This window comes from Triticum dicoccoides, chromosome 1B (genome assembly GCF_002162155.2).
Source record: "Triticum dicoccoides isolate Atlit2015 ecotype Zavitan chromosome 1B, WEW_v2.0, whole genome shotgun sequence".
Classification (NCBI taxonomy): domain Eukaryota; kingdom Viridiplantae; phylum Streptophyta; class Magnoliopsida; order Poales; family Poaceae; genus Triticum; species Triticum dicoccoides.
The window spans coordinates 385,004,203-385,076,143 of record NC_041381.1 but is presented as its reverse complement, the minus strand read 5'-3'; the positions used below and the strand labels follow the sequence as shown (position 1 = coordinate 385,076,143).

The window sequence follows — 71,941 nt, the reverse complement described above, 5'->3', positions numbered from 1 at the left end:
CGAGTACTGGACTGCAGCTAAGCCCCCGAGTGAGAGGATTGCTCACCACTTGGTAGGATTTTTTGAACTTAGGCGAGTACTGGACTGCAGCTAAGCCCCCGAGTGAGAGGATTGCTCACCACTCGGTAGGATTTTTTAAACTTAGGCGAAACAGATTCGCAGCTAAGCCTCCGAGTGATAGGATTGCTCACCACTCGGTAGGATTTTTTAAACTTAGGCAAAACGGATTCGCGGCTAAGACCCCCGAGTGAGAGGATTGCTCACCACTCGGTAGGATTTTTTAAACTTAGGCGAAATGGATTCGCAGCTAAGACACCCACTGGGTGTTTTAAAACATGTAAAAAGGAACAACAATCATTCAGGAGACTGTAAAATATTTTATAATCAAAGTAGAAGGTATCTCTTATTACATTTTATCAGTCTAAGTGCTTAAGTGTAAAAGGGGCAGAGCAACTCCGCATTCCAAGCGCGTGGCTCGTCTTTATTGTGCTCGACGTTGTAAAGACGGTATGCTCTGTTGTGGAGCACTTTGGTGACAACGAAGGGGCCTTTCCAAGCAGGAGCGAGTTTGTGTGGTTTCTGCTGGTCCACCCGAAGAACCAAGTCTCCCTTCTGAAATGCCCGACCTCTCATGTTTCTAGCGTGGAATCGACGTAGGTCTTGCTGATAAATGGTTGATCGGATTAAGGCCATCTCGCTTTCCTCTTCTAGGAGATCAACTGCATCTTGCCGAGCCTATTTTGCTTCATCGTCTGAGAAAAGTTTGATTCGAGGTGCATTGTGAAGCAAATCACTTGGGAGTACAGCTTCAGCTCCATAGACTAAGAAGAAGGGAGTTCGGCCAGTCCCCGATTAGGAGTTGTCCTCAATCCCCAAAGCACTGATGGAAGTTCATCGACCCAGGCGCCTGCTGCATGCTTGAGGTCACGCATCAATCGGGGTTTCAGTCCTTTGAGAATCAATCCATTTGCTCTTTCGGCTTGTCCATTCGACTGTGGATGGATGACCGAAGCATAGTCGACCCTAGTGCCTTGGGAAGCACAAAAAGCTTTGAACTCATCAGAATCAAAGTTTGACCCATTATCAGTGATGATGTTGTGCGGAACACCATATTTAAATGTTAGTTCTCTGTTGAAACTAACAGTTGTAATCGCTTCAAGGTTTTTGATGGGCTTGGCTTCAATCCATTTGGTGAACTTGTCGACTGCTACGAGCACATGGGTAAAGCCACTCCTGCCAGTCCTCAAAGGTCCAACCATATCTAACCCCCAGACAGCAAAAGGCCAGACGAGCGGAATAGTCTTCAGAGCTGACGTGGGTTTATGGGACATGTTGGAGTAAAACTGACAGCCTTCGCATTTGTCTACTATTTCTTTCGCCATCTCATTGGCATGTGGCTAGTAAAATCCGGCTCGGTATGCTTTGGCCACGATTGTCCGAGAGGACGCATGGTGACCACAGGTCCCCGAGTGAATATCATTGAGGATCATTCGGCCTTCTTCTGGCGTGATGCACTTCTGGCTGACTCCAGTTACACTTTCTCTGGATCATAGTAAAGGCTTTGGATCGTTGGACGATCTGTCGAGCCTCTTCTTCATCCTCTGGAAGTTCTTTCCTAAGAATGTATGCAATGTATGGCACCGTCCAGTCGGGAGTGATGACCAAAACCTCCATGATCAAGTCGACCACTGTTGGGACTTCGACTTCAGTCGGATCAGTGGCGCTCTTAGGCTGTGGGGGCTCTTCAGTGAAAGGATCTTCCTGAACTGAAGGTGAGTGAATATGTTCCAAAAACACATTGCTAGGAATGGTTTCTCTCTTGGATCCTATCTTTGCCAATTCATCTGCAGCTTGGTTTTTCAGTCGGGGTATATGGTGAAGCTCTTACCCCTCAAACTTCTTTTCCAACTTCCTTACTGTGTTGCAATAACCAGTCATAGCCGGGCTCTTGACATCCCACTCTTTCATAACTTGATTGACCACCAAATCCGAGTTACCGTAGACCATGAGGCGACGGACATCGAGTAAAATGGCCATACGTAACCCATACAAAAGCGCTTCGTATTCAGCTTCATTGTTGGAGGAATCAAAATGAATCCGAAGAACGTAGTTGAGCTTGTCTGCACAGGGGGATACCAATACTACCCCAACACCGGAACCATAAAGCATCTTGGAGCCATCGAAGAACATGGTCCAGTGCTCCGAGTGAACTTGAGTCGGCAGCTGCTGCTCGATCCACTCGGCAAGGAAATCTGCAACTGCTTGGGACTTGATAGCTTTCTTTGCCTCAAACTTGATATCCAATGGAAGGAGTTCAATTGCCCATTTTGACACTCGACCAGTTGCATCTCTGTTGTTCAGAATTTCAGATAATGGTGCATCATAGAGAAATAGTGTGCAACCTTCTTCATGGTCGTGTAGATTCCATATACAAGCTTATGATAATGTGGATATCTCTTCTTGGAAGGAGTCAAAACTTCAGAAAGATAATATACCGGGCGCTGAACTTTATAGATTTTTCCTTCTTCCTCTCGCTCGACCATGAGTACTTGTACTAACGACTTGTCCAGTGGCTGCAATGTAAAGCATTAAAGGCTCTTTGCTGATTAGTGCAGCAAGCACCGGCTGGGTCGAAAGCAGGGCTTTGAGCTCTACAAATGATGCGTCAGCTTCATTATTCCACTCGAATTTATCAGATTTCTTCATCAATCTGTAAAGAGGTAAGGCCTTTTCACCGAGACGAGAAATGAATCGACTCAAGGCGGCCAGACAACTAGTAAGCTTCTGAACGTCATGCACACGCACATGGCGTTTCATCCGGAGAATGGCACCGACTTTCTCTGGGTTTGCGTCGATCCCTTGTTCGAAAACAAGGAAACCGAGCAGCTTTCCACCTGGGACTCCGAATGTGCACTTTGACGGATTAAGCTTGATATCATACCTTCTTAGGTTGGCAAAGGTTTCTGCGAGGTCGGTCAGTAGGTCGGAACCTTTACGCGACTTAACCACAATGTCATCCATATATGCCTCCACATTCCGACTGATTTGAGTGAGCAGGCACTTCTAAATCATCCTCATGAATGTGGCGCCAGCATTTTTTAGACCAAATGGCATGGTGATATAGCAAAAGCACCCAAATGGGGTGATGAAAGCCGTTTTTATTTCATCGGGACCATACAGTCGGATCTGATGATACCCGGAATATGCCTCCAGAAAAGACAAGCGTTCACACCCCGCAGTCGAGTCAACAATCTGATCGATGCGGGGGAGAGGGAAATGATCCTTCGGGCAGGCCTGATTGATATGCTTGAAATCGATGCACATACAAAGTGAATCGTTCTTCCTGGGGACCATGACTACATTGGCAAGCCACTCGGAGTGGTAAATCTCCCGGATGAACTCCATCGCTAGGAGCCGAGCCACTTCCTCGCCAATTGCATTTCTCTTCTGCACGGCGGACCGCCGAAGGTGCTCTTTGACGGGTTTTGCCTTTGGATCGACACGCAAATGATGCTCAGCCAGTCCCCTGGGTACACCCGGCATGTTAGAAGCTTTCCATGCGAAGATGTCCCAGTTCTCACGGAGGAACTGGATGAGCGCTTCTTCCTATTTGCTATCGAGTGTTGTTGAGATATGAGTCGGTGCAGCATTGGGATCGGTCAGGTGAATATGAACCAGCTTCATTTCTCCAGACGACTGAAATGCAGAATCTATGGCAAGCTTCTTGGCTCAGAGAAATTCACCCGGGTCTGCATTCTTCTGATATTCTTGGAGTACAACTGCTGCCATTTGTGCATCAGCAATTTTAGAACCCTTCTGGAAGCATTCTTCTACCTTCTGCCGATTACCAGTGACTATGATCACTCCTCGGGGGCCTGGCATCTTCAGCTTGAGGTACACGTAACATGGTCGAGCCATAAAACGCGCATAAGAAGGCTGACCCAAAATAGCATAATAAGCACTCTAGAAATCCACTACTTCAAATGTCAACTTCTCCTTGCGGTAATTCTTTGAATCACCAAAAACCACGTCAAGGGAGATCTGGCCGAGTGATTCGGCTTTCTTTCCAGGGATAACGCCATGGAAACTCATATTGCTTTCGCTAAGCTTGGACATTGGAATGCCCATCCCTTTCAACATTTCAGCATAAAGGATATTCAGGCCGCTACCACCATCCAGAAGCACTTTGGTCAGATGAGTGCCTTCAACCACTGGGTCAACCACCAACACTTGCCTCCCAGGGGTGGCTATACGCTCTCGGTGATTAGACTGGTCGAATGTGATGGTTGTTTGTGACCATTTCAGGTATGTGGTCGTCGTTGCCTGAGCAACCATATTTACTTCTCTGTTGATAACTTTCAATCGACTTTTGCTCTCAACATCAGCAAAAGTCACCAGGGTGGAATTGACCTTAGGATAACCATCATCTTCCTCGTCGTCCTCGTCCTTGTCCGACTCCTTTTACTTCTCGCTGGGTTGTTTCTCTTGGAATTGCTGGATCAGGAGTCGACATTGCCGAGTGGTGTGCTTAGGATAAATCAGATTACCCTCTTCATCCTTCTTCATATGAATATGACATGGTAAATCCAACACATCATTGCTCGCTTGATCTTTTACCTTTTTAGGGGTCCAGGGTCCTTTAGGTTTTCCTTTAAACTTTCCTTGAACTACTGCTGCAATCTCACCAGGCGCTGCAGGTTCCGCCTTACGTTTCTGTTTCCGATTGGAATTACCTTCGTCGGCATCCTGGCCGACTGGTTTTCCCTTTCCACTACAGAGTCGATCCTCTTCTTATCCGTTAGCGTACTGGGTGGCTATTTCCATCATCTGAGTCAGGGACATATCTCCAGTCCGACCAAACTTTAGGACCAGTTCCCGATACTTAACGCCTTCCTTGAAGGCGCACACTGCTTGGTGCTCAGATACATTCTCCACTATGTGATGCAAAGTGGCCCACCTTTGAATGTAAGCCCTCAGAGTCTCACTCGGTTTCTGTACACAATGCTGCAACTCTATTAATCCTATTGGCCGCTTGCAAGTTCCCTCGAAAGTTCTGACAAATACTCGGGCAAGCTCCTCCCAACTGAATATACTACCTGGGGCTAACTGAGTCAACCACGCTCTGGCTGATCCTTCTAACATCAGAGGAAGATGTTTCATGGCCACTTCATCATTTCCGCCACCAATTTGCACAGCCACTCGGTAATCCTCAAGCCAAGTGTCAGGCTTGGACTCTCTAGTGAACTTGCTGACTCCAGTCGCCAACCTGAAGTTGGGAGGAATCACTGCTGCTCTGATGGCTCTGCTGAAACACTCTGGACCCGAAACGTGAACTCTGCTGCCAGTCGAACGATCTCTATGAGGGTCTTCTCTGTGCGCTCTGTTTCGATCGACTAGACCTTGAACGAGAATAGATCTTGCGTCAAAGCCTGGCTCTCTTGGGTCGACCGGTACTCTGCGCTCGCCACTATGAAGGCGTATGTCATCGTATTGCCGAGGCACATATGATCCACTCCTCAGAGGAGGCGTGGGTGTCGGTGGGGAACGACACCTATGGGATCACAAGGATCCCTACTACGGTTGAGGGGCGCGGGATCGTGAGAAGAGCGGGACTAGTAATCAGCACAAGGGTGGTTTACCCAGGTTCGGGCCGCAAGGATGCGTAAAACCCTATAGTCCTGCTTTAGTGGATTTTATTCAGTGTTCTTGAGCTCTCGAACTAGCTATGAGTGCTTCCTGCTTCCAAAAAGCCGAATCCTTTTCTAGTGCGCCTTGGGCCTACTTTTATAGGCGAAAGGGGCTGCCACAGTGGCACACAGGAGGTGGAAAGCGCTACAGTGCTGCGAGCTTATCACTGGTATTACAGGACAAGGCGCATTTAATGTGAGGCTTAGGTGTCCCTTCACTTTATCAGGGACGGGAGCGAGGCCCGTCCCGTCCGTTGCCGCTCCTCCTTGCTTTGACACGCGCCCTAGCCAGCGATGCATGTGGTGCCATGTAGGCAGGCAACCAGCTGAGGTAGCACGGTGGTGGAGCCTCCACGAAGGGCTGCATGCTGCCATGCAGGTGCCTGCCCAGCTGGTTGGGTCGACAGCTGCATGTGAACAGCGGCGGAGAGCTGGCTGGTGTGGGCCTGGCAGTGGCCCCGCTGGCGCCCCTGGCGAGGGTCTTGCCGTGGCGCGCCGTTGTCCCCGACAAGGACCTTGCTGGGGGTCTTGTAGGCTTCCTCGGCAGGAACCCTGCCGAGGATCGTTGCCTTCCAATCCTCATCTGATCTTGAATATCCTTTGTCTTCACAAAGATCTGCATGCCACCATGGAGGTGCCTCCCGAGCCCTGCCCCAACGCGATGTTAGCGTTGGTGGGCTCGAAGGTGGCTCGCTCCGTTGGTGTGGGCGAGCTGCCCCGGCAAAGGTCTTGCCGGGGCTGCTGAGGCTCCCCCGGCAAGGGTCCTTGCCAGGGAAACCTGCTTCGTCCATCCGATCTCCGTGGCCTTGGTCCTTGACGTTGTTTTATTTGTCTTTCTGCTTTCGAATTCTCTCTGGCTTCCCTCCCTTGCCCTTCTATGCGTGGTCGTGGCGGGTGGCTCTGACTACCCATGCACAATTAAAGGGGTCAAAAGGAGAGCCCCTACTTTGGGTTACTGACAGGAGCCCCCGGGCCTGGGCCATACATAAGCGCGACACGCTGTTGGGCCAAGCCCAGAATGGTGCGCGGGCAGGTGGTGGCGTATTTTACCGCGGTAACTGTTCTGTCCGCTGCGCTTCCCCCATGACCTGCGTCGAAGGTGTGACGTGGGGTTGCACGTGCGTGTGTGATCGAAGCACGCTGGCGTTATCTTGTGGTGGACAGTAGAGAGGCGGCTTGCGTGTCTCTTCGAGACCACAAGGCCGCTGCCCATTTACTGCCCTTACTCGGGAATCACCGCTCCACGCGTCCCATTACGCCCGCCCTTTGCGCTATGTTCGCGCATGCATGATGCAGAGCGAATGATAGGCGTGCGGGATACGGGAAGTCGTGCGCGTGGGGGCCGATTCCCACGCGCCTTTAATTGAGCAGGGAGGGCGGTCGACGGCCCCGCCCGTGGTCACTTTAACGGGCCGGATTGGTCGAGAGAGGTGGCTGAGCCTCGCCCACGCCCCTTTATAAAGAGGAGAGCGGTAGGAACGGCGCCTCTCAATCCTTCGTCATCTGCTTCTCCTCGTTCCTGCTTTCTCCTTCCTCTTGTCATGGCGAGGGGGCGTGGCGACGCTTCATCAGTGGCGGCGAGGGTTTCTGCTCGACAGCACGTTGCTCCCTCCCAAGAGCCTGCGGTGACGGAGCCGGCCGCGAGGGGAAGAGGGAGAGGGCAGGGCCGAGGCCGCCGTGGTGCTCGAGGGAGAGGAGGACGGGACGGTGCGTCGGCCTTGCCTCCGCTAGCAGCTCTTCCCCCCATGGAGGGCCACGTCGGGGACAACCCTTACGAGTTCTTCATCAGGCTGTGCCGGCCGGCGCGCCGTCGTCTTCGTCTTCCGACCCCGTTTACTCGGGCCAGGGAGCTGGATCTACCGCAGGTGTTGCGGCTGCATATGAGGGGTTGTGGGAACAGCGGCATATGGGCCGATGTTGAGTTCCCCGCCCCTCACGTCATGTATCTCCGTCGAGGGTGGAAGACCTTTGCCCGCGTCCACAGCCTGACGCCGGGGCTCGTTCTCCTCTTCAAGTTGATGGAGGACGGCCTACTCTCCGTCAAGGTTTTTGGAGACCTTGGCACTTGTCTAAAGTGATGCATGGAGAGCTCCTCCGATGATGAAGATTCCTCCTCGAGCAAGAGTGACAAGGAGGACAGCAGCAGTGACGATGAGGGTAGCGGGTGGCAGGATGACGGGTCCGACTAGGCGTCGGGTGCGTCTCTCCGGGGTGGCACCGGCGACTCCATCATCCGTGTCGCCGGCTCCTTGAACTTCTTGGGGTCGCCTCCTTGGGAGGCTGGCGTTGGGAGGCTGTGGAAGAGGAAGAGGGCGGGCGGCAAGGCCGTCAAGTCGGAGTACGCGGGCACCGACGCCTTTGTAGCATATTTACGGTCCTACCGCCTCGTCTTCCAGCTCTTCTACCATCATCATCATCATCAGCCTCCCTTCGGGGTGGCCACCGGGATGTTCTCCTGGTGCCTTCTGCTGCTTGTACCTCGCCTAGGCGCCCCTTTTGCCCTTTTGCCTTCTTGTTCCATTTCCTGAGGAGAGGGACAAGAAAGGGATTACAGGCACCTTATCTCTTTTTAGTCTTGTAAGCCTTCGGGCCTTTGTTAGATTTAGAACTTGTAATCCCCCTGCTCATGTCTTTCATTCCATACGAACTGTACCTGTACGGGATGCTTTTAATAAAAAAGGATGTTTGTCGGTTTTTCATTCGCGGGGGAAACCCACGACAAGGAATGAATCCTTGTTACTATCTAAGGTAAACGTCTTTCGCCCGGCAACAGGCCCTGCCGTCCCCCCATTTTGCTCGACCTTTCTCACGCTCTTGGCGGAGGCAGTGATGAGATGGGTTTAGGCTCCACGTTCTATTCCCTTGCTGCCGCGACTACGACCAACTTCGGGCCCAGGAGATAATCCTTGGGTGCGAAAAGAGGGGAGCACGGCAGCCTAGAGATAAAATGAGGTTTCACATATCCCAGTCCATAACGAAATGCATGATAGGGGATAAAAGACTTATCTGGATCTGCAGCCCCTGGCAACCCTGGGCTTGCCATGGACGGATCTTTGCATTTGCAGCCCCCGGCAACTTTGGCTTGCCGGGGTCGGGGCACGGGTCTGTTCCTTTCTTCCAAGCAGCTCGGTAGAAATGCTTACGAGTCATGCGAACCAAAGAGGACAGGGAAGAAACAGAGAGATGCGCACTCGACCTCTAAGCTAGGGGTTAGCCGCTGCTAAGCACTGTCAACCCTAACCGAGGAGGAGACTCAACCTAGCATGCATGCTATAACTTAGGGCGCCAGTGCTTCATTTATTTGTGCTCAGGGTCTGCGTCTGGCTTTGTACAAAGGGTTACATGCCTTGCCGGCAAGGCTTGTACAAAAGGGTGACTTGCTGGGAGGCCCGGCGGCCGCGCCTTATGGGTAAAACTTGCAAAGATGCTCGATGTTCCAGGAATTGCTCACTGGAACGGCATCTTCGGTCTCCAGGCGGACTGCGTCGGGCCTGGTGACTCGTGTTACCCGATAAGGGCCTTCCCACTTTGGCGTCAACTTGTTGGAATTCTTGGCCGACTGGACGTGCCGAAGAACAAGGTCGTCTTCCTCAAAGCTCCGGGCATGAACCTTGCAGCTATGGTAGCGGTGCAAGGCTTGCTGGTAGCATGCTGCTCTCATGGCCGCCTGGAGACGATCTTCCTCAAGGAGCGTTGCGTCATCTTGCCGCAGTTGCTCTTGCTCAAGCTCATCATAAGAGAGCACTCGTGGTGACCCGTATATGAGTTCCATGGGGAGAACTGCTTCTGCCCCGTAGACCAGGGCAAAGGGTGTCTGGCCGGTGGCTCGATTTGGCGGCGTCCTGATCGACCAAAGAACCGCCGACAACTTGTCAATCCAGCCCCTTCCACTCTTGTGCAACCTGTCGAAAGTCTTCGTTCTTAAGCCTCGCAGAACTTCAGCATTTGCTCTCTCCGCTTAGCCGTTGCTCTGTGGGTGTGCCACGGAAGCAAAACAGACCTTGTTGCCGAGATCCTCAATGTATTGCATGAAGGCATGGCTTGTGAACTGTGTGCCATTGTCGGTGATGATCCTGTTGGGCACCCCAAAACGGCAAACTAGTCCCTTGAAGAACTTGACGGCTGACTGCGATGTCACCTTCCTCACTGCTTCCACCTCTGGCCACTTTGTGAACTTGTCGATTGCAACATACAAGTACTCAAAGCCCTCGACGGCACAGGGGAAGGGGCCCAATATGTCGAGCCCCCAGACCAAGAAGGGCCAGGAAAGAGGGATGGTTTGAAGGGCTTGAGCTGGTTGATGAAGCTTCTTTGAATGGAACTGGCATGCTTCACACTTGGTTACTATCACCGTCGCATCCTGGAGGGCGGTGGGCCAGAAGAAGCCTTGCAGGAAAGTCTTGCCGGCAAGGGCCCTCGACCCTATGTGGGATCCACATATGCCTCCATGTATCTCCGCCAACAGCTCTAGTCCTTCCTCCCGGGAGATGCACTTCAATTTCACCCCATTTGGTCTTCTTCTGCACAACACGTTGTCAACAAATTGATACAGAGTAGACCGGTGGGCTACTGTTTCCGCCTCTTCTTGCTCCTCAGGAAGCTCTCCTACTTGGATGAATCAGACAGTGTGTTGCACCCATGCCGGAGCTTGCGGCTCGACGGCAAGGACTAAAGGCATCTCTCCTGCCGCGGGAGCGGCTGCCTCTATGGTCATGGCCTCAGGCCCTGCCGGAGTTGGAGGCCCCGCGGCAAGGCTAGCATCCGCATTAGTATCTTCGCCAGCGGTCCCAGGAGGCTCGGAGGGGAAGTACTTGCGGGGGCCTAGCTTCCTCTGCTTGTTCGTCCGAGCTAACAGTTCGACGGATGGTTGAGTTAGCTGAAGCACAAAGGTACCTGGTTCCACAGGTAGCTTGAGGGCAGCGCGCTTTGACAAGTAGTCGGCAATGTCGTTCTCCATCCGAGGGATGTGCTCCACTTGTATACCGTCAAAGCGCTCCTCTTGCTTCCTCACTTCATCCACATATACTTCCATCAACGGGCTTTGGTAATCTTTGTTGACCTGCCTGACGATGAGTTGCGAGTCACCCCTGACGATAAGCTTTTTGACTCCGAGGTCCGTCGCGATCCTGAGACCGGCAAGCAAACCCTCGTACTCGGCGGTGTTGTTGGTTGACATCTCCTGAGGAAAGTACATTTGGATGACGTACTTGAGGTGCTCTCCGGTGGGTGCGACAAGCAGCACACCAGCACCAGCGCCTTGCAGCGAAAAGGCCCCATCAAAGTACATCATCCAGTTGCAGCTCGTTTCCTTGCTGGGGAGAGTGGTCCCCTGTACCTCTTCGTCAGGCGTCAAGGTCCATTCTGCAACAAACTCCGCCAAGACTCTACTCTGAATCGTTGAGGTACTTTCAAACTTTAAACCAAAACTTGAGAGCTCCAGGGCCCATTCCACGATCCTCCCTGTTGCATCTGGGTTATGCAGTATCCATTGCAACGGGAGGTGGGTGACCACGGTGATCTCGTGCGCTTGGAAGTAGTGGTGTAGCTTCCTCGAGGCCATAAGGTGGCCGAAGAGCAATTTTTGCACGCCTGAGTACCTCGACCTAGCTCCCTGCAAGAGAGAGCTGATGAAGTAAACTGGGTGCTGCACCATCTTCTTCCTTTGCGCCGCTTCACCCGGCCGTGCGGGTCCTGCCGTACTGGCGTCAGCCCCTGCCGGGACTCCGTCTTATCGGGACCGAGCCCTGCCGGGGAGGGTTCCGGCCTGCCAACCGTTGACTCTGCCGCTGCTGTTGTCTCTTCATCGACCTCTCTCTGCACCACCAATGCAGCGCTAACCACTTGATTTGTTGTCGCTAGATATAGCAGCAACGGTTCTTGTGGTTTGGGCGCAACCAACACTGGGGGAGAGGAGAGGTACTTCTTCAAATCTTGCAACGCCACTTAGGCCTCGGGGGTCCACTCCACTGGGCCCATCTTCTTTAAGATCTTGAAAAAGGGGAGGGCACGCTCCATGGATTTGGAGATGAATCTGCTCATGGCGGCAACGCAGCCAGTGAGCCGACACACGTCCTTGATCCATTTGGGTGCCTCAATCTGCTCGATGGCCCTAATCTTGTCTGGGTTTGCCTCAATCCCGCGCTGTGACACAAAGAACCCAAGAAGCTTGCCAGACGGGACACCGAAGAGACACTTCTCAGGGTTCAATTTGAGGTTGATCTTGCGCAGGTTTCCAAATGTTTCCTCCGGATCTTGCACAAGTGTTGCTTTGTCCTTGGTTTTGACCACTATATCATCCATATAAGCTTCCATATTTCTATGTAGCTGGGGTTCAAAACCAATTTGGACCACTCTTGCAAAGGTTGAGCCAGCACTCTTCAACCCGAAAGGCATCCGTAAAAAGCAGTACATACCACATGGGGTGATGAATGTTGTCTTTTCCTCATCCTCTTTCGTCATGAAGATCTGGTGGTACCCTGAGTAGGCGTCGAGGAATGATAACAGGTCACACCCAGCCGTGGAGTCTACAATATGGTCGATGCGCAGCAATGGGAAGGGATCCTTTGGACAAGCCTTATTGATGTCTGTGTAATCAATACACAGCCACCACCTCCCATTTGCCTTGCGCACCACTACCGGATTGGCCAACCACGTAAGATGGAGTACTCCTCTCACCAAGCCTCCCGCCTTTAGCTTTTTGATTTCCTCCGTGATGAACTCCTTCCTCTCCAGAGCTTGCTTCCTAACCTTCTGCTTGACGGGCCGTGCATGAGCACAGACAGCGAGCTGGTGCTCAATCACCTCCCTGGGAACGCCGGGGATGTCGGAGGCTTGCCGTGCAAACACATCAACATTCGCCCGCAGGAAGGTGACGAGCTCGCTTTCCTATTTGTCATCGAGGGTGGAGCTTATGGTAAAAGCTCCCCCTGTGTCGTCCTCCTTGACGGGCACCTTCTTGGTCTCCGGTGGTGCGGCTCTGGACTTCTTGCTCTTGCCGGTGGAGCTCTCTGGCACGTCCTCAACGGGAGCGCAACACCCCGAAGAGGTGCGCTTGCCGGAGTGGGTGCGAGGGGTCTCAACTTGGGGCTCCGTCGGCAGGAGCAGGTGCCTTAGCGGCAGCTGCTGCAACTGCTTCCCGGTAGAGTTTATCGGTGCAAATCAATGCATCTTTCTTGTCGGAGGGGACGGTGATGATTTTCATCGGCCCGGGCATCTTCAGCATGTTGTAGGCGTAGTGTCAATCCGCCATGAACTTGGCTAGTGCCGAGCGGCCGAGGATCCCGTTGTAAGGCAAGGGGATCTTAGCTACATCAAAAACAATCCTCTCCGTCCTGTGGTTCAGCTCGCCTCCGAACGTTACGGGCAGCGTGACCTTTCCCTTTGGCTGGCTCCTCCCCGGGTTAACCCCTTGGAACGTGCCCGTCTCCTCGAGGTCCCCATCAGGGATCTGCAACCTCTTGACCACAACAGGCGAGATCAAGTTCAGGCCGGCCCTTCCATCAACCAACATCTTTGTCACCTTGAGGTTGCGGATCGTTGGTGAAACCAACAGTGGCAAGCACCCGACCGCAGTAGCGCAGTCAGGGTGCTCCTCGGTGTCGAAGATGATGGGCGTGCTGGACCATTTCAGCGGCTTCCGTGCGTCGAATGATGGTTCGACTGCTGTGATCTCACGCGCCCACTTCTTGAGTTGGCGGTGGGATGTATGCAGCGAGGCGCCACCAACGACACACATGGCCTCTATGGCTTTATGGAACCCGTGATCACCGGACTCGTCGTCCTCGTCATGATCATCGTCCTCTTGCTTCTTGTCACGGCCCCGGGCGGGCCTATCCTGTTGATTATCCTTGCCGCGGCAGCCTCCTTGGCCGCCATGTTTCTTGCTAGATCCCTCGGCACCATCTTGGCCTTTCTCCTTGTCCCGCCGCTCATACTCGGCCTTCTGCTTCTCAGTGAGCAGCTCTACCTGCCGGCAGTTTTGGAGGTCATGCCCCTTGGTGCGGTGGATCTTGCAATACTGCTTGTCGGAGCCTCCTGGCTTGTCGACAGCCGCCAAGGCCCGACAGGTGACACACCCGGCAACCTCCTTGCCGGGGTCGCCCGCCTTGGTTTTCTTGGTGGCGCCGATGTCGTCGGATCCCTCGACGGCAAGCACGGCCTTGCCCTTGCGCTTCTTGTTACGGTGCTGGCCCTTCTTCACTGGGGTGGTAGTATCGCCCGAGGAGTCGGTTTCTGCGCCGGCATCTTCGCCGGGGTACTTCCTTCCCTCTTCAACACGAGCACATCGATCAGCCAGAACATAAAGCTCGGCCACATCCTTGACCTTGTTCATCGCCAGCTCCTCACGCATCTTGCGGTTGCACACATTCTGGTGGAATGCACTGATCACAGCGGCAGGATGGACGTCGGGGATGTTGTACTGCACTCGGCTGAACCTTTGGATGTACTTGCGCAAGTTTTCTCCGTCCTTCTGGGGGATGATATGTAAATCACTCGCCTGGCCATGAGCTTGGTGGCCTCCGGTAAAGGCGCCAACAAACTCATGGCACTGATCCGCCCAAGAAGAAATGGAGTCCATCGGCAAGTGCATCAACCATGACATAACATTAGGCTTGAGTGCCAACGGGAAGTAGTCGGCAAGCACCTTATCATTGCGGGCCCCGGCAGCTTGCATCGCGATGGTGTAGATGCCGAGGAACTCTGACGGGTGAGTCTTGTCGTTGTACTTCTCGCCAACATCGGGCTTGAACGTGCGATGAGAGGGCCATTGGAACTGCCACAGCTCACGGGTGAAGGCCGGACAACCCACCTCGTAGGGTAGGCCATCGTAGCCTCCCGGTGCTGGGTGGTCCGTAGCGGGCCCTGCCCGCCTGTCCGACTGGTGGCGCGCGTCACGTTGGCGCTCGATGGTGGTTCGAGCATCCTCATGAGCCTGCTCCCGAAGAACTTGGCGTTGGTTGCGGTGGGTTCGTGGGTCGGATGACGCTACGGAGATGTCATCACGAGTGTCGTCGTGACGGACCGACACCCACGGTGGCCGGGATGGAAGAGGGGAGTGCACCGTGGCCGCATCGCCTCCGGCTCGGCCCCCGCTGGCATGTGGTGGCTCGACGGAGCGACGGCCTACGGGTTCCGCCGGCCACAACTCATCGTCGTTGGCGATGCCGATGAGGCTTCGGACGGTAGCCCTCCATTCGTCAAGCTTCTCCGCAGTGGGAGGGAAGTCAAGGAGCAGTTGCGCGTGTGCTAGGGCTTCTGCGGGCATGGGCGGCGGCGAGAGCTGGGTGGACCGCGATGTGCTTCGACTTCTAACCACGTTAGAAGGAGCCTCACCACGGCTCCGCAGTCGTTCGCCACCCTCATCGGCGCCTGGGCGCGCACGATGGCCTCCCTCATCCTGCGAAGGATGCATGGGGCTCTTCCCAGGGCAGCGCCCTGGGTCACCAGCGGGGCGGCGCTGCTCATCGGGTGCAATCTGAGAAGAGCACGCCCTGGGCGCTGGCGTTGGTGTCTTGGAGGTCGCCATGTCGTCAGTTGGCGGCATGACGACGCCCTTGGAGGGCCCCGCGCCGCCTGCGGGGGGTCCGACTCCGTCTCTGGGGCCGGCGTCGCGCGGCTTGTCGCTCGTCGTACAAACGCCGCCGCCCGCCGGGCCTGGACTACCAGGGCGATGTGGGTGTTCACGGGCCACGCCACAGGTTCTCTCCGTGACTGGCCCGCTACTGGCCCACAAGGGTGACGGCAGTCTGGTCCCGGATGAACCGATCACCGTGGTCGTCTTCTTCTTAGGAGCCATGGCGATGATGAACTGTTGGGCTGGCTACTAGACCAGATTCTCACAATTTGCGCCCCCTGCCTGGCGCGCCAAACATGTCGGTGGGGAACGACACCTATGGGATCACAAGGATCCCTACTACGGTTGCGGAGTGCGGGATCGTGAGAAGAGCGGGACTAGTAATTAGCACAAGGGTGGTTTACCCAGGTTCGGGCCGCAAGGATGCGTAAAACCCTACAGTCCTACTTTGGTGGATTGTATTTAGTGTTCTTGAGCTCTCGAACTAGCTATGGGTGTTGCCTGCTTCCAAAAAGCCGAATCCTTTTCCAGTGTGCCTTGGGCCTCCTTTTATAGGCGAAAGGGGCTGCCACAGTGGCACACATGAGGTGGAAAGCGCTACAGTGCTGCGAGCTTATCGCTGGTATTACAGGACAAGGCACATTTAATGCGAGGCTTAGGTGTCCCTTCACTTTATCGGGGACGGGAGCGAGGCCCGTCCCGTCCGTCGCCGCTCCTCCTCGCTTTGACACGCTCCCTGGCCAGTGATGCATGTGGTGCCATGTAGGCAAGCAAGCAGCTGAGGTGGCGCGGTGGTGGAGCCTCCACGAAGGGCTCCATGCTGCCACATAGGTGCCTATCTAGCTGGTTGGGTCGGCAGCTGCATGTGAACGGCGACGGAGACTTGGCTAGTGTGGGCCTGGCAGTGGCCCCGCTGGCGCCCCTGGCGAGGGTCTTGCCGGGTGGCCTATCAAGGGTCTTGCCGTGGCGCGCCGTTGTCCCCGACAAGGACCTTGCCGGGGGTCTTGTAGGCTTCCTCGGCAGGAACCCTGCCGAGGATCGTTGCCTTCCAATCCTCATCTGATCTTGAATATCCTTTGTCTTCACAAAGATCTGCATGCCACCACGGAGGTGCCTCCCGAGCCCTGCCCCAACGCATTTGTTAGCGTTGGTGGGCTCGAAGGTGGCTCGCTCTGTTGGTGTGGGCGAGCTGCCCCAGCAAGTGTGTTGGGGCTGCTGAGGCTCCCCCGGCAAGGGTCCTTGCCGGGGAAACCTGCTTCGTCCATCCGATCTCCGTGGCCTTGGTCCTTGACGTTGTTTTGTTTGTCTTTGTGCTTTCGGCTTCTCTCCGGCTTCCCTCCCTTGCCCTTCTATGCGTGGCCGTGGCGGGTGGCTCTGACTGCCCGTGCACAAGTAAAGGGGTCAAAAGGAGAGCCCCTACTTTTGCACACCGACAGTGGGCAGCCGACGACGGTCGTCACGGCCGAGTCGGTGATCATATTGCTCATGGTTCCTGTACCAATCCTGCTGATGCCCACGACCTCCGCGCCGCAGAGGCGATCTTGGGCTATGGGCCAACTGAACTGTATCCTCCACGACGGACCTGCTATGAGTCATGTCCCGCGACTAGGACATCGTTGTGTTCTATTCCCCTGCTGCCCGGAGTAAGGCCCGGATCTGCATCAAACCTCTGTCAGCCACCGACTGGGAAGGCTGAATTGACTCTGCTATACGGGCCGCGGCAGTGAGATTTTGAATCGGAGTGCGGTATACCTTAGGTTGAGGCGGAAAAAGTTGTCGTCGACTAGACTCGGGGATCCGCTCCCGAGCGCGCTCGTCGAGTGCGTGCTGAAGGTTCTCTATTCGAGTACGCTCGGCCAAATTGGCCAAGCGCACCTCTTCCAAGGCCCGAGCCTCGGGTGTTTCCCCAACGATGGGCGTGTGAAGTGCATCCATGTTGCGACGACGAAGTTCTTTCCTCTGCTGCGAAGAGAGGGGTTTGGGATGGTACTCCTTGTGAACGCGCGATGGATCACCGCCACCCTTACCGCCGTCGTCGTGGCGGAAGCCAGGCGGACTATGCAGTCCGTCGACCATTAAAACTTCAGCCGCAAGGTCGCTGCTATCGCACTCGGATGCGGTCTCGACGGAGCCAGTCGACAGATCGAACAGGCCGTAGAGAGTTTCGTCGAGCTCGATTGCCGTGACTTGATGGGTGGCCGAATGACGAGCCACCGCATGTTTTACCCACTGCTGAAGCCGCGACCGACCGGATCGCTTGCGGCGGCGAATAGCAGGGAGAGAAGACACCACGAGAGCCAACCGATACTGGGTCGACGGTTGCCGGAGAAGGACGCCGCGTACGCACGCGCGAAAGTGTGTAGCCCCTCAGTCGGGGAGTGCCTTGACATCAAGGGGAGCTTCCTGAAGCCAGGCGGAGTCGTCGGCGATGAAAACGAGCGCGCCGAGATGGATCCCGCGGCCCTCAGCTAATCCACTGCCGGAAATCATGTCGATGGGGATTGGAAAAATCGCAACTTCACCAATCAAGTCGCTAAGACTCCTGCCCCACGATGGGTGCCAACTGTCGTGGTCATAAGACTGACAGTAGAAAGGGGGGTAGGTATGGAGAGGCAAGATCTCAGCTATGGTGAAGTTGTACACACTAGGTTTACGAGTTCAGGCCCTTCGCGGTGGAAGTAAAAGCCCTACGTCTTGGTGCCCGGAGGCGGTCGATTGGATTATATGTGTGTGATGTTTTACAGGGGGTGTGAACCCCTGTCCCGGAGGAGGGGGGTGGCTTATATAGAGTGCGCCAGGACCCCAGCCCCCCTCCGTTACAGAGGGTTCAATGTACATAAAGGAGGAGCATTACTAATAATGCCAGCTTTAAGTGTCATTAATGTCCATGAAGACGATGGAGTGAACGTCCGACCATTGTAGTTCCATCTGACTCCTGGTCTTCATAGGTCGAGTCGTTTCTTGTATGGTCGAGTGATCTTTGGGAAGTTGGGATACCCGAGTGATATGATTGGTCGAGTGGATATCACTCGACGTCTTCCTTGGGTACTCCCTGTTATCTCTTGAGCTTCTTTGCTTCTAGGGTAGTGACCTTGGGTAGGGTAAGTAGGCCAGGCCTATGACCCTACCCTAGGTCTATATCCTCATCAGGCACCACCTCCTCGTGCCTTCTACCCGCAGGCATACAAGAAAGGGGGGGCGCTAGAGGGTAGGAGCCCAAGGGGGCCGACCGGCCACCCTTGGGGCGCCTCTGGCTGCCTTCCCTCACCTAATGGAGCCGTTGGTAGCCTGGTACTCCGGTTTTGTTTGTGTCCGGTTTTATTTCCTCCCATCTCCCACCACCCCCATACCACTGGTTTTTTATCTCTTTACAAATAAATTGCAAAAGGGGTAAAAAATCATGTACTTCTCGGATCGCACTTACCATATGCGGTTGCTTCCCTGCACTTGTACATCCCCATTTGCCTATAAAAAAATCACGCAGCAAATCTTTGCTATCTCTGGTATATGGTATGTCCTGTGAGACACCTACCAAAACACATGTTTGTTCCATAACAAAAGATCACATACCAAAAAACTAGGAAACACGCATGGGCAGGCTATCCAAATCAATCCAAATCAATCATTCCTTAAACACGCACAGGCAGGCCATGCAAATCAATCACCCGCGCATCCATACACATCTCTACTATTGATGCTGAGAGAAAAAACCAGCACTGCATATTTTGTTTCTCGATCTACATTCACAGTCTCCTCTTTCTCTCTCTGTCAGACGGCTAGGGTTTCTTACACCCGATTTCTCTCTTCGCCGCCGCCGACACTCCCTGCCCTCGCTCCAAGATGCACCAATGTTTCCCTCCATGTCCACCCATCGATGATGTGGACGATCTTCTCGTACTACACGGCCTCGAGGAGGATCTGGTTGGCAGCGGCGCTGCTGAGGCGCGACTCCTCGACCTACTCTAAGCGGCGGGAGCTCAAACACCTCCGGTCATGTAGTAGGCGAAAATCCCTTCGTCTCTTGCTTCTCGGCTTGGTTGCTAATCCACCTAATTCAGATAGCTTGATCCACGTCACATCGATGATCTACTCACAACATGACAACATGTGCCATTACCTGAGAGGAAGAGACTACAAAGACGGTAAGGGACGAACTCATGTGGCATCGGAAAACCGGTAGGCAATATATTGTGATGTGAAAAAATCATGGATGATAGTGCTTGTTGCTCTGTTGTTATTTATATGACTAATCAAACACAAGCTTATATTTTTGTTTCACTCTGCAACCTTTAATTGGCATCCATCTTAGCACCTTTTTTTATATTTTGACAAAGCATTCTTCTAATTGTGTAGGTGATGATGGAGTAAATACCGGGTTGTAACATTATATATGCATCCTGTTGTGCGTATTATTGAATTTCCATTGAAGAGCAACTTGAATTCGAGATCATTATCTTACAATAGTTAATTTTGTATTGTCATCATAATTTATGCTTAAACATTAACATGTATAGATAAAATTCTACGAATAATAGTTTCCATTTTCCAATACAATATGGATAGATAAACTTCGAGGGCTACAAAGATTTCTGATTCTATATTGCAAGTTTATTATCATATTTTTCTATTTTCGCAGTTATCTCTATCTCACATGACTTTTCTCACAAGCAAATTACAGAAGTAACATCATTTATAATTCTCTATTGCACATGTATTCCTTACTCATCAAATTGCGTATTTCCTACCTTACTCGTTATTCTTTATATCGTTCACTCTGACTTTTTTATTTGACTGGCCATTGTACAATCCCTGCATGAAAGTAAAGATATTCTGCAACTTTTATGCATCTCATATCCCATAGATTTTGGGGAGACACTTTTTTGCTCATGGAGATGCACCTAGTTAATTTGTTTCACCCATTTAATAAATATAATTCTTTCCAATATAATTTTATTCCAACCTACATATCTACTCAATGAATTGTATATGCGTGTATGATTTTACAAATGAGCAAGCCACTCGCATATAGATCTTGATACAATCCATTGAGGTTGCTAATCTTGTAATAGAGATCAAATTTTGGGTTTTCAAAATGGAGAATTGAGATATCTGAACAAAGACCAATAATTGAATGTAGCACATAAGAATATTGTAATTTCAATGTCAATGATGTACGCTTATCATGATTTAGTCGATTCAAAAGTTGCTAAAGTTGTCTGCTTTATGGACTTGCTGAATATTGAATGCATTGGTTACGCAGAGTTTTACCCAAATGACATAAGGTTGTAGGATTACATAGTATAGCAGGTAGTTAATCCCAATAGGGATGCAATGGCATTAATCCCTTCATTAATACTCCCAATAGGGATGCAATGCCATTAATCCCTTCATTAATACAGGGCCCAACCCCTCTATGGCCATGTCACCAAAGAAGCACAAGCATTAAGGTTACTCATTTCTCACAACACTTGCCAAAGATGGTATTCTCTTTAGATAAATTACGACATTAATGTAAGCACCTCACATCGAGGTTACTCACAACACCTGGTAAAGATGAATTAAGTAAATATGAAAAATAATTGAACGTTTAAGTTACCACTCCCTGAAATTCCACGATCTGATTGCCAATAAAGAGAAAAAAGAACCTCTTGAATCGATAAGAAGATATAAACTATAGATGTACATGACTTTGAAAAAAGGGCAATGACGCGGTGGCAAAAATGAACGTGAGGGGTGCGGAGAAAGATGTTATTTTGTCTTCTTGCAAGGGGAAGATGGTTAAGGAAACATGGCAATTGTCGAGCGGAAAAGGTGAGAATCAGTTTCTCACCATCATATTCTTATTTTTGTTGTCAGTGACATCTTGAAATATTCGACGTACATTTCTAGATTACAATAATCATTTTGATCAAAGTATTCTTTTTATATCTCGTGGCAATGCAAGGGCAATTAGCTAGGCCTCCCCAATCATTTTTTATCCAATCCCTTTCCCCACTGGTTTATTTTCACCCCTCCTAATTTTTTTCTGACACAACTGCTCACCCCACCCACCTCCCTCCCACTTCACACAATGGACACACACACATACCTATCGTCCTGGCGCCAACCTTGCAACACGCTAGGGTTACTACCCTCCATGCCGCTGTGAGCCACCACTTTGCCACCGATCCACATCATGGTGCCACCTTCATTTGAGATCGATGAGAACTTGGGATCCAGCGAGTGCATGAATCCTTGTGTTGCCAAGAGCTAGATCTAGAGGGTTGCATCTCCAAGGCAAGGCAAGGTGCAGATTGTGCGCCACCACATGGACAAGATCGCCTGATTGGCCCCAGGTGCGCCCGCAAAGAGGACACCATTCTCCAGGCCCTCAACATTGAGAGGGATCGTCACCACCTCCAATCAAGAGGATATGTCCCTCGACATCGAGAGTGATTTGCCACCGGCTTCGATCATTGGCTCACTTAGAATACAATCTGGTGGATTTTGTCATAAGAGTGAGGGTAGAGAGTGAGCGGGATGGGGTTGGGGTTGATTTGTTCAGTTAAGGGTGTCTGAGCGGAATAATTCCCTACTTACAAAATGTGGCAAATTGCATTTCTTTAGGATGGCTTTGAAGCAAATTGCACGAGCGTGCGATTCATTTTTTCATCAAGGCGTACAATTTTTTGGTTAGCATAGAAGGGTAAATGCATTGGTTAGTTGCTTCAAGAGTTAATAATGGACACGGTGGTGTATGACTTGCATGCCCAACAATGGACATCATAAAAAAAATTGTGGTAATGCACGACATTCAACTGTATGTTACAACTTGAGAATGATTTAGGAGACATCGGATGTACCTTCTTGGCTTGGGGGCATCACAGGCTACGCACACATCACCCCCCCCCCCCTTGATGGTGGTGGTAGAGCAACACGAACACAGGGGTAGTGGATCAGACCGAAGGGCGGGCGGTTGAAGGGGGACTCCACCTTAGTGGTCCATGGGGAAGTACGATGTGAAGGAGAGATGGCGTCATGGCGAAGGTGAGATGAGCGCCATCCAGTTTTAAAAGAGAGGGCTCCGGCGAGCAATGTCCCGCTACAGCGGGAAACCGAGCGGGAAGGGGTGAGTCCAACAAGAAAAGGAAAGCGTGTGTTGTTGGGTGGGGTTTTTGTTGGATCGCACGTTGGAGATAAAATGTCAAATAGTCAAGACAAACACATTTCTCCCATACATATGGGTTGGATTTGGGGGAGCCCGGACTGTTTGATTTTTTTTTAGCCTGTTGGGTGCCCGTTTGATGTCCGGGCACACCTGGGCATATGAGGGAGAAATGAGCTTCGACCTCAAAGATGACCATGATCATTTTTTTCATTCCTTTAAAGGCATTATAGCCCGTAGCAACGCACGAGCGTTCTACTAGTATATATGAGGGAGGGGGCACCACACAAGACCATGGCAATCTCTTAGCCGTGTGCGGCGCCCCTCTCCACAGTTTAGTCCTCCGTCCAGTTTCTCTGCAGTGCTCAGCGAAGCCCTGCGAGAACGAGTTTACCATCACCGTGTCCACGCCGTCGTGCTGCTGGGACTCATCTTCTACTTCGACCGTCTTGCTAGATCAAGAAGGCAAGGGCGTCATCGAGTTGAACGTGTGCTGAACGCGAAGGTGTCATATATTCGGTACTTGATCGGTCGGATCACGAAGAAGTTCGACTACATCAACCACGTTAATAAACGCTTCCGCTTTATGGTCTATGAGGGTATGTAGACATACTCTCCCCTCTCGTTGCTATGCATCTCCATGGATAGATCTTGCGTGTGCGTAGATTTTTTTTGTTTCCATGCAACGTTCCCCAACAGTATTTGCTCAGAACACAAAGAGATTTCTCTCGCAACATTCATGGGATTTGGGTTTTAGCATCATAGAATCAAAGTTTTGAACGCTACACTCCTCTTAATAGTACAGTGGTCCTGTGACTCAATAAAGAGAAGAGAAACAACGAAATAAATGCTACGTCTTCACTTTGTCTTCAAACTTCTCGGATGCAGTCACTTCCTTCGGGAAAGCACCGAACAAGTTGCTTCACTTCAGCAATTTTTGAGGGGTCACTCTTGTTATTATAATCTTCGGTGATAACCTTCACTTCAATGCACAGAATTATCTTCGCCGTTTGAACCAAACTCCTCTTGATTCCAGGGACCTGTTACTCTGTGTGCACTAGCAAATATATAAGTCCCACACTGTTTATGTCAACAAACTCCAAAATATAAGGAGGCAAATTATTACACCAACAATTTTATTACTTTTAAGAGGATGATCAGATGTTTTAAAAATGTAATAAGCGTCCACAAGCTTGAGGGAGACATTCTTCCCCAAGTTGCTTAAAATTAAATATTTCTTGTATGATAGCTTGTTCCATATGAGCAGTTCCAGCAATCGTTCGGTCGTTCGACCCTCTCACGACCGTTCGCTAGACGATCCCTCCAGAGTGTGCGGTTATGCGAATCTATGAAATAAGGGACTCCACTACAAATTTTACATCAGATTTTTGACCGTGCGACTCACATTTTTCATGACCAATTATATTCTCTGAGTATGACAAGTTTAGTTGGCGAGCACGGTAAATCCATCTCAGTTCATTGTTTTCTTGCAAACTAAATTTGCCACCATCTCGCCAATATAAATTGTCATAAAAAACTCCAGATTTGCCAGTGTTTCCGACGGTAAACAACTAGTTCAGTTACTGAAAATCTTTGCTTTCACTGAAAAGCAAAAATATTCTTTAAGATTGATCTTAATTAAACCTTAGAAATGTTTATTAGCAACTCAGATAAAACTATTCCCTTCGTGAAAAAATATAAGAGCGTTTAGCCCGTCACATGGTTGTCGATAATCATCCGAAGTCTTAATCAGTCAGAAAGGGGTGAAGAAATATAAGAGGATGGACTCTGACAGTTTGACGAGGCGCGACCACAGCACGCGACACCCCTACACCGAAGCACATGGGCGTCCAGTGACCCCCGACCCACGCCGCAGGCCGCGGACATGTCAGGACCCCGACTCAATGCCACATCGATCTAGCATGTAGCACCTCATATCACTTTGCGGCCTCACGCACGGTATCCCCACGGGTGTCGCCTTACCTTTGCCCGGGACCGTTTGCGCATTTTGGCACACGTATATGATGGTGTCGCTAGCATCCATATGATAAAGAGCCCGGGCTGACATGGCTAGTCGTAAACCCAAAGTGGCACTAACTTACAGGGACAGGCATCCATGACCCAGCATCGAACGTGTCGGTCATCAACGAGTGAATCCAGGCTGTAGCACTGGGCTAACAGGACTTCGGTGAACCAGGCTGTAGCGGGCTAGCAGGACTCCGGTATTCATCGCGTGACATTTCCCCGAAGGGACAGACACAGGATCGAAGAAGGACACATGCTGGCCTGCCTAAGTGTTCCGGAGCAGTAGCAAGCTGCCAGGGCTCAGTGGAAGCACTAGGAGACATTTCCTGATAAGAGAGGCTACTAAGAATAAACAACTAGATAGTCAGATCCCACACATAGCAATACACATTACACGTACGCATAACATGCAAGTATGTGCTGTACAACATGGCATCACAGCATAACTCAACAATCATATAGATAAAGGCTCAGAAGAGCCATCATAGCATTTATTGCAAACAGGGGTCACAAAACCCATCATACAGAGCATACAAGCAACAAGCGGAAGCATTACATGTCTGGGTACAGACATCTACAAATGAAAAAGGCTGAAGAGCCTGACTATCTACAACATCCGATCAAGATCGTAGCTGAGGTACTAGCTACTAGTCGAAGTCCACGAGAACACTAGTAAGACCGAAGTCTCCGCTGCAAAAGCATAAATAAAGCAACATGAGTACAAAGGTACTCAGCAAGACTTACATCAGATCCTATCATACATGCATTTGTATCAAGAGGGTAATGTGGGGTTTAGTTGCAGCAAGCCAGCTTTGACTCTGTAGCTATCCTGTTCTACGACTACCAGAAACTCTTGAGGTGAAACAACGTACACGAGTCCACTAATCACCATACAATACACTACTATGGGTTCATCCCCGTCTCCCTACGAGAAGGCCATCCATAGCACTCACACATGTCTTGAGCATTTTAGAGTATCCACTTCAAGTTGTCTATGTACCATGTAAGCATCCAAGAAGTCCATAACCGCGGACCCGGCTATTCGAATAGATCATGTTAACCCTGCAGGGGTGTACTTCTTCACACACGCTCTCGCCACTTACCGCCATGTACACGTCATGTATCTCGGCAACCTTCAAGCGGAAGCCTGGCGAGGGTGTCGGCCACGACCTGACTAACCACACAAGACTCTAGTCCAGGTTTATCGCCTATTCGGGTTCCATCCGCAAGGAGATCCGGCCGGGGTGTCGCTTACGGCCCCAAACGATGTGTACAGGGTTCCCGAGCCCACCATCCGGGTGCCACTCGGTACACCAGGCCACGTGTGCCTAGTCTGTCCTAAGCCCACCCTGCCGGGTGCCACTTGGTAGAAAAATAGCACTACCTACAAACACCAGAAACTAGTTGTGACTCCTGGACAGAGACCAAGTTGGTTAATAAGTCGAGAGGGGTCGAGTTACCGGAACCCAATGTGTGGTAGTATCGAGTCATTGGACAACATACATAGAACTCAGTGCTTAAGGACGGTTCCAGTGAGACAACCCACCATGTACTCCTACATGGCCTCTCACCGCTACCTTTACCAAATCGTGTTCACACACTTCACTCTCAGCATCAGAACATATCGTAACACTCCAATTCATTCCCAATGAACCAGACCTGACACAACTCTAAGCAATAGCAGGCATAGCATGGTAGGAACACAACAATGGCTTCAATCAACTCCTACACATGCTAGTGGGTTTCAACTATTTACTGTGGCAATGACAGGTCATGCAAAGGAATGGGTTCAACTACCGCAGCACAAAGTAGCAGATGAACCGTTGTTGTCCTAATGCAATAACTGAGAGCAGGAGCGAGAGAGTAGGGTTTTATCGAAATGAACAAGGGGGTTTGCTTGCCTGGTAAATCAACAGAGGAGGCACTGCTTCACAGACAGGTACTCTGGAACGGACTCCGGAGCAGGACCTATCGAGAAGGAACAGTGTCGGCAATCAATACACAAACATATGCAACAATATGATGCATGAACATGGCATGTAGATGTGATGCTGTTTGAGCTAATGTAACTAGTAATCATTTGGTTTGAAGTCCATTTGAACCAAAGGTTCAAATGCATCTCCAAATTAAGCTCCTATATATGCCATAATGTGCTTCCTCATATTCAGCATGTATAAGTTGGTTTGTCATGCATGAAACTAGTACAGATGGAAAGATTGCATTTTTCTGATAATTTTTCATATATAAATTATTTTAATCTGAGCTACGGTTGAATTGTTATGAATTTTTTAAGTTTAAAACAATTTCTGGAATTTCCTGATTTAATTTAAATCCAGAAATATATATATTGCGCCAGCATGACGTCAGCACGACATCAGCGGTCAACTGCGGCTGGCTGGGGTCAAACCTGACGTGTGGGGTTCACACGTCAGTGACAGGGGGGTTAAACAGGGGTTAATTTAGTTCTAATTATAAGTTAGTGGCGCTGGGGCCCACTGTCAGTGTCAGGGGGGGTTAGTTAACGGTGATTAGCACTAAGCTAATCACCTGCCGACGGGGCCCACTCGTCAGGCCGGCGAGGTCGTCGTCGGCGACCTCTGGACGCGGCGGCGTCCGCGAAACAGACCACGGGGGCGGCGTCGGAGAGCACCGGGGCGTAGCCCGGGCTCTCGCGCATCTGGTAGGGCAGGTGGAAGTAGCGGGGGAGGCCGGAGCTCGCCGGAGCAAAGCTCGCGGCGGCGGCCGGAGCTCGGCTTCGAGCGGGAACGGGCTGCGGGGCACGGGGAGGCCACCTGAGGGGCTCGGCGGCACCCTCGTGGCACTGGGAGCGCAATGGAAGGCTCGGTTTGGGCGGAGGCGGGCCAAGACGGCGACGGCGACATGGACGGCGGCGAGAGGCTTCGGCCGTGGTGGGGAACGGTGCTACGGCGCGCGGGCAGTTAAACGGAGAGGGGGAAGTGGTGGCAGAGCTCACCGCGGTTGCAGCGGCAGTCGAAGTGGGCTCGGGGACGCACTGAAGCGGCCGGAGCGTCGATGGGGATCCACGGCGGCCGGCGATGGAAAAGACGACGGCGGCGGCTCCACGGGGCGTACGGAGGGGCACGGCTTGACGGGGAGGTGGTGGACGACGTGGCGGGGCTACCGGACTCGAAGGGAGGGAGAGGGGCTAGATATATTATTCCAGAGCTCCTTATGCCAATTTTGCAGGAGCTAGATATATTATTCCAGAGCTCCTTTATAAATGGCATAATTTTTGGACCATATTTCATATATATAGCAATATATTTCCAATGCAAATATTTATCGAATTAATCCAAATGGCCAAAATAAATATCCATGAGCTCCTAAAAATATTGTTTTGATTTTTATCTCTGTCCAATATTTTCAGAGAGCAACATGAGCATTTTCTTGGACCCTTTTGGAGAAAATTTTATTTGGGTCATTTTTAAAAATGATTCTGAGGGTTCCACCAATCCTCATTTCAAATTTAAATGAAATTTAAACATGATGCACAAATGGCTAGCTAGTCTAAGTCATACCAGACTAGGGATGTGACAACTCGCCCCCACTTGAAAAAATCTCGTCCCGAGATTCAGCGGTCGACGGAAAGAAAGCGGGGTACTCCAGTCGAAGACGATCTTCTCGCTCCCAAGTAGCTTCTCTCTCGGAATGATGAGACCACTGAACTTTGAGAAACTTGATGTTCTGACGTCGGGTAACACGCTCTGCTTGATCAAGAATGCGAACCGGGTACTCTCGGTATGTGAGGTTATCTTGGAGATCAAGCGTTTCGTGGTCCACTCCGCGGATAGGATCCGAGAAGCAACGCCTGAGTTGAGAGACGTGGAAGACATCATGAACTCGAGAAAGATGTGGGGGTAGTTTCAATTGGTAGGCAACCTCTCCTCGTTTGGCGAGAATGCGAAAGGGACCAATGTAACGAGGAGCCAACTTGCCCTTGATACCGAAATGATGGGTACCCTTCAAAGGAGTAACCCGAAGGTAAGCCTTTTCGCCAACTTCATAAGTCATATCCTTATGATGACGATCATACTGACTCTTTTGACGAGACTGGGCTGTTTTCAAATTCTCACGAATGATGCGAACTTGCTCTTCTGCCTCCTGGATCATGTCCGGTCCAAAGAATTGTCTTTCACCGGTTTCTGACCAGTTCAAAGGTGTTCGACATCTTCGTCCATAGAGAACCTCAAAAGGAGCTTTCTTGAGGCTGGATTGGTTGCTATTGTTATAGGCAAACTCGGCGAAAGGAAGACATTTCTCCCAATCCATACCGAATGAGATAACGCAAGCTCTGAGCATGTCTTCGAGAATTTGATTGACCCGTTCCACCTGACCACTCGACTGAGGGTGGAAAGCGGTACTGAAGGAAAGATGGGTTCCCATGGCAGTTTGGAAACTCTCCCAGAAATGAGAAGTGAAAAGACTGCCACGGTCTGAATTGATCTCTAGTGGAACACCATGCAGTGACACTATTCGAGAAATATATAAGTCAGCAAGCTGACTAGCAGTGATATTTTCTCGAACAGGAAGGAAGTGAGCCACTTTGGAAAGACGATCAACGACTACGAAGATAGCGTTATTCCCTCTCTTGGTCCTGGGAAAGCCGGTGATGAAGTCCATACCAACTTTATCCCATTTCCATTCAGGAATAGCTAAAGGCTGAAGGGTGCCAGCAGGTCTTTGATGCTCTGCCTTAACGCGACGACATACGTCACATTTAGCAATGAACTCAGCGATTTCTCTCTTCATCCTAGTCCACCAGAACCTCTGGCGTAGGTCCTGATACATCTTAGTGCTACCGGGATGAATCGTGAGAGGAGATTCATGCGCCTCCTTAAGAATCAACTGCCGAAGATGTTGCTTCTTGGGAACCACCAAGCGATTCTCAAAGAAAACAACACCACGATCATCCATAGAGAAACATCCACCAACTCCCTTCTTAATGTTTCTCTTGATCCGGGTAATCCCCGTATCATGCTTCTGGGCTTCTATGATAAGATCCACAAGGGTAGGTTTCGCCACCAAGGTAGAAAGAAATCCGCGAGGAGCTATGTGAAGATTAAGCTTACAGAATTCCTCATGGAGAAGTGGTTGGCCTTGCTGCAACATGAGATTGTTACAATAAGATTTACGGCTTAGAGCATCGGCCATGACATTGGCTTTGCCTGGGGTGTAGGTAATCCCTAGATCATAATCTGTGATCAACTCCAACCAACGTCTTTGCCTAAGGTTTAGGTCTGGTTGGGTGAAGATATACTTGAGACTCTGGTGATCGGTGTAGATCTCGCAACGTTTACCAAGAAGGTAATGTCGCCAGGTCTTGAGTGCATAGACTACGGCTGCAAGCTCTAGATCATGTGTAGGATAATTCTCCTCATGTGGATGCAACTGTCGAGATGCATAGGCAATCACATGACGATCCTGCATAAGAATGCAACCTAGTCCCTGTCGTGAGGCGTCGCAGTAGATAATAAAGTCTTTAGTGAAATCCGGTGGCACAAGTATGGGAGCAGAAGTCAGGCGTCTTTTCAGTTCCTGAAAATTGTACTCACACCGTGGGGACCACTCGAACTTTTTATCTTTCTTGAGAAGTTCCGTGAGGGGTTTGGCTACTTTGGAGAAGTTTTCAACAAAGCGGCGACAATAACTGGCTAGACCAAGGAAACTCCTAACTTGTTTAACGGTCTCAGGTGGGGTCCAATCAAGAACGGCTTGAACTCTCTCGGGATTGACAGCAATGCCCTTACCAGAGATTACGTGGCCTAAGTAGGTCACTTCTGGCAACCAAAATTCACACTTGGAGAACTTGGCATAAAGGCGGTGCTCTCTGAGTTTTTCTAAAACAAGTCTAAGATGTTCGGCATGCTCTTCCTCGTTCTTCGAGTAAATAAGAATATCATCGAGGTAAACCACGACGAACTTATCTAAGTACTCCATGAAGATCGAGTTCATCAAGCGGGAGAATGTGGCTGGGGCGTTGGTTAGGCCAAAGGACATGACGGTGTACTCATACTGACCATAACGAGTGACAAAAGTTGTCTTGGGAATGTCCCCGCTTCTGATCTTAATTTGGTGGTATCCTAACCTCAAATCCATCTTGGAGAAGATTGAGGATCCAGCGAGCTGATCATACAGGTCGTTGATCCTGGGGAGCGGATACTTGTTCTTTATCGTGACCAAATTAACGGGACGATAATCTACAACCATCCGGTCCGTACCATCCTTCTTCTTGACGAAGAGGACGGGGCAAGCCCAAGGAGAAGAACTGGGACGGATGAAACCCTTTTGCAAGGACTCATCGAGTTGTTTCTTAAGCTCGGCTAATTCTAGGGGTGCCATCTTGTAAGGTCTCCGGGAGATTGGAGCTGTTCCTGGGATAAGATCTATGACGAACTCTACATCTCTGTCAGGTGGAACACCTGGCAGTTCCTCTGGAAAGACATCCGGAAAGTCACGGACTACCGGGATATCTTCAAGGTCTGGAAGAGGGCTGGCATTAAGAGAATAGAGCTGACGCTTTGCAACTCTAGTGGAGACGGTGACTATCTTGCCAGACGGGTGTGTAAGCTGAATAGATCTTGTGTAACAATCAATCTTGGCATGATGAGCTGTCATCCAGTCCATACCCAAGATGATGTTAATATCTGAGGACTTGAGGGCTACAAGTGATGCAAGGAATACAAGTCTATCCACAAGGATTTCGTTACCATGGCTGATTCTGGTGGTCTGCCATCTAGACCCTGGGGTTTGGATTTCAAGCGGAGTTGGCATATCGCAAAATGACATGTCGTGCAAACGAGCATAGCCTTCAGAAATGAAAGAGTGAGATGCTCCAGTATCGAATAGAACTGATGCTGGGTGACAATTGACAAGGAGTGTACCAAGAACGACATCTGGATCATCATGAGCGTCTTTAGCTGAGACGTGATGCACACGTCCACGTTCAGTGGGAACTGACTTGACACTGATCATCTTGCGTGATGGCTTAATACAGCCAACAGTCTTCTCGGCCTTGGGTGGAGCATAACTAGTCTGAGAGCAGTCGCGTGCATAGTGTCCTGGCTTCCCGCATGTGAAGCAAGTCCCTGAGGTTGGACGTGGACCCGCACTGACAAGCGGTCTACCAGTAGGCCTGGGTGGAACATATGACTGAGCTAGGGAAGACACCACATGGAATGGCCTCGGTGTATAACCGGAAGGAAGAGCGGAGTTTGGAACCCAAATCCGGCGCTTCTGGGAACTAGAGCCAGAGGAGGATCCCAAATCACGGGTGTGCTTACGAGACTCCTCGTAAGTGAGCTGAGCTGTCTCTGCATTAATGGCTTTGTTCACAAGAGCTTGGAATGTATCACAATGATGCAGGTGGAGATCACGACGCAACTTGGGGTTGAGACCCTTCCGGAACCTAGCCTGCTTCTTAGCGTCCGTGGACACTTCTTCTGCGGCATAGCGGGCGAGGTTCTCAAACTCTCGGCTGTAAGCATCAACAGTCATCTTATTCTGGGTGAGACTACAGAACTCTTCTCTCTTGCGATCAAGGAGGGCCTGGGGAATGTGATGCTCGCGAAAAGCCTCAGTGAAATCCTTCCAGGTAGGAATCTGGCCAGCTGGAAGCAAAGTCTCATAGTTCTGCCACCAAAGACTAGCAGGACCTTCCAGGTGGTATGTGGCATAAGTGACCTTGTCATCTTCAGCTACGCTCGCGGAAAGCAGCTTATGAGTGATGCTACGGAGCCAGTCATCTGCATCGAGTGGCTCGATGGAATGATGAAAGGTAGGTGGGTGCAAGCGAATGAAATCATGAATGGTAGCAGACCCTTTGAACTGATGTGCGGTGTTCTCCTCGATACGTGCCAACAAACGGTTAGACTCACGCTTGTTCCTCTCCATCTCTAGCATGAACTCTGTCGACGAAGGCTGGTCAGGAGGATCCTCATTCCTACCATCTCCGTGGTTCTGGCTACGAGCGACGGAACTTCGCTTAGCTGATGACATCCTGAGAGACGAACCAAGGACGGAGTCAGCATCAATCTATAGGCTATAGAATGTAGGACAAGGGATTAGTATCACTCGAACTCCTAGGGAAATTCCAGCAGCATAACGACAGTAAAATGCTCAGAATGAGACATCCTACTAAAAATGGGGTGGTAACATACTCATCATCATCACTCAAGGTTCGGAGGTAGTACTAAACAGACTACACCGGAAATACTCAAAACTGGGGTATGACTCTGATCAACCAATCCTATGGGACTACGGAGTAGTAACATGTGATCCTGATAGACGGAAGAGAAGCCTAGTTCCTTAATCCCGTCGGAAAGATAGGACGACTCAGATCAGAAGGTCATGAGGTATAAGGAGTAAAAAGAGCCTTACGTTCCAACCCACAATCAATTCCCTTACATAACTAAAGATTTTCTAGACTCGACTTCGACCAGTTTGGCTTGGTAATCCTACAGGCAGTCAGGCTCTGATACCAGCGCTGTCAGGACCCCGACTCAATGCCACATCGATCTAGCATGTAGCACCTCATATCACTTTGCGGCCTCACGCACGGTATCCCCACGGGTGTCGCCTTACCTTTGCCCGGGACCGTTTGCGCATTTTGGCACACGTATATGATGGTGTCGCTAGCATCCATATGATAAAGAGCCCGGGCTGACATGGCTAGTCGTAAACCCAAAGTGGCACTAACTTACAGGGACAGGCATCCATGACCCAGCATCGAACGTGTCGGTCATCAACGAGTGAATCCAGGCTGTAGCACTGGGCTAACAGGACTCCGGTGAACCGGGCTGTAGCGGGCTAGCAGGACTCCGGTATTCATCGCGTGACATTTCCCCGAAGGGACAGACACAGGATCGAAGAAGGACACATGCCGGCCTGCCTAAGTGTCCCGGAGCAGTAGCAAGCTACCAGGGCTCAGTGGAAGCACTAGGAGACATTTCCCGGTAAGAGAGGCTACTAAGAATAAACAACTAGGTAGTCAGATCCCACACATAACAATACACATTACACGTACGCATAACATGCAAGTATGTGCTGTACAACATGGCATCACAGCGTAACTCAACAATCATATAGATAAAGGCTCAGAAGAGCCATCATAGCATTTATTGCAAACAGGGGTCACAAAACCCATCATACAGAGCATACAAGCAACAAGCGGAAGCATTACATGTCTGGGTACAGACATCTACAAATGAAAAAGGCTGAAGAGCCTGACTATCTACAACATCCGATCAAGATCGTAGCTGAGGTACTAGCTACTAGTCGAAGTCCACGAGAACACTAGTAAGACCGAAGTCTCCGCTGCAAAAGCATAAATAAAGCAACATGAGTACAAAGGTACTCAGCAAGACTTACATCAGATCCTATCATACATGCATTTGTATCAAGAGGGTAATGTGGGGTTTAGTTGCAGCAAGCCAGCTTTGACTCTGTAGCTATCCTGTTCTACGACTACCAGAAACTCTTGAGGTGAAACAACGTACACGAGTCCACTAATCACCATACAATACACTACTATGGGTTCATCCCCGTCTCCCTACGAGAAGGCCATCCATAGCACTCACACATGTCTTGAGCATTTTAGAGTATCCACTTCAAGTTGTCTATGTACCATGTAAGCATCCAAGAAGTCCATAACCGCGGACCCGGCTATTCGAATAGATCATGTTAACCCTGCAGGGGTGTACTTCTTCACACACGCTCTCGCCACTTACCGCCATGTACACGTCATGTATCTCGGCAACCTTCAAGCGGAAGCCTGGCGAGGGTGTCGGCCACGACCTGACTAACCACACAAGACTCTAGTCCAGGTTTATCGCCTATTCGGGTTCCATCCGCAAGGAGATCCGGCCGGGGTGTCGCTCACAGCCCCAAACGATGTGTACAGGGTTCCCGAGCCCACCATCCGGGTGCCACTCGGTACACCAGGCCACGTGTGCCTAGTCTGTCCCAAGCCCACCCTGCCGGGTGCCACTTGGTAGAAAAATAGCACTACCTACAAACACCAGAAACTAGTTGCGACTCCTGGACAGAGACCAAGTTGGTTAATAAGTCGAGAGGGGTCGAGTTACCGGAACCCAATGTGTGGTAGTATCGAGTCATTGGACAACATACATAGAACTCAGTGCTTAAGGACGGTTCCAGTGAGACAACCCACCATGTACTCCTACATGGCCTCTCACCGCTACCTTTACCAAATCGTGTTCACACACTTCACTCTCAGCATCAGAACATATCGTAACACTCCAATTCATTCCCAATGAACCAGACCTGACACAACTCTAAGCAATAGCAGGCATAGTATGGTAGGAACACAACAATGGCTTCAATCAACTCCTACACATGCTAGTGGGTTTCAACTATTTACTATGGCAATGACAGGTCATGCAAAGGAATGGGTTCAACTACCGCAGCACAAAGTAGCAGATGAACCGTTGTTGTCCTAATGCAATAACTGAGAGCAGGAGCGAGAGAGTAGGGTTTTATCGAAATGAACAAGGGGGTTTGCTTGCCTGGTAAATCAACAGAGGAGGCACTGCTTCACAGACAGGTACTCTGGAACGGACTCCGGAGCAGGACCTATCGAGAAGGAACAGTGTCGGCAATCAATACACAAACATATGCAACAATATGATGCATGAACATGGCATGTAGATGTGATGCTGTTTGAGCTAATGTAACTGGTAATCATTTGGTTTGAAGTCCATTTGAACCAAAGGTTCAAATGCATCTCCAAATTAAGCTCCTATATATGCCATAATGTGTTTCCTCATATTCAGCATGTATAAGTTGGTTTGTCATGCATGAAACTAGTACAGATGGAAAGATTGCATTTTTCTGATAATTTTTCATATATAAATTATTTTAATCTGAGCTACGGTTGAATTGTTATGAATTTTTTAAGTTTAAAACAATTTCTGGAATTTCCTGATTTAATTTTAATCCAGAAATATATATATTGCGCCAGCATGACGTCAGCACGACGTCAGCGGTCAACTACGGCTGGCTGGGGTCAAACCTGACGTGTGGGGTTCACACGTCAGTGACAGGGGGGTTAAACAGGGGTTAATTTAGTTCTAATTATAAGTTAGTGGCGCTGGGGCCCACTGTCAGTGTCAGGGGGGTTAGTTAACGGTGATTAGCACTAAGCTAATCACCTGCCGACGGGGCCCACTCGTCAGGCCGGCGAGGTCGTCGTCGGCGACCTCTGGACGCGGCGGCGTCCGCGAAACAGACCACGGGGGCGGCGTCGGAGAGCACCGGGGCGTAGCCCGGGCTCTCGCGCATCTGGTAGGGCAGGTGGAAGTAGCGGGGGAGGCCGGAGCTCGCCGGAGCAAAGCTCGCGGCGGCGGCCGGAGCTCGGCTTCGAGCGGGAACGGGCTGCGGGGCACGGGGAGGCCACCTGAGGGGCTCGGCGGCACCCTCGTGGCACTGGGAGCGCAATGGAAGGCTCGGTTTGGGCGGAGGCGGGCCGAGACGGCGACGGCGACATGGACGGCGGCGAGAGGCTTCGGCCGTGGTGGGGAACGGTGCTACGGTGCGCGGGCAGTTAAACGGAGAGGGGGAAGCGGTGGCAGAGCTCACCGCGGTTGCAGCGGCAGTCGAAGTGGGCTCGGGGACGCACTGAAGCGGCCGGAGCGTCGATGGGGATCCACGGCGGCCGGCGATGGAAAAGACGACGGCGGCGGCTCCACGGGGCGTCCGGAGGGGCACGGCTTGACGGAGAGGTGGTGGACGACGTGGCGGGGCTACCGGACTCGAAGCGAGGGAGAGGGGGAGGTGGTGGCCGCGGCAACGACGAGCGGTGGCGTCGGTGGCGTTCGGCCGTGAGAGAGAGAGAGACGGAGGAGAGGACGAGGGCGAGGGGGAGTGCGAGGGGGTCGGGGTGGCTGCGTGGCGTCGTCCGGGGCATCCAGACGAGGAGGGGAGAGGCAGGCAGGCAGGGAGGGAGGTGGCGTGGCGCGGTGGCGCGCGCGCGCCGGGCACGCTCCCCTCCCTCTGTCGAGGACGAAGACGACAGAGGAGGGGGCGGGCTGGGCCGCCTGCTGGCTGGGCCGGCCTGCTGCTGCTGGGCTGCACAGGGGGGAGCCCCAGGTAAGCTTCTCCTTCTTTTATTTTTTTTTTGTTTTCTAATTTTTCTGACATTAGTTTTGATTTAAAAAAAATACTAAATCAATTTATTACCTTATGCCAATTTTGCAGGAGCTAGATATATTATTCCAGAGCTCCTTTATAAATGGCATATTTTTTGGACCGTATTTCATATATATAGCAATATATTTCCAATGCAAATATTTATCGAATTAATCCAAATGGCCAAAATAAATATCCATGAGCTCCTAAAAATATTGTTTTGATTTTTATCTCTGTCCAATATTTTCAGAGAGCAACATGAGCATTTTCTTGGACCCTTTTGGAGAAATTTTTATTTGGATCATTTTCAAAAATGATTCTGAGGGTTCCACCAATCCTCATTTCAAATTTAAATGAAATTTAAACATGATGCACAAATGGCTAGCTAGTCTAAGTCATACCAGACTAGGGATGTGACAGGACACCCCCTGATTTCCACGCGGCGACCGCGTTCCCGCCCGTGGCGTGGCCGTGCCGCATCCACGCCGCCTCGCCACCGACATCCTCTTCCCCGCGGCCGGTGCTCCCGGCGTTACCCAGCTGTCAATCCCCCACCGACGACGAAAGGAAAATCCCCTCTCTCTGTCTCACTGCCTCACGGGCCCCGCTCCCTGGCCCAACCTGTCAGTCCCTCGTGTCTCCAAACACACACCAGGATCATTAGATTCGAAACAGATCTCAAGATCACCTCCCCCCGTTTGCCATCTTTAGTACTTTCAGCCCCACCTCGCCTCCCTCCATCCCCCTCCATTAAAGCCCGCGCCCTCCTCCTCCGCTCCATTCCCCTCGCCACCGCCCAGATCCAGACCATGACGGTGCCGCCGTCGCCGGAGCCGTTCCGCGTCTTCGTCGGGTACGACCCGAAGGAGCACGAGGCCTACGAGGTGTGTCGCCGCAGCCTGATCCGCCACGCCACCGTGCCGCTCGACGTGCGCCCCATCCGGCAGCCGGACCTCCGCGCGTCGGGGCTCTACTGGCGCACGCGGGGTCACATGGAGAGCACTGAGTTCTCCTTCACCCGCTTCCTCACCCCCTTCCTCGCCGGCTACCGCGGCTGGGCGCTCTTCATCGACTGCGACTTCCTCTACCTCGCCGACGTCGCCGAGCTCATCGCCTCCGCCGTGCCCTCGGACGCTGCCGCCGCCAAGCGCCTCGCCGTCGTCTGCGTCAAGCACGAGTACAAGCCCCTCGAGGCCACCAAGATGGACGGTGCCATGCAGACCGTGTACCCGCGCAAGAACTGGTCCTCCATGGTGCTCTACAACTGCGCCCACCCCAAGAACGTCGCCGCGCTCACCCCGGACGCCGTCAGCACCAAGACCGGCGCCTTCCTCCACCGATTCTCCTGGCTCGACGACGACGAGATCGGGGAGGTGCCCTTCGTCTGGAACTTCCTCGTCGGCCACAACAGGGTCGACCCTGACGACCCGGCCACGCAGCCCAAGGCCCTGCACTACACCTGCGGGGGACCCTGGTTCGACAGGTACAGGGACTGCGAGTTCGCCGACCTCTGGATCAAGGAGGCCGAGGAGCTCAGGGCGGAGAAGGAGAAGCGCAGAGCCGAGAAGGAGAGGCTCGAGCTCGAGGACGACGAGGACGACGAGGGGAATTGATGGATGATGGGGCCGGCCAACAAGTTCACTGCATTGCATTGGTTCTTTTGCGCCGTGGGAATTCTTTCGATTCAATCTGTTTGTTATGCTGGTTTCTTGGTATAGGTGGTAGGGGAGGCCAGAGTAGAATAGCTCGAGTATATTGGTTTAGTATGCTCTTGTGTAGTAGCTGCAATCGATCTATGAATGAACCAGTCCTCATTGCCAAGAGATTTTATCCTTTGGCCTTGCCCCTATCAGTTCTGCTGCTCTTGTTTCTGATCACACCATACTTGCTGAATTAATAATCCTTGGCTAGCTGATGTGATGCTGGAACGAATGAGCAATCTGGCTGGCAGGAAATGTGATCATCTTATTCCGCCCTATTGCTGAAAACGATGTCATCTGTTTGCAGGCAGGGTTGTGTTGGTCATTTGGTTAGTAGATGAAATTTCATGGCACCGCAGCAGAATGGCTGGCTTCTTTGTGTTCCTTGGCACTGCAGCAAAATGGCTGTCTTCTTGTGTTCCTGGGGGCTGGGAGTCTTGTGAGAGTCTTGTGTTGGTCTTTTGGTTCATTTCGGTTCAGGAGATGCAATTTCATGGCACTGCAGCAAAATGGCTGGTTTCTTTGTGTTCCTGGGCACTGCAGCCAGATGGCTAGCTGCCTGCCTGTGTTCCTTGGCACTTGAGGCTGTGAATGTCCCTGGATAGATGATGACTCTGCAGAGACCACTTCTTTAATGTTTTGCTTCAACTAAGCAAACTCTGATGACAGATGCATGTTCTTGGCGCTGGACCAGACAGGGAGATCTGTACTCTCGAATCACGTGTTAACAATGGAGTACTAGGTTGATCACAACCAATCGTTCTAGACTTCTAGCTCTACCCTGGACCCATCAGTGGTGGACCGTGGACGTGTGGAGCTGGAGCACGCTACGCATACCTTTGGGCTAGAGAATCCAATGTCTGTATGTAACCGCTGCTCACCTGTTTGACAAATCCAGGCCAGTGATTTTTGGACACCACCCAGAATTAGCGTACCATCCAGCCTATGCATGTACGTATGTTCTGTTCGCTTCGGTACATGTAACCTACATACTCTATGGACAAAAGCGATCTTAAGAGGCAAAAGTATCCGATTCTTCTTCTCAAGCCAGCAGCTACTCAGCTGTACTGAAGAATAGTTCCAACTTTTTTGAGTGGCCCCGCCTTCACTTCAAGCACCATCGATTACTTTAGGCCATTATTATAAAAGATGGAAGGAATTCCACCGCAATGCTCGGCGCCGTACATACCATTACCAGCCCTGGTTGGTTGTATTAGTCGCACAAGGTTCTCTAAAATGTACTGTCGGACAAGCTAGTTTCAGCATCAGAAACATTGTACAGTAATATTTATTTACACCATTATTATGAGGTAGTGTTGAACAGGCCAATTTGGGCGTCAGAATTTCTCTACTAATATTCACATCACTGTGTAACCAGGCCCTCCTCCGCCTTCCGGGACAGTCCACTCGATGTTTTGCTTTGGATCTTTTATGTCACAAGCCTGCAGATAGCGTCAACAGCTTAGGTGGAAGGAACAAAAGTAAGAGTCTCAAGTAAGAAGACCCTGTTCGGAATCTCTCCACTCCGCTCCAATATTTCTGACTCCACGGAGCTGTGAAGCTCGGTTTTAGCCGCTCCGTGAAAATGGGCTGCAGCCTGGTCGCTCCGGGAGCACAGTCGAGGGAGCGGAGAGGAACCGAACAGGCTCTAAGTTTCTCAATGGTACATCCCAAAAACTTTGAATTGGCTATCCAGATCATAACATCGACAGTGTCACTGTGGATTGGATTAGTGCAACCATGAATGCCAGAATCTAACAGAGGAACATATGCTTTCCTGAAACTACAACTTCGCAGTTCAGTGGATGACACAAATCCAACAATGGGCACCCTATGCCACCCATGCACTGAATATAAAAGAATGCAAGATCCCTGAACCATCAAATGAAGAGAGCTACCTTGCAATGAAGACAATTTTGAGCGTTTATGTGAAGCTTCGGGTCACCATTCTCGTCAGATACATATCTGCGTGAGAACAGAAATGGTCAGCAGTAAATCAGCAGCTTCTGCTTTGGGCCTTTGGCTACAAAGCACAAGCACAAATTATTGCACTTTATCTATTCCATTGGGAGAAAATGATAGATCAAGCTGGCATGGTCATTGCATACTCGTAAACTCGAGCTGGACAATAACGCGACTCTGGTCCAGCATACTGTGGGAGATTTACTCTTTCAGGTACTGCAGGATCCCTCAAGCGGAGATGAGGAGGCTGGTCATGCTCATGGTTTGTGTTGCTCCTGTACAGAATAAATTGTTAGTGATAGAAGTACAGATCGAGAAGGTACTCTGCAGTATATCCATGGTATCCCCCCAGATTCAAGATAAAGAAATGCCATGCAGCTACCACTTTTGATCAGTGCATCTGCAGTATCTATGGTCCTTGAATTTGTGGAAGAAAAAGCGCTCCATGTTTGGTCTATCAGCTCCAAACATTTTTATATATACAGTATGGCGTTTCTCATGTTACTAGGTTCTAAGCTGCACGCTTAGTAAAGCACAACTAAGGTGTTGACGCAGTGTTGAAACAGTAAAGAAGTTTGAAAGAAGCCTACTGTTATTGCTGCAGGCATGTGTACCTGTATAAAGAAGACGGAACGTCAAATGACACCTGCCCATCTGGTTTTGGATATGAAATAGGCGAATGCAGATTGGCCATCTGTCCACAAGGAAGTGTTCGATCAATCTCGCTAGTGACAGAAATGGAACAACATTGCGATTTTAATTTTCTGTTAATAAAGAATGTTGAGCAATGGTACCACTTCACACTCACTTCAGTAGCTTCATGGTCAGGTTTCCCATGCTTCAGTGTAAAAGGTGACTTCCCTTTGAATATGTAGCTAACGATTGAACAATTAACATGTGTAAGCGAAATGGATACGACATCAAATAACATTAGCTTACCAATTGGGATCTCACCGTTCCACTGCTGACAAGGCCATGCCAGGAATAAATCCGTATTCAAATGCCTATAAGCAAACAATAAAGCATTTTTGTTCATCTTACAAGCTTCAGAAAAAGAAATGCATGGCCTATCCGCTGCACTTCTTTGAAATAAAATTTCAAAAACTACAAAGAAGATGTTATTTGGGAAACTCGTAATAATAATAATAACCACATACTGGTCTATAATTCCGAGCTCTATAGAGTTCGTCCCATATCCATGACTTCTTGAGATTCTCCCAGTACAGATCCATGGAAGATCCTTCAACCAGAGCATTGAAAGTTGCTTCGGCCGCAAGCATACCTTTTGTGCACATCTCTACCTTTAGTACAAGGCTTGTATCGATAAAACAGATAATTAAATGAACTGCAAACCCTAGCTAAAAATCTAGCGCAAACAAACACATAGTGGAGAGATACCTGATTTCATAGCGGTATGTGATCCTTTTATTTTGGGAACATTTAGGAACCCTGCAGAGCATCCAATAATTGCACCACCGGGGAAAACTGGATTTGGTATTGACTGAAATTATTTAGGAACTCTATCAGTACCATATTACTGAATATAAGTAGCAACTAGTAAAAAGCAAACACAATACAGCTACTCCCTCCGTCCCATAATGTAAGACGCTTTTTGACACTAGTTTGACAGTGTCAAACTAGTGTCAAAAAGCGTCTTACATTATGGGACGGAGGGAGTATTAACTAAATAACAGAAGTGAACCACTTTTAATAGCTGAAAAGCAAACATAATACAGGTTATTCAACTGAATAACAGAAGTGGAATGCTACATTAAATGTTAAAACATAACATAACAAACGACCAAGACCAGAACCATGTTTCAGCTTAGAGAGTTAATACTGCCAGCAATAGATTGCACCAGTTTACCAGTAGCACCAGGTGAAACTGCACTGATGTCTATGTATAATGCCATGTAATATAAATGTAGATTACGTAAGGAGCTTACACATGCATTTATCTGTAGCCAACCATATCATCTTACCTGAAAACCACCTTCATTCAAAGTACGAGCACCATACTGAAGAACCGTTCCACCTTCCAGAAGTGTTCTGATCGCAGGGTGCTGCTTGAATTTCTGAAATATTGGATAGAAGAGTTTATTCTGACAGTTAAGTGACGACAGAACTGAAAAACTCAGATCAGCTCCATACTATTTGTCACCAAAAGACGATTATACAGAAAATATACACACCTGGAACTCATCGTATGGGCTGAGAAAAGGATTTCGATAATTCAAGGCAACAACCAGACCAATTGCTAACTGAAATAAGAGCAAAAATAACACTGAATACATGTAATTCAAACTTCTGAACAACACTTTAGGAAGTTGCAAGCTAAAAAGAAGTATTAATAGCCAGTCATCCATGTGCAAATCAAGGGTCAAATGATACAGATGAATTAGTGCTTCCCCTTCAAACTCAAATGTAAATGTTTTTGGTGTTTTCCCTTCCTTTTGGTGTTTTAGGATCTTAGTGTTTTGATTTCTGATTTGGGTAGACAACAGACCGGTGCTTGTGTAGCTTCCGTGCTGTTTTGGCGTTCTTCTAATACAAATAACAAGTTCAACAAAAAAAAAACTCAAGTAAAGGTTTGTGTTCATAGAAGAGATCATTTGACACAGCAAAGGCAGAGGAACTTCTTTTTGCTGACTAAATTTAGGTTGTGCGGCAAAATGCTTCCTATAATCTGAGATTGCATATTATATATTTACACAGATAACAATCCTTGCAAGCAAAACATATAATACGTGATAATGGCAAGCTGCAAATCTCAAAAGTACCTGTCTATCATCAAGGTGGTACAGAAATGAGATTGTATATTATATATTTTCACAGATAACAATCCTTGCAAGCAAAACATATAATACGTGATAATGACAAGCTGCAAATCTCAAAAGTACCTGTCTATCATCAAGGTGGTATAGAAATGACCCTCCATATGTCTTCATGTCCAAAGGCCACCCTACAGTATGAACCACAGAACCTGGCTTATGCTTTCCTTCTTCTATCTCCCAGACCTAAACGAAAGCATCCAATTTGGACAAAAGAAGCGTTACTAAACCATCTTCAAGTAGTAGTTAGAAAAAAAGACATGTAAAATTTTAAGAGAAGATTGTAAATTACAATCCAATAACAGTATAAAGGGCAATCAATAAGATTTCTAAAACATTGATAATTCTTTTGGAAAAAATATATTAGAAAATGGTGCGCGTATGAATGATCCAATGAATGCTAACAAATTGAGCCCTAATGTATGCATAGTGCCTATTTAGAGATATCCGACAATTTATAGTCACAGTATATGTATAATAAGGCACATTGTCTGTATAATGTGGTGCTGATGTGCAAAAACAATATAGTTCAGGTAAAACAATCCTGCTTCTTTAAGTTTCAGAACTGAGAACAAGGCAATCATACATGGTATTATTGAATTTCATAATTCAAATGGTATCAGTGAATGTAGATATACCTCTTTAATTCCAAGAGCATACGTTTGATGTTGGCCTTGCCCACTTTCTCTGAGCTTGTGATTCGTTATTATTTTCTGGAAAGCACAAGACAAAGAAGGATAACGTGATAGGCTGCAGCATCAATTGCATAATACTACAGAAGAAATAACATTTCATGGACTAAATCTATCAAACTAGAATTACATATACTAACCTCTGATAATGAACCCCGGCAACCCTCAGCTAGAAGTGTTATTCGCCCTGCAATCTAAGTAACTGACCATGAGAATGTGTACGTGCATATGGAACAACAAGAGTGGAAAAGAAAGTATATCAATCTTCGAGAAAAGAACAAATAAAAGAAATAAGCACTATATACCTCTAAAACAATTTATAAGGAAAATATGCAACATACTATATTTTTATGCAAACCACCAGATGAAGGAGATTACTCGCCTCTTAGTTCCACACCCGGTTGAAAAGTTTCCCGTTTACTACCATCTTTAGCAATACCAACATCATTGGTTGCAACGCCTGCGACCATTTGATTTTCATCATAAAGGATCTGTCAGAGCAGAATTGAGGCAAATATTAGTCCTTCCACAAAAGTGTTCCTCAACTGGAAAAGGGTTAAAAAGGATGGTACCTCACTCGCAGCAAACCCTGGATACACTTCAACACCTAATTCTTCAGCCTTTACGGACATCCATCGCACCAATTGGCTCAAGCTGGACAAAAAAAGTATGTTGGCATACGCAGATTCTCTGAAATAAGAGGAATATAGGACTATACAAAACATCAAGTCGATCGATAAGAAAAGGAAAATATCAGCACCTTATTACATAGTTCCCTTTGTTATCAAAAGGAGATGGAAGTGTCCATGCCTTGTTCTTTGTTAACATCCAGAACTTGTCAGATGAGACAGGGACTCTGATTGGGGCCTGTTGAACATATCATAGTCACATAAAAATGAGTGTACTTGGTACATCCCACTCTTAGTTTTCCATAGATCACTTGTAACAATAAACATGATTTTAGGAACACAAAACTTGCATTTGTTCTATTTAAAGTGATTTTAGGAACACAAAACTTGCATTTGTTCTAGTATTTAAAGATATCACAACGCCCTCCCACAAAATAATATCTTTAATTTCGTATATTCGGCTGAATCTAAGGCATGTGTTCAGTAAATCAACAACAAACAAGCACTATTACAAAATCAGAGTGAGCCACAAAAAAACATAACATATCGAATGCAGAATACAGGAGGGCATACATCCTCTTGCCTCCACTTCGGGATGAGCTCATCCAGCGCACGGGGCTCGAACACATTCCCCGACAGTACATGAGCACCTGCGGAGCAATAAAAAACAAAGGCCCAAATTACAAGAGTGTCATCAATGCCGTCGCAAGTGTACAACGCAGCAGCGAGAACAGGATTTTGTGTGCGAAGCGGCGCACCGACTTCGGCTCCCTTCTCGAGGACGCAGACGGAGAGGTCGGTGTCGGCCGCGCGGCAGAGCTGCTTCAGCCGGATGGCGGCGGCGAGGCCCGCCGGGCCGGCGCCCACGATCACGACGTCGTAGCTCATCGCCTCCCGTTCGACCGAGAACCACCTCGCTGCGGCCGCGCCCCAGCTGGGCGCGCGGTGGCGGCGAGTCGTGGCCGTGGCGAGCCCCGCAGCCGCCGCCGCAGCCGCGCGGAGGAGTCGATGCATTGGGCACACGGGAAGCTTCCGGATCGATGGGAGATTGCTTGGAGGTGGAGGCGTCTCGCTTCGGAATTTTGGAGCGCGGCTGCGCAAAGTAGAGACAGAGAGAGGGAGGGGGGAGGAGGAGGAGGAAGAGAAGTCCGCGATGATACGGAACTGTGGAGTGGCAGTTGGCTGAGGCTCCAGCACTTGTGTATTTTCTTCTTTCAGGAAATCGGGTTCGGGCACTTTGCTATGGATCAGATCGTTGAGGTGGACGAAGACGATTTTTTTTTTTTTGACATTAACGTAGTGTAAAAGATGCTTTTATGTTATGGAACGGAGGAAGTATAAGAAATGGGTCTTGTATGGGCTAGTCCGTACTTCTACTGCGTTTCCATCTCGTTCAAATCCGTTTCTAAAGTTGTAAAGTTCATATCGTACCGTTGATAGACCAGTCCTTTGTCTTGTCTAAAAAAACAGTCCTTTCTCCAAAAAAAAACCCAAATGATGCCCACACGTGTGGTAGTTTTGCAACTCGCCCACTTGACACAATTTGCCAGATTTTGTGTGTCACGTAGGACGGAGCTGGTGTGTGGACGTTTGACAGTTCGCGCGGACGCCCGTTTTATCGCACGGAGAGTTCGCGGTTGCTAATCAGACGTGGAATTGCTGTCGCGCCCGCACACCCCGTACGTCTCCCATTCATCCTCTCCCACGTTTGCTCTTCCCCTCCTCAGTGCTGCAGTTTCCACTCCCTGCCCTTCTTTAGTTCCCATCCCCCCCCCCCCACACACACACACCAACATTCCCATTCCAGTGCAACGGCAAGTTCTAGGCGGAGCAGACAAGAGGGGGCGGCGGCGGCGGCGGAAGAGTTGCGGGTCTTCGTGGTCGTCGCTAGTGTTCATGCAGCTGGAGCGTCGTCGCCGGAGCAGCCACCGCGCAGAGGTAAGGCATCGAAGCTTCTGCTGGTCCCAATCTGCCTCCTCTCGTCTCGGTTCACATCCTGCTCGAATCATTTCGAGATTCAGCTGGATTTTCGCGGCACTCGAGTGTTCCCTCTCGGTGGGGGAGTCGCAGGTGTGACATTAGGACGGCATTACCTAGTTCCGTTGCCGTCGCGATGGAAGTCAAGCCGACGAGGCTTGCCTGTTTCCACACCGATCTCTCTATTTTCAAAGATTAGACGTCTTCAATTCTAGGTTGCAGCGATTCTGCTGCTTTTTTGTTAGTTTTGATGGTTTTGTAGGCAATGATTCTAACTATTTTTAGGGGTGATGTTGTGATCGAAATCCGGGCCTGATAGTAGGTTATGAACCCTAGATTTAGTTATCTGCATTTCGATTTGTACGATAATGGCAGTTGGATTTATACGGAACTGACTTAATTGCCATGATTTTTTGTGCAAACATGGCAACTTGAATCCGCTGGTTTAGTTACCACTTTCCTACTGGATGGCAACTACCTTTTTTTAAGCAAAATCTGTCAGTTGCCATGTTCTATGTAGGATAATGGCAGTTTGTGTTCCATGTAACTGACTTAGTTGCCATGATGTTCTGTGCAAACATGGCAACTTGAATCTACTGGTTTAGCTACAATTTTCATACTAGATGGAAACTACCTTTTTTGAAGCAAATCTGTCAGTTGCCATATTTTCGTACTTATTTCAGGGGTCATTTTGCCTACTGTGCATGTAAGCAGATGGCAACTACCTATTTTTCTCATGTTGTTTAATTGACATGTTTTTGTGCAAACATGGCAACCTGAATCTTTTTAGTTCACATACAATTTTCAACTTTTGTGTAGTTTAGTAGATGGCAACTGCTTATTGGACCCAAAATTCTCAGTTGCCATGTTTACGCAGTGATCCGGGGTTCATTTTTCTACTGTGCTTTTAAGTATATGGCAACTACATCTATACAGCAAGACATTGTTTTCCATGCGTATTCCTTAGTACTTTTTGGCAGCTGCATAGTTGTGCTTAGGAGCATATAGAAACTCCCATTGTACCGTACGACATTATATTTTGGCATGCATTTGCAAGTGTCACATGGCAATTCCCCCACTACATTTTCAGTTTGCAGGTGAAAACTGTTGGAAATATGCCCTAGAGGCAATAATAAAAGTATTATTATTATATTTCCTTGTTCATGATAATTGTCTTTTATTCATGCTATAAATGTATTATCCGGAAATCGTAATACACGTGTGGATACATAGACCACAATATGTCCCTAGTGAGCCTCTAGTTGACTAGCTCGTTGTGATCAACAGATAGTCATGGTTTCCTGGCTATGGACATTGGATGTCGTTGATAACGGGATCACATCATTAGGAGAATGATGTGATGGACAAGACCCAATCCTAAGACTAGCACAATAGATCGTGTAGTTCATTTGCTAGAGCTTTGCCAATGTCAAGTATCTCTTCCTTCGACCATGAGATCGTGTAACTCCTGGATACCGTAGGAGTGCTTTGGGTGTATCAAACGTCACAACGTAACTGGGTGACTATAAAGGTGCACTGCAGGTATCTCCGAAAGTATCTATTGTTTTATGCGGATCGAGACTGGGATTTGTCACTCCGTGTAAACGGAGAGGTATCTCTGGGCCCACTCGGTAGGACATCATCATATGCGCAATGTGACCAAGGAGTTGATCACGGGATGATGTGTTACGGAACGAGTAAAGTGACTTGCCGGTAACGAGATTGAACAAGGTATTGGTATACCGACGATCGAATCTCGGGCAAGTAAAATACCGCTAGAGAAAGGGAATTGTATACGGGATCGATTGAGTCCTTGACATCGTGGTTCATCCGATGAGATCATCGTGGAACATGTGGGAGCCAACATGGGTATCCAGATCCCGCTGTTGGTTATTGACCGGAGAACGTCTCGGTCATGTCTGCATGTCTCCCGAACCCGTAGGGTCTACACACTTAAGGTTCGATGACGCTAGGGTTATAAAGGAAGCTTGTATGTGGTTACCGAACGTTGTTCGGAGTCCCGGATGAGATCCCGGACGTCACGAGGAGTTCCGGAATGGTCCGGAGGTAAAGATTTATATATAGGAAGTCCTGTTTCGGCCATCGGGACAAGTTTCGGGGTCATCGGTATTGTACCGGGACCACCGGAAGGGTCCCGGGGGCCCACCGGGTGGGGCCACCTGCCCCGGGGGGCCACATGGGCTGTAGGGGGTGCGCCTTGGCCTACATGGGCCAAGGGCACCAGCCCCAAGAGGCCCATGCGCCTGGGGAAACCCTAAAGGAAGAGTCCCAGCAGGGGAAGGCACCTCCTAGGTGCCTTGGGGGGGAGGACTCCTCCCCTGGCCGCCGCCCCCTTGGAGATTGGATCTCCTAGGGGCTGGCGCACCCCCCCCCTTGGGATCCCTATATATATAGTGGGGTAGGAGGGCCTCCCAAACACACCTTATGCCTTTGGTGCAGCCCCTCCCTCTCTCCCAAGTTCTCCTCCTCTTCTCCCATGGTGCTTGGCGAAGCCCTGCGGGATTGCCACGCTCCTCCACCACCACCACGCCGTTGTGCTGCTGTTGGATGGAGTCTTCCTCAACCTCTCCCTCTCTCCTTGCTGGATCAAGGCGTGGGAGACGTCACCGGGCTGTACGTGTGTTGAACGCGGAGGTGCCGTCCGTTCGGCACTAGGATCATCGGTGATCTGAATCACGACGAGTACGACTCCATCAACCCCGTTCACTTGAATGCTTCCGCTTAGCGATCTACAAGGGTATGTAGATGCACTCTCCTTTCTACTCGTTGCTGGTCTCTCCATAGATAGATCTTGGTGTTACGTAGGAAATTTTTTGAATTTCTGCTACGTTCCCCAACAGTGGCATCATGAGCTAGGTCTATTGCGTAGATTCTTTGCACGAGTAGAACACAAAGTAGTTGTGGGCGTTGATGTTGTTCAATATGCTTACCGTTACTAGTCCAATCTTGTTTCGACGGTATTGTGGGATGAAGCGGCCCGGACCGACCTTACACGTACTCTTACGTGAGACAGGTTCCACCGATTGACATGCACTTGGTGCATAAGGTGGCTAGCGGGTGCCAGTCTCTCCCACTTTAGTCGGAACGGATTCGATGAAAAGGGTCCTTATGAAGGGTAAATAGCAATTGGCATATCACGTTGTGGTTTTGCGTAGGTAAGAAACGTTCTTGCTAGAACCCATAGCAGCCACGTAAAACATGCAACAACAATTAGAGGACGTCTAACTTGTTTTTGCAGGGTATGCTATGTGATATGATATGGCCAAAAGGATGTGATGAATGATATATGTAATGTATGAGATTGATCATGTTCTTGTAATAGGATTCACGACTTGCATGTCGATGAGTATGACAACCGGCAGGAGCCATAGGAGTTGTCTTTATTTTTTGTATGACCTGCGTGTCATTGAAGAACGCCATGTAAACTACTTTACTTTATTGCTAAACGCGTTAGTCATAGAAGTAGAAGTAGTCGTTGGCGTGACAACTTCATGAAGACACGATGATGGAGATCATGATGATGGAGATCATGGTGTCATGCCGGTGACAAGATGATCATGGAGCCCCGAAGATGAAGATCAAAGGAGCTATATGATATTGGCCATATCATGTCACTACTCTATTTGATTGCATGTGATGTTTATCATGTTTATGCATCTTGTTTACTTAGGACGACGGTAGTAAATAAGATGATCCCTTACAAAATTTCAAGAAGTGTTCTCCCCTAACTGTGCACCGTTGCTACAGTTCGTCGCTTCTAAGCACCACGTGATGATCGGGTGTGATGGATTCTTACATTCACATACAACGGGTGTAAGACAGTTTTACACAGCGAAAACACTTAGGGTTAACTTGACGAGCCTAGCATGTGCAGACATGGCCTCGGAACACGGAGACCGAAAGGTCGAGCATGAGTCGTATAGTAGATACGATCAACATGAAGATGTTCACCGACGTTAACTAGTCCGTCTCACGTGATGATCGGACACGGCCTAGTTGACTCGGATCATGTAATCACTTAGATGACTAGAGGGATGTCTATCTGAGTGGGAGTTCATAAGATGAACTTAATTATCTTGAACATAGTCAAAAGACCTTTTGCAAATTATGTCGTAGCTCACGCTATAGTTCTACTGTTTTAGATATGTTCCTAGAGAAAATATAGTTGAAAGTTGAAAGTAGCAATTATGCGGACAGTAGAAAGCTTATGTCCTTAATGCACCGCTTAGTGTGCTGAACCCCAAACGTCGTTTGTGGATGTTGCGAACATCGGACATACACGTTTTGATAACTACATGATAGTTCAGTTAAATGGTTTAAGTAGAGGCACCAAAGACGTTTTCGAAACGTCGCAGAACATATGAGATGTTTCGAGGGCTGAAATTGGGATTTCAGGCTCGTGCCCACGTCAAGAGGTTTGAGACCTCTGACGATTTTCTTAACCTGCAAACTAAGGGAGAAAAGCCCAATCGTTGAGCTTGTGCTCAGATTGTCTGAGTACAACAATCACTTGAATCGAGTGGGAGTTGATCTTCCAGATGAGATAGTGATGTTTCCCCAAAGTCATTTCCACCAAGCTGCTAGAGCTTCGTGATGAACTATAACATATCAGGGATAGATATGATGATCCTTGAAATATTCGCGATGTTTAACTCCGCGAAAGTAGAAATCAAAAGGGAGCATCAATCGTTGATGGTTAGTAAAACCACTAGTTTCAAGAAGGGCAAGGGCAACAAGGGATACTTCATGAAATGGCAAAACAGTTGTTGCTCTAGTGAAGAAACCCGAGGTTGAACCCAAACCCGAGACTAAGTGCTTCTGTGATAAGGGGAATAGCCACTGGAGAAGAATTACCCTAGATACTTGGTAGATGAGAAGGCTGGCAAGGTCGATAGAAGTATATTGGATATACATTGTGTTAATGTGTACTTTACTAGTACTCCTAGTAGCACCAGGGTATTAGATACCGGTTCGGTTGCTAAGTGTTAGTAACTCGAAATAAAAGCTACGGAATAAACGGAGACTAGCTAAAGGTGAGCTGACGATATGTGTTGGAAGTGTTTCCAATGTTGATATGATCAAGCATCGCACGCTCCCTCTACCATCGAGATTTGGTGTTTGCGTTAAGCATAGACATGATTGGATTATGTCTATCGCAATACGGTTATTCATTTAAGGAGAATAATGGTTACTCTGTTTATTTGAATAATACCTTCAATGGTCTTACACCTAAAATGAATGGTTTATTGAATCTCGATCGTAGTGATACACATTTTCATGCCAAAAGATATAAGATAGTAATGATAGTACCACTTACTTGTGGCACTGCCATGTAAGTCATGATGGTATAAAACGCATGAAGAAGCTCCATGTTGATGGATCTTTGGACTCACTCGTTTTGAAAAGTTTGAGACATGCGAACCATGTCTATTGGTATATATGCATGAAGAAACTCCATGCAAATGGACCGTTTGAACTCACTTGATTTTGAATCACTTGAGATATGCAAATCATACCACATGGGCAAGATGACTGAAAAGCCTCGGTTTCAGTAAGATGGAACAAGATAGCAACTTGTTGTAAGTAACACATTTTGATGTGTCCAATCCAATGAGTGCTAAGGCATGCAGTGAATATCGTTATGTTCTTACTTCACAGATGATTCGAGTAGATGTTGAGAATATTTACTTGATGAAACACAAGTCTGAATTATTGAATGGTTCAAGTAATTTCAGAGTGAAGTAGAAGATCATTGTGACAAGAGGATAAAATGTCTATGATATGATCATAGAGATAAATATCTGAGTTACGAGTTTTGGCACACAATTAAGACATTGTGGAAATTGTTTCGCAATTAATACCGCCTGGAACACCATAGTGTGATGGTGTGCCCGAACATCATAGTTGCACCCTATTGGATATGGTGCGTACCATGATGTCTCTTATCGATTTACCACTGTAGTTCATGGGTTAGGCATAAGAGACAACCACATTCACTTTAAATAGGGCACCACGTAATTCCGATGAGATGACACGGTATGAATTATGGTTTAGAGAAACCTAAGTTGTCGTTTCTTAAAGGTTTGGGTCTGCGACGCTTATGTGAAAAAGTTTCAGGATTAAGCTCGAACCCAAAGCGGATAAAATACATCTTCATAGGACACCCAAAACAGTTGGGTATACCTCCTAATTCAGATCCGAAAGCAATATGGATTGTTTCTAGAATCGGGTCCTTTCTCGAGGAAAAGTTTCTCTCGAAAGAATTGAGTGGGAGGATGGTGGAGACTTGATGAGGTTATTGAACCGTCTCTTCAACTAGTGTGTGACAGGGCACATCAAGTTGTTCCTGTGGCACCTACACCAATTGAAGTAGAAGCTTATGATAGTGATCATGAAGTTTCGGATCAAGTCACTGCCGTACCTTGTAGGGTGACATGGATACGTACTACTTTAGAGTGGTACAGTAATACTGTCTTGAAGGTCATGTTGCTAGACAACAATGAACCTACGAGCTATGGAGAAGCGATGGTGGGCCCAGATTCCGATAAATGGCTTGAGGCCATAAAATCCGAGAGAGGATCCATGTATGAAAACAAAGTGAAGACTTTGGCAAAACGGCTCGATGGTCGTAAGGCAAATGAGTACGGATGGATTTTAAGAAGAAGACGGACGTGGATGGAAATGTCACCATCTATGAAGCTCGACTTGTTGCGAAGTGTTTTCCGACAAGTTCAAGGAGTTGACTACGATGAGATTTTCTCACTCGTAGCGATGCTTAAAGTCCGTCGGAATCATGTTAGCATTAGCTGCATTTATGAAATCTGGCAGATGGATGTCAAGACAAGTTTCCTTACTAGTTTTCGTAAGGAAAGGTTGTATGCAATACAATCAGAAAAGTTTTGTCGATCCTAAGGATGCTAAAAGGTATGCTAGCTCCAGCGATCCTTTTAAGGACTGAAGTGAGCATCTCGGAGTTGGAATGTATGCTTTGATGATGATCAAAGATTTTGGGTTTGTACAAAGTTTATGAGAAACCTGTATTTCCAAAGAAGTGAGTGGGAGCACTATAGAATTTCTGATGAGTATATGTTGATCAGAAATGACGTAGAATTTCTGGAAAGCATATAGGGTTGTTTTGAAAGTGTTTTTCAATGGAAAGCCTGGATTAAGTTACTTGAACATTGAGCATCAAGATCTATAAGGATAGATCAAAACGCTTAATGGTACTTTCAAATGAGCACATACCTTGACATGATCTTGAAGGTGTTCAAGATGGACCAGTCAAAGAAGGAGTTCTTGCCTGAATTGTAAGGTACGAAGTTAAGACTTAAAGCTCGACCACGGCAGAATAGAGAGAAAGGACGAAGGTCGTCCCCTATGCTTAAGACGTAGGCTCCTCAGTATGCTATGTTGTGTACCACACCTGAAGTGTGCCTTGCCATGAGTCAGTCAAGGGGTACAAGAGTGATCCAAGAATGGCTCACAGGACAGCGGTCAAAGTTATCCTTAGTAACTAGTGGACTAAGGAATTTTCTCGATTATGGAGGTGGTAAAAGAGTTCGTCGTAAAGGTTACGACGATGCAAGCTTGACACCTATCCGGATAGCTCTGAGTAGAGAGACCAGATACATATAATGGAGCAATAATTTAGAATAGCTCCAAGTAGAACAGTTGTTTGGAATAGTTCCAAATAGAGCGTGGTAGCTGCATCTAGGAGATGACATAGAGATTTGTGAAGCACACACGGATCTGAAAGGTTCAGACCCGTTGACTAAAACCTCTCTCACAAGCAACATGATCAAACATAAAACTCATTGAGTGTTAATCACATAGTGATGTGAACTAGACTACTGACTCTAGTAAACTCTTGGGTATTAGTCACATGGCGATGTGACCTGTGAGTGTTAATCACATGGCGATGTGAACTAGATTATTGACTCTAGTGCAAGTGGGAGACTGTTGGAAATATGCCCTAGAGGCAATAATAAAAGTATTATTATTATATTTCCTTGTTCATGATAATTGTCTTTTATTCATGCTATAACTGTATTATCCGGAAATCGTAATACACATGTGGATACATAGACCACAATATGTCCCTAGTGAGCCTCTAGTTGACTAGCTCGTTGTGATCAACAGATAGTCATGGTTTCCTGGCTATGGACATTGGATGTCGTTGATAACGGGATCACATCATTAGGAGAATGATGTGATGGACAAGACCCAATCCTAAGACTAGCACAATAGATCGTGTAGTTCATTTGCTAGAGCTTTGCCAATGTCAAGTATCTCTTCCTTCGACCATGAGATCGTGTAACTCCTGGATACCGTAGGAGTGCTTTGGGTGTATCAAACGTCACAACGTAACTGGGTGACTATAAAGGTGCACTGCAGGTATCTCCGAAAGTATCTATTGTTTTATGCGGATCGAGACTGGGATTTGTCACTCCGTGTAAACGGAGAGGTATCTCTGGGCCCACTCGGTAGGACATCATCATATGCGCAATGTGACCAAGGAGTTGATCACGGGATGATGTGTTACGGAACGAGTAAAGTGACTTGCCAGTAACGAGATTGAACAAGGTACCGGTATACCGACGATCGAATCTCGGGCAAGTAAAATACCGCTAGACAAAGGGAATTGTATACGGGATCGATTGAGTCCTTGACATCGTGGTTCATCTGATGAGATCATCATGGAACATGTGGGAGCCAACATGGGTATCCAGATCCCGCTGTTGGTTATTGACCGGAGAACGTCTCGGTCATGTCTGCATGTCTCCCGAACCCGTAGGGTCTACACACTTAAGGTTCGATGACGCTAGGGTTATAAAGGAAGCTTGTATGTGGTTACCGAATGTTGTTCGGAGTCCCGGATGAGATCCCGGACGTCACGAGGAGTTCCGGAATGGTCCGGAGGTAAAGATTTATATATAGGAAGTCCTGTTTCGGCCATCGGGACAAGTTTCGGGGTCATCGGTATTGTACCGGGACCACCGGAAGGGTCCCGGGGGCCCACCGGGTGGGGCCACCTGCCCCGGGGGGCCACATGGGCTGTAGGGGGTGCGCCTTGGCCTACATGGGCCAAGGGCACCAGCCCCAAGAGGCCCATGCGCCTGGGGAAACCCTAAAGGAAGAGTCCCAGCAGGGGAAGGCACCTCCTAGGTGCCTTGGGGGGGGGGGGAGGACTCCTCCCCTGGCCGCCGCCCCCTTGGAGATTGGATCTCCTAGGGGCTGGCGCACCCCCCCTTGGGATCCCTATATATAGTGGGGTAGGAGGGCCTCCCAAACACACCTTATGCCTTTGGTGCAGCCCCTCCCTCTCTCCCAAGTTCTCCTCCTCTTCTCCCATGGTGCTTGGCGAAGCCCTGCGGGATTGCCACGCTCCTCCACCACCACCACGCCGTTGTGCTGCCGTTGGATGGAGTCTTCCTCAACCTCTCCCTCTCTCCTTGCTGGATCAAGGCGTGGGAGACGTCACCGGGCTGTACGTGTGTTGAACGCGGAGGTGCCGTCCGTTCGGCACTAGGATCATCGGTGATCTGAATCACGACGAGTACGACTCCATCAACCCCGTTCACTTGAATGCTTCCGCTTAGCGATCTACAAGGGTATGTAGATGCACTCTCCTTTCTACTCATTGCTGGTCTCTCCATAGATAGATCTTGGTGTTACGTAGGAAATTTTTTGAATTTCTGCTACGTTCCCCAACAAAAACTCCCTCTTTTTATTCAGCATATACACTGTTTTAGGGTAAACATGGCAGTTTTCGTTTGTCGTCGACGATATCCACTGCCTTGTTTACTTCGTGCATCTTTTTTGCATCTGTTGGCTGCGTTTTCATTTGTACTCATGTGTATCTGTTCTTACTGTAGCATCATGGTTCGTGGCAACCAGCAAGATGATGATGATGACTTCATGGAGGTACTGCCACGGAATCGTGCGACCGATCATATGAAAGATGGTGACGAGGTCATTTTTCCCACCCTGTTTAGCGTGTTATCGATATTACATTCATTCGTCAGTAGTTTTTTTAGTATATTGAACATAGCAACAATGATCCTTTCCTGTTCTGCAAAAGAAGAAATGCCCGTACAATAGGGTTTCGCAAGAACGCCTGACTATATTAACCAAGGGTTTTACTGATGATCAGAAGGGAGCTGCAGGTGAGATGGGGATGCATGCATTGATGGATATTCGATGCCCAAATGTAGTGAACCATGTATGTGATTGGCTAGGTGAGATGTACAACCCTCCGTCTAGGGAATTTGTCATTCCTGGACGTGGAAGACTCCCTTTGGACGAGAAATCTGTATTCTACACTTTGGGTGTCCCCCGTGGAGAAATCAAAGTTACGTATGAGGTGAACAACGATATTGAGGAAGTTTTGTTCCCCCGTTTGTTTCCTGGCAAGGCATCCATGCCTAACACGACTGTGTTGGCAACTTCGTTGGAGGGCATGTCAACCCATGGCGAGGTATTTAAGATGATGTTGCTAATGTACTTGATCTTGTCTGTCTTTGCGCCTACCACGTTGCTACGCCCAAGCAACAAGTGCTTCCTTATCCCGGTGAATGCTTTTTGTCTTTTCTTTTTCCTACAATGTACTGTTTTGATGTCATGTACTAGCATGTTTCTGCCAGTTTGACGTTTGTTGACTGTTGACGTGTTGTTTGTTTTCAAATCTTTGTTTAGACGAAACTGAAAGATGTTAAAAACATGAATTTGTGTAAATTCGTCGCTGACTTCCTGCATGATGCCTTCGCAAATGAGATGTACAAGAAGGGTTGTTGCCTACACCTTATGGTAATTTGACCGTCCGCAAATGCTTTTAACATGGTTAATTCGTTCATTAGTCACAATACAAAGAACACAACTTTTTGTTTGTGCATTGTATTTCAAGTTTGAAATATAATTCATTTTTGGATGCCTTTTAGGAATTGAATAAAATCGGAGGTGTACTTGAACATATTTGTCATTTTCACGGTTGTTCACAAGTGGCAACCAAATTGTTTTGCACATTGCAACTCTGCATGGGCATACTCTGTCAACTCTAGTTTGTAGATTTTTAATTGATTCTTCATGGCAACCATAGTTGATTGTGTGCGACAACTTTCATTTTTGTGTTTTTACATGTCAAGTGAAGTTGTTGATACATGGCAACTATAGTTCATGCTACATGGCAATTACATTTGCACAACACACATAGTGTTTACTTTCTCTCTCTCTCTTTTTGGTTTTGTTTTTGCATGGTGATACATGGCAAACATACATTCACGTACATGGCAAATCTTTTCATGATCTTCTATTTCTGACACATGGGAGACTGCATTGCCAATGACGTGGAAACCACAGTTATTTCCTTTTTCCTTTTCCCATAATTTCTCCATTTTTTTGCACAATATTGATTCCTGACATGTTTTCATTTACTTACTCTCTTTTCTATGTAAACCAGCTCATGTACGTCGACCGGCTTGATTTATATACTGTCGATTTTACTGAGATAGGAGGTCCGCCGCGTCCACATAAGTTCGCTGTCTCTGCCTGGAGTTATGATGCTGTCAAGGCTGTGCTTGCCGCAGACAAGATATCCAGTACAAAATATGGCAAATTGCAGGTTAGTTCTAGTTCTATCTTCCTTCTTCACGGCATTTTTGAAGTTCACTGTTGGAAAGAATATATATCGTATATTACATGGCAAATATGTGTGGTTCCCCATGGAAAATGTACAACACTTTACATGGCACACATGTTTCAATCTGTGCATTCTGCTATGTCTGTGCATTCCATTCGACCACCTCAATGCATCCATTACGGCCACCAAACTATAAAGAACTATGGCAACTATGGCAATTATGGTTGTCTCCATATGGCAACTATGCCGTTCCCCCCTCGAATTCTTTCCTTGCAATCCATGGCCATAATCACTGTTTCTTCTTGACATCTTTTTTTGCTATTCTTCAGCTGATGGCCAAGCATGCCCTCGACTATAGTGTGTTTGGTGGGCCACAAAATTTCGGCAAGTGGATGGATGTGCATTCAGCTCCATCTTGTTCCGCCAAGGTAATCAAGCACGCATTTGTTTTTCAATGATCTTTTCTTGCACTTGAATTCTTTTACGGGTTTTGACTTCTTTTTTATACACATGTACCAATGTGTTTGAATTCGTTACTTTTTGGTTCTCATCAGGCCAGGGCTCCTGTTGAGCACCTAGTTGGGCAATTTGCTTCCGGCATGACCAATCTGCTTGGGAAGTTGGTCAAGGGCTGGATAACGTTGAATAGTTCTAATAGCGATGCGGTTGTGAGGCAGTTCACATCTTTTGTCGGAGAACGCACACATCGTCCAACTGGCTGTCGTGGCTGGTACGACTATAGCAGTTCTCAGGAGCTCCCTGACATGCAAGAGGAGCTATTCGGGGATGATTTTGGTGGCGTGGATGCTGGTCTCGACAAGGATGGTGACGATGATATGCAGAATGTGCGACATGACACTGACCATGATGAACCTCTAGAAGTTCGTGTAGGAGGCAACAAAGATAAGGCTCCACCGAATGTTCCTCCATCCGAAGGAGGCATGGCCTCAACTGTTGCGGGAGACACATGTGTTTCTCTCTCGAAGAGGGGTAGGGCTCCAGAGGATGCAATCCAGGGCCCTGGTGGCAAGAGGTGTAGGACCGATCATGTTGCTGCTAGGAGGAGGTCTGCGGTTTATTTATTGTGTCATTCATTGCTTCTTTTCCCACCCATCTTTTCCTGGTATGTATGCCATGATTTTGTGTTCTCATACCCTTTTTTTTGCAATTTTTGCTCTTTTTTTCCTGTTTTGTGTGTAGCGAGGCGACAGCTGGTTGCCGATCAATCAAATAGAAACAAGCTTCCACGCCATCTCGTGCTTTTGCCCGGCTGAACAAGGGGGCACCCAATGCTGCTGCCACCATTTCCACTCGATCGTCTCTTCGCACATTGACGTCCAATACCGGGGATCCTGTCCCTATTGTGCTGGAAGACTTGAGGAAAACAAGCAGGAGGTGGGTTCTCCCCTTTTTTCTATATTTTTTGTGATTGAGCTATTTTCATTATGTCTGAATACGGAATACATTTTTTTGAATTATTCATGGCAATTGCAGCATGTTGCATGTCAACTTATTAATAGTCCGAAACGCTATTTTTTGTTTATGCATTCCGTAATCATAGGCAATTGTATTGTGCCCAACATGGCAACTCTTGTCTGTCCCGCTGAAAGGATCGAGATGGACCTAGAGGGGGGGGGGGTGAATAGGTACACTTACAAATTTTAATTATTACTTAGAAATTTTAGGCAATAATGCGGAATATGAAAGTGAGCCTAACAATTGCAAGTGTAGTACTAAGTGCTAAGCAAGTAACACGAGTATGTAAGTGAGCAAGCACAATATGATATAAGTAAGTGCTAAGAGACAAGTAGCCACAAGTAGAGAGTTATGATTAGGAATAACCGCAACTCCGGGAGACGAGGATGTATGCCGATGTTCACTTCCTTGGAGGGAAGCTACATCACAATTAGAGAGGTGGATGTTACCACGAAGGCACACCAACGCCATGAAGGCTCACCCTATTCTCCCTTTGAGACAACACCATGGAGGCGTTTCTCAACCACTAGTGGTAGACCTTGGGGTGGTATCTAAACCCTCACAAACTTTTCCGGGGGTAATCACAAAGGTCGATTCCTCTCCGAAAGACCCCTACCGCCTAGGAGTCTCCAACCTCCAAGAGTGACAAGAACGATGGGGAAAAGCTCAAGACTTGCTCAAATCACGAATTCCTTTGGTGCAAAGAAGGAGAAGGAGTGGATCTATCACTTGATCGGACAACTTCTCTCAAATGCTCTCAAATCCCTTGGGGATCTAAGATTTGGTGTGGACGAGTGATAGAGAGAGTGAAATGTGTTCTAGGGTTTGTTCAAAATGAGTGGTCAGCCCTCTCCCGTGGGGAAGAAGGGCTATATATATAGTGTGAGCACAATTATGGCTGTTGTAGTGTAAGTGAATGGGCAGCCCGGACATCCGGGCTAGGGGCCGGACATCCGGCCTGGCAAGGTTCGAGGAACAAAAACAGAACCAGAACAGAAAACAGAGGGGCCGGGCATCTGGGGGCCAAGCCCGGACATCCGGCCTGACATCCGGCGTGATCACTAACAGGTTATAGAACCTCAGCTGTTCTACGGGTAGTGGAGGCCGGACATCCGGGATATGGCCCGGACATCCGGCGTATCAGGAAGGTCCGGACATCCGGGGAAACACTCGGACATCCATCGTGCAGCATAGCACAAAAGTGTTCTCTGGATGGCTAGGCCCGGATATCCGGCAAGTAGGCCGGATATCCGGCGTGAGGCCCGGACATCCGGCTTGAATCCCGGACATCCGGCAGCCAAGAGACAGAAACATGAAGGTTTTAGCATGTGCATGTATGGCAATGAGGTTTGTGGCAAGAGCAAGCATTTAACTAACCCTATCGATCCCTTCTTAATAGTGCGAGATCCTATACTCAAGAAAACAAATATGAAATCAATTTTTATGCTTCATCCTTGAGTAAAATCACTTTGTATGCTCTTGATCCACACACTTCGATGAACCGGGGACTAACACCTGAGATTTACTTAACAACCATTGTTAGTTCCCTACATGTATATTGTCATCAACATGAAAACATGATGTAAGGGCATGATTGCTCTTTCAATCTCCCCCTTTTTGTTTGTTGATGACAATCACACATGTAGTATCACTGTTGCAATAAATAATCTTAGCATTGACAAACATGAGAGCAAGAATACAAAGTATGTTGATGTTTCTATTTGTATTTAGCTCCCCCTCATTGTGAGCATGAGATGAATATGTTAGGATGCATATGTATCTCTAGGAGATATATATGTGAGAGACATGCACATATGAAACCACCATAACACATGGACTAAAAAACATTTCATAGCCACAAGGTAACAACATAGTCTCACATGATCAAGATAATAACATAGGTAGCAACATAACAAGTTTGAATAATAGTAGAGCTAACACAAATAGCCAACACATCATAGCATGACCATACTAAGATACTACTTCTCCCCCTTTGACAACAACAAGTAACAAGGGGCAAAGAACTAAATGGACTCGGTCACTCCTGGCGGATGTCATCATGCTCAACAAAGAACTCGGGATACTCATCATGAGACGGGAAACCGAAAGTAGAAGTGGACAGAGCCGCGGGAATAGGATCATCATCACTCATGGGACTCCCACGGTCACGGAGGCACTGCTTGAGCTGATTCTTGGAGATGATGAGGCGCTTCTGAACAACATGATTCTGCTGACAGTTGAAAGTGATTGCCCTCATGATAGCAGATTGAGCCTTGCCGAAGAACGAGGCAAGGCGTCCACGAGGAGTCGACAAGGAAGATGGAACAGAGGAACCAGTGGGCTGAGTCCCACCAGCAGACCTCCTAGGCTGAGTAGGAGCAGCAGTCTGAGCAGTAGCCACCACGCGCATATGAGGAGGAGGCTTCCAAATGGAATGAACAACAATCTTGACCACCTCAAAGGGAGCAGTGTGATCAATCAGAGCCTGAATGAATGGAGCATGAGGAAACTGGTGCATCTGAATGAAACTGCAAAGATGGATCTCATGCCAAATGAAATGGGTTGTGTCCAGAGGCTTAGTGGGTTTGTCATGCATACGAACCATCAAGTCAATGCAATAGTTGTAAGCCCTCGAGCGATCTCCCTTCTTAGGATAGAGAGTGCAAAGCACACACTGATAGAGGACGTAGTAAGGAGCACGGAAGATAGATACCTCATTGAGTGGATATTCAAGTTCTTCTTTAGTGAGCTGAGAGGTAGATTTTACAAGTGGCAAGCAAGCGTCAATCCCTTTGGGCTTGTACCCTGGATCCATACTGAGGATGCAATGGCCAACACCGGAGAGACCGAAAATCTGAACAAACCTGTCATAGATGATGCTCAGAGTAGTGTTATCGGTCATCCAGGTGAGAGTGTTGTCCGGACCAAAGAAACTGGTGGCATAGAACTGTAGAATGGCAGCTTCATTCCAATCACACCTGAAGGTCATTGCGGGACCAAGAGTCATATCATCAATGATCTTGACCGGATTGTTAGGAAACATGGCAGGATGATCATGCAGGAAGTTGAGATCCAAGTATGAGTGAGGAGCAAGTCCACGCCCATGGACGAAACTGGAATATAGATCCTGCTGCATATGAGTCCGGAACCGAGGATCCTCGCCATCAGCCACCATCTCATATTGATTGACATCCTGACGAAACACAAGATATTGACCCGCCCCACAGTTTTGAAGTTGTGAGGGGGGCGATCCCCGCTGACAGGAAGCTCCATGGAGATGCGACGACCATGGACAACGGGCATTGCAGAACCACGAACTTGAGGCACTGGCGCCCTCCTAGTACTAGGCTTGGACTGTCCAACGGAGTGTCTTGGTGCACTGACATCCTCTTCCTCCCCAACATAGTCCGCATCATCTGGATCCGAGGCCGACGGACTAGTGTGGTGCCCGCTTCTTCTTCTTGTTGGTGGTCTTCTTCTTCTTAGGCCGAGCATGCTCATCGGAGTCGGTTGAGCCTTGCCGGTGAACAACTAGAATGGATAATGATAGATCCAGATGAGAAGGGGCCAACAAGTATGAACACAGATAACACAAATTTAAACAATGGGATGAACATTTTTGAGCATGACCATAGAATAAGTCCAGTGGTAGATCAAAAATTGTGACATCCATGATTTAAATTGATTAGGCGAGTACATAGAAAGATTTTTAGGCTTAGGCAAGAGACACCAAAACTCTAAAGAGATATAGACGCCAAGATATGCATGAGAGAGTGAAGCCCTAAGATTTTCCGGTCACCATAAAAGTAGAATGGAGGATAGGTAGCATCCATACCCCGGGAAGAAGGCTCGGGGCGATTGGGGCCGTAGTTCTTGGTACGCTCCATGAGGAACTCCTGCGATGAATCCAGTCCCCCCCCCCCGAGGGATTCACACCACAACCCAAGAAATGGATTGGATAGAATCGTAGATCGAGAGGAGGAGAATCTGTGAGCAGGAGATCAGGGCCGAAGGTCAGAAGAGAGGGCCGGGGCAGCGTCGGAGCGACGGCCGGGCGGTAGAGGCTGTGTGTGGCGAGATGGGGATATGAACGAGAGTGAATGAGGAACTGCCCCCAAAATCCCACGCCTCTCCCCAGTTATATGTGGCTGCGGGCGACGGGCCGAACATCCGAGGCTAGGCCCGGATATCCGGCAAGCGGACGTCAAAGAGCACAAGAATCAGCGCCAACGACCCGGACATCAGGGTATAAGCCCGGATATCCGACATGTGGGTCAAGGAGCAAAATATTCAGGGCCCGAATGTCCGGCAAGAGCCCGGATGTCCGACCACTGAAAGTGCACGATTGCAGTTTGAGCTCAGAAGGATTTTACTCCAGGGCCCGGATGTCCGGCTGAGAAGCCGGATGTCCAGTCACTGGACAACAAGACCAGGCAGGGGAGAGATGTGGAAGGGACCAACAAATATGATTTGATATAGACTCTGCCAAGGAATTTTGATGAGAATTATTAGGAAAATAAAACTTGAGTAATCTAAGGCCATACTAAGATGTAATAACAACCCAACCAAAATAAGTAATGAAAGGTCCACACAAGCAATGCACAAGCGGTGACTGAGGTCACCATGTTTGAGCATATGGAATATGTTGGAAATATGCCCTAGAGGCAATAATAAAAGGGTTATTATTATATTTCCTTGTTCATGATAATTGTCTTTTATTCATGCTATAACTGTATTATCCGGAAATCGTAATACACGTGTGAATACATAGACCATAACATGTCCCTAGTGAGCCTCTAGTTGACTAGCTCGTTGGTCAACAGATAGTCATGGTTTCCTGACTATGGACATTAGATGTCATTGACAACGGGATCACATCATTAGGAGAATGATGTGATGGACAAGACCCAATCCTAAGCATAGCACAAGATCGTGTAGTTCGTTTTGCTAGAGCTTTTTCAATGTCAAGTATCTCTTCCTTAGACCATGAGATCGTGTAACTCCCGGATACCGTAAGAGTGCTTTGGGTGTACCAAACGTCACAACATAACTGGGTGACTATAAAGGTGCACTACAGGTATCTCTGAAAGTGTCTGTTGTGTTGACACGGATCGAGACTGGGATTTGTCACTCCGTATGAAGGAGAGGTATCTCTGGGCCCACTCGGTAATGCATCATCATAATGAGCTCAAAGTGACCAAGTGTTTGGTCACGGGATCATGCATTACGGTACGAGTAAAGTGACTTGCCGGTAACGAGACGGAACGAGGTATTGGGATACCGACGATCGAGTCTCGGGCATGTAACGTACCGTGAATTGTATACGGGGTTGTTCGAATCCTCGACATCGTGGTTCATCCGATGAGATCATCGAGGAGCATGTGGGAGCCAACATGGGTATCTAGATCCTGCTGTTGGTTATTGCCTGAGAGCCGTCTCGGTCATGTCTACGTGTCTCCCGAACCCGTAGGGTCTACACACTTAAGGTTCGGTGACGCTAGGGTTGTATGAATATGAGTATGCATCATATCGAATGTTGTTCGGAGTCCCGGATGAGATCCCGGACGTCGCGAGGAGTTCCGGAATGGTCCGGAGGTAAAGAATTATATATAGGAAGTGGTATTTCGGCCATCGGGAAAGTTTCGGGGTCACCGGTATTGTACCGGGACCACCGAAAGGGTCCCGGGGGTCCACCGGGTGGGACCACCCATCCCGAAGGGCCCCAAGGGATGAAGTGGGGAGGGGAACCAGCCCATAGTGGGCTAGTGCACCCCCCTTGCCCCACCCCCTGCGCCTAGGGTTGAAACCCTAGGGTGGGGGGGGGGGGCGCCCCACTTGCCTTGGGGGGCACTCCACCCCCCTTGGCCGCCGCCCCCTTGGGAGATTGGATCTCCCAGGCCCCCCCTGGGGCCTATATAAAGGGAGGGGGAAGGGGGCAGCCGCACCCTGAAGTTCTGGCGCCCCCTCCCCCTGCTACACCTCTTCCTCCTCCGTCACGTGCTTGGCGAAGCCCTGCCGGAGTGCTGCTGTTCCACCACCACTACGCCGTTGTGCTGCTGCTGGAGCCATCATCATCAACCTCTCCTTCCCCCTTGCTGGATCAAGAAGGAGGAGACGTCATCCGCTCCGTACGTGTGTTGAACGCGGAGGTGCCATCCGTTCGGCGCTAGGATCTCCGGTGATAGGATCACGACAAGAACGACTACTTCAACCCCGTTCTTTTGAATGCTTCCGCTCGCGATATACAAAGTGGTATGTAGATGCATCTCCCATGTCTCGTAGCTTAGATGAACTCATAGATGGATCTTGGTGAAACCGTAGGAAAAATTTTAATTTTCTGCAACGTTCCCCAACAGTGGTATCAGAGCTAGGTCTATGCGTAGTTCTCTATTGCACGAGTAGAACACAATTTTGTTGTGGGCGTAGATCTTGTCAACTTGCTTGCCGCTACTAGTCTTATCTTGCTTCAGCGGTATTGTGGGATGAAGCGGCCCGGACCAACCTTACACGTACGCTTACGTGAGACCGGTTCCACCGACAGACATGCACTAGTTACATAAGGTGGCTGGCGGGTGTCTGTCTCTCCCACTTTAGTTGGAGCGGATTCGATGAAAAGGGTCCTTATGAAGGGTAAATAGAAGTTGACAAAAATCACATTGTGGTTATTCGTAGGTAAGAAAATGTTCTTGCTAGAACCCAATTGCAGCCACGTAAAAGATGCAACAACAATTAGAGGACGTCTAACTTGTTTTTGCAGCAATTGTCATGTGATGTGATATGAAGTTGTGATGAATGATGAATGACATATTGTGATGTATGAGATCATGTTCTTGTAATAGGAATCACGACTTGCATGTCGATGAGTATGACAACCGGCAGGAGCCATAGGAGTTGTCTTTATTTTTGTATGACCTGCGTGTCATTGAAGAACGCCATGTAAATTACTTTGCTTTATTGCTAAACGCGTTAGCCGTAGAAGTAGAAGTAGTCGTTGGCGTGACAACTTCATGAAGACACGATGATGGAGATCATGATGATGGAGATCATGGTGTCATGCCGGTGACGAAGATGATCATGGAGCCCCGAAGATGGAGATCGAAGGAGCTATATGATATTGGCCATATCATGTCACTACTATATAATTGCATGTGATGTTTATTATGTTTATGCATCTTGTTTACTTAGAACGACGGTAATAAATAAGATGATCCCTTATAATAATTTCAAGAAAGTGTTCCCCCTAACTATGCACCGTTGCTAAAGTTCGTCGTTTCGAAACACCACCTGATGATCGGGTGTGATAGATCCTTACGTTCACATACAACGGGTGTAAGACAGATTTACACATGCAGAACACTTAGGGTTAACTTGACGAGCCTAGCATGTACAGACATGGCCTCGGAACACAGAGACTGAAAGGTCGAACACGAGTCGTATGGAAGATATGATCAACATGGAGATGTTCACCGATGATGACTAGTCCATCTCACGTGATGATCGGACACGGCCTAGTCGACTCAGATCGTGTAACACTTAGATGACTAGAGGGATGTCTAATCTGAGTGGGAGTTCATTAAATAATTTGATTAGATGAACTTAATTATCGTGAACTTAGTCTAAAACTTTTGCAAAATATGTCTTGTAGATCAAATGGCCAACGCTCATGTCAACATGAACTTCAACGCGTTCCTAGAGAAAACCAAGCTGAAAGATGATGGCAGCAACTATACGGACTGGGTCCGGAACCTGAGGATCATCCTCATAGCTGCCAGGAAACAATATGTCCTAGAAGGACCGCTAGGTGACGCTCCCGTCCCAGAGAACCAATACATTATGAATGCTTGGCAGTCTCGTGCTGATGATTACTCCCTCGTTCAGTGCGGCATGCTTTACAGCTTAGAACCGGGGCTCCAAAAGCGTTTTGAGCAACATGGAGCATATGAGATGTTCGAGGGACTGAAACTAGTTTTCCAAGCTCATGCCCGGGTCGAGAGATATGAAGTCACCCACAAGTTCTAGAGTTGTAAGATGGAGGAAAATAGTTCTGTCAGTGAGCATATACTCAAAATGTCTGGGTTGCACAACCGCCTGTCCCAGCTGGACGTTAACCTCCCGGATGAGGCGGTCATTGACAGAATCCTTCAGTCGCTCCCACCAAGCTACAAGAGCTTTGTGATGAACTACAATATGCAGGGGATGGTGAAGACCATTCCTGAAGTATTTTCAATGCTGAAGTCGGCAGAGGTTGAAATCAAGAAAGAACATCAAGTGTTGATGGTCAATAAGACCACTAAGTTCAAGAAGGGCAAGGGTAAGAAGAACTTCAAGAAGGACGGCAAAGATGGTGCCGCGCCCGGTAAGCCAGTTGCCGGGAAGAAGTCAAAGAATGGACCCAAGCCTGAAACTGAGTGCTTTTATTGCAAGGGGAAGGGTCACTGGAAGCGGAACTGCCCCAAATACTTAGCGGATAAGAAGGCCGGCAACACTAAAGGTATATTCGATATACATGTAATTGATGTGTACCTTACCAGTACTCATAGTAACTCCTGGGTATTTGATACCGGTGCCGTTGCTTATATTTGTAACTCACAGCAGGAGCTGCGGAATAAGCAGAGACTGGCGAAGGACGAGGTGACGATGCGCGTCGGGAATGGTTCCAAGGTCGATGTGATCGCCGTCGGCACGCTACCTCTACATTTACGTACAGGATTAGTTTTAAACCTCAATAATTGTTATTTAGTGCCAAGTTTGAGCATGAACATTGTATCTGGATCTCGTTTGATACGAGATGGCTACTCATTTAAATCCGAGAATAATGGTTGTTCTATTTATATGAGAGATATGTTTTATGGTCATGCCCCGATGGTCAATGGTTTATTCTTAATGAATCTCGAACGTAATGTTACACATATTCATAGTGTGAATACCAAAAGATGCAAAGTTGAGAACGATAGTCCCACATACTTGTGGCACTGCTGCCTTGGTCACATTGGTGTCAAGCGCATGAAGAAGCTCCATGCTGATGGACTTTTAGAGTCTTTAGATTATGAATCATTTGACACATGCGAACCATGCCTCATGGACAAAATGACCAAGACCCCGTTCTCCGGAACAATGGAGCGAGCAACCAACTTGTTGGAAATCACACATACCGATGTGTGTGGTCCAATGAGCGTTGAGGCTCACGGAGGATATCGTTATGTTCTCACTCTCACTGATGACTTGAGTAGATATGGGTATGTCTACTTGATGAAACACAAGTCTGAGACCTTTGAAAAGTTCAAGGAATTTCAGAATGAAGTAGAGAATCAACGTGACCGAAATATAAAATTCTTACTATCGGATCGTGGAGGAGAATATTTAAGTCACGAATTTGGTACACACTTAAGAAAATGTGGAATCGTTTCACAACTCACGCCGCCTGGAACACCTCAGCGTAACGGTGTGTCCGAACGTCGTAATCGCACTCTATTGGATATGGTGCGATCTATGATGTCTCTTACCGATTTACCGCTATCATTTTGGGGATACGCTCTAGAGACAGCTACATTCACTTTAAATAGGGCACCGTCTAAATCCGTTGAGACGACACCGTATGAATTATGGTTTGGGAAGAAACCTAAGCTGTCGTTTCTAAAAGTTTGGGGATGCGATGCTTATGTCAAGAAACTTCAACCTGAAAAGCTCGAACCCAAGTCGGAAAAATGCGTCTTCATAGGATACCCTAAGGAAACCATTGGGTATACCTTCTACTTAAGATCCGAGGGCAAGATCTTTGTTGCCAAGAACGAATCCTTTCTGGAAAAAGAGTTTCTCTCGAAAGAAGTAAGTGGGAGGAAAGTAGAACTCGATGAAGTACTACCTCTTGAACAGGATAGTAGTGCAGCTCAGGAAGATGTTCCTGTGATGCCTACACCAACTGAAGAGGAAAATAATGATGATGATCAAGGTACTTCGGATCAAGTTGCTACTGAACTTCGTAGGTCCACAAGGACACGTTTCGTACCAGAGTGGTATGGCAACCCTGTCCTAGAAATCATGTTGTTAGACAACGGTGAACCTTCGAACTATGAAGAAGCGATGGCGGGCCCAGATTCCAACAAATGGCTTGAAGCCATGAAATCCGAGATTGAATCCATGTATGAAAACAAAGTATGGACTTTGACTAACTTGCCCGATGATCGGCGAGCGATAGAAAACAAATGGATCTTTATATGGAAGCTCCAGCGATCCATTTATGGGCTGGTGCAAGCATCTCGGAGTTGGAACATTCGCTTGGATGAGATGATCAAAGCGTTTGGGTTTATGCAGACTTATGGAGAAGCCCGCGTTTACAAGAAAGTGAGTGGGAGCTCTGTGGCATTTCTCATATTATATGTAGATGACATACTCTTGATGGGAAATGATATAGAACTTTTGGACAGCATTAAGGCCTACTTGAATAAGTGTTTTTCAATGAAGGACCTTGGAGAAGCTGCTTACATATTAGGCATCAAGATCTATAGGGATAGATCAAGATGCCTCATAGGTCTTTCACAAAGCACATACCTTGATAAGATTTTGAAGAAGTTCAAAATGGATCAGTCCAAGAAAGGGTTCTTGCCTGTACTGCAAGGTGTGAGATTGAGCTCGGCTCAATGCCCGACCACGGCAAAAGATAAAGAAGAGATGAGCGTCATCCCCTATGCCTCAGCCATAGGATCTATTATGTATGCCATGTTGTGTACTAGACCTGATGTAAACCTTGCCGTAAGTTTGGTAGGAAGGTACCAAAGTAATCCCGGCAAGGAACACTGGACAGCGGTCAAGAATATCCTGAAGTACCTGAAAAGGACAAAGGACATGTTTCTCGTTTATGGAGGTGACGAAGAGCTCGCCGTAAAGGGTTACGTCGATGCTAGCTTCGACACAGATCTGGATGACTCTAAGTCACAAACCGGATACGTGTATATGTTGAATGGTGGAGCAGTAAGCTGGTGCAGCTCAAGCAGAGCGTCATGGCGGGATCTACATGTGAAGCGGAGTACATGGCAGCCTCGGAGGCAGCGCATGAAGCTATTTGGGTGAAGGAGTTCATCACCGACCTAGGAGTCATACCCAATGCGTCGGGGCCGATCAAACTCTTCTGTGACAACACTGGAGCTATTGCCCTTGCCAAGGAGCCCAGGTTTCACAAGAAGACCAGGCACATCAAGCGTCGTTTCAACTGCATCCGTGAAAATGTTCAATATGGAGACATAGATATTTGCAAAGTACATACGGATCTGAATGTCGCAGATCCGTTGACTAAACCTCTCTCGCGAGCAAAACATGATCAACACCAGAACTCTATGGGTGTTCGATTCATCACAATGTAACTAGATTATTGACTCTAGTGCAAGTGGGAGACTGTTGGAAATATGCCCTAGAGGCAATAATAAAAGGGTTATTATTATATTTCCTTGTTCATGATAATTGTCTTTTATTCATGCTATAACTGTATTATCCGGAAATCGTAATACACGTGTGAATACATAGACCATAACATGTCCCTAGTGAGCCTCTAGTTGACTAGCTCGTTGGTCAACAGATAGTCATGGTTTCCTGACTATGGACATTAGATGTCATTGACAACGGGATCACATCATTAGGAGAATGATGTGATGGACAAGACCCAATCCTAAGCATAGCACAAGATCGTGTAGTTCGTTTTGCTAGAGCTTTTTCAATGTCAAGTATCTCTTCCTTAGACCATGAGATCGTGTAACTCCCGGATACCGTAAGAGTGCTTTGGGTGTACCAAACGTCACAACATAACTGGGTGACTATAAAGGTGCACTACAGGTATCTCTGAAAGTGTCTGTTGTGTTGACACGGATCGAGACTGGGATTTGTCACTCCGTATGAAGGAGAGGTATCTCTGGGCCCACTCGGTAATGCATCATCATAATGAGCTCAAAGTGACCAAGTGTTTGGTCACGGGATCATGCATTACGGTACGAGTAAAGTGACTTGCCGGTAACGAGACGGAACGAGGTATTGGGATACCGACGATCGAGTCTCGGGCATGTAACGTACCGATTGACAAAGGGAATTGCATACGGGGTTGTTCGAATCCTCGACATCGTGGTTCATCTGATGAGATCATCGAGGAGCATGTGGGAGCCAACATGGGTATCCAGATCCCGCTGTTGGTTATTGCCCGAGAGCCGTCTCGGTCATGTCTACGTGTCTCTCGAACCCGTAGGGTCTACACACTTAAGGTTCGGTGACGCTAGGGTTGTATGAATATGAGTATGCAACATATCGAATGTTGTTCGGAGTCCCAGATGAGATCCCGGACATCACGAGGAGTTCCGGAATGGTCCGAAGGTAAAGAATTATATATAGGAAGTGGTATTTCGGCCATCGGGAAAGTTTCGGGGTCACCCGGTATTGTACCGG

The 71,941-nt window shown here is 48.3% G+C and overlaps 2 protein-coding genes across 4 annotated transcripts; one reads left to right on the top strand and one right to left on the bottom strand.

Moving 5' to 3' along the window:
- The first annotated feature begins 15,069 nt into the window (after positions 1-15,069).
- Positions 15,070-38,440, top strand: LOC119350398 (protein CDI-like). Its single transcript, XM_037618248.1, has 2 exons — positions 15,070-15,385; positions 37,271-38,440. Exons 1-2 carry the CDS (start codon positions 15,070-15,072, stop codon positions 38,206-38,208), a joined length of 1,254 nt encoding a protein of 417 aa, XP_037474145.1. The 3' UTR covers positions 38,209-38,440.
- Positions 38,441-39,503: 1,063 nt separating this feature from the next.
- Positions 39,504-45,603, bottom strand: LOC119336877 (electron transfer flavoprotein-ubiquinone oxidoreductase, mitochondrial). 3 transcript variants are annotated; one of them, XM_037608958.1, is made up of 18 exons: positions 45,168-45,599; positions 44,983-45,059; positions 44,541-44,647; positions 44,353-44,434; positions 44,163-44,271; positions 43,921-43,967; positions 43,727-43,801; positions 43,158-43,274; positions 42,450-42,518; positions 42,240-42,332; positions 41,656-41,758; positions 41,415-41,539; positions 41,212-41,261; positions 41,066-41,132; positions 40,872-40,951; positions 40,404-40,532; positions 40,194-40,260; positions 39,504-39,737 (listed from the first exon to the last, which is right to left on the bottom strand). In XM_037608958.1, exons 1-18 carry the CDS (start codon positions 45,421-45,423, stop codon positions 39,654-39,656), a joined length of 1,737 nt encoding a protein of 578 aa, XP_037464855.1. In that variant the 5' UTR covers positions 45,424-45,599; the 3' UTR covers positions 39,504-39,653. The 3 variants fall into 3 exon arrangements, 2 of the variants coding, with proteins under 2 accessions (XP_037464855.1, XP_037464864.1); XM_037608967.1 differs by having other exon boundaries at positions 45,172-45,306; XR_005162881.1 differs by lacking the exons at positions 39,504-39,737; positions 40,194-40,260 and having other exon boundaries at positions 40,475-40,532; positions 41,052-41,132; positions 45,168-45,603.
- Positions 45,604-71,941: the final 26,338 nt, after the last annotated feature.

Coding starts and splice junctions, on each gene's coding strand:
- LOC119350398 (XM_037618248.1), top strand. CDS start 15,070: ATGGCCTCCCTCATCCTGCGAAGGATGCATGGGGCTCTTCCCAGGGCA. Junction 15,386..37,270: donor GTTCACGGGCCACGCCACAG/GTTCTCTCCGTG, acceptor GATTCGAAACAG/ATCTCAAGATCACCTCCCCC.
- LOC119336877 (XM_037608958.1), bottom strand. CDS start 45,423: ATGCATCGACTCCTCCGCGCGGCTGCGGCGGCGGCTGCGGGGCTCGCC. Junction 41,540..41,655: donor ACATACCGCTATGAAATCAG/GTATCTCTCCAC, acceptor TGTGCACAAAAG/GTATGCTTGCGGCCGAAGCA. Junction 41,262..41,414: donor GAGCTCGGAATTATAGACCA/GTATGTGGTTAT, acceptor GTTTGCTTATAG/GCATTTGAATACGGATTTAT.